The sequence below is a fragment of the Egretta garzetta genome, unplaced genomic scaffold (assembly GCF_000687185.1).
Source record: "Egretta garzetta isolate BGI_Z169 unplaced genomic scaffold, ASM68718v1 scaffold30, whole genome shotgun sequence".
NCBI classification, from domain to species: Eukaryota; Metazoa; Chordata; class Aves; order Pelecaniformes; family Ardeidae; genus Egretta; species Egretta garzetta.
The window spans coordinates 321047-385231 of record NW_009258383.1 but is presented as its reverse complement, the minus strand read 5'-3'; the positions used below and the strand labels follow the sequence as shown (position 1 = coordinate 385231).

At 37.9% G+C, this 64185-nt stretch overlaps 2 protein-coding genes across 4 annotated transcripts in view; both read right to left on the bottom strand.

Annotated features, from left to right (window-relative positions):
• Positions 1-2528, bottom strand: part of ITGA8 (integrin subunit alpha 8) — a 116092-nt gene extending 113564 nt beyond the window's left edge. The window contains exon 1 of the mRNA XM_035896810.1: positions 2479-2528. Within this exon, the coding sequence (XP_035752703.1) occupies positions 2479-2528 (50 nt within the window). The remainder of the gene's footprint in view (positions 1-2478) is intronic.
• Positions 2529-8164: 5636 nt separating this feature from the next.
• Positions 8165-57848, bottom strand: MINDY3 (MINDY lysine 48 deubiquitinase 3). 3 transcript variants are annotated; one of them, XM_035897141.1, is made up of 15 exons: positions 57732-57848; positions 55934-56013; positions 53739-53796; positions 53112-53285; positions 49306-49357; positions 47512-47626; positions 47000-47073; positions 46458-46537; positions 41544-41614; positions 40291-40371; positions 19794-19866; positions 18876-18948; positions 13782-13869; positions 10499-10570; positions 8165-9204 (listed from the first exon to the last, which is right to left on the bottom strand). In XM_035897141.1, the coding sequence occupies exons 1-15, from the start codon at positions 57808-57810 to the stop codon at positions 9055-9057; spliced, it is 1320 nt and encodes a 439-aa protein (XP_035753034.1). In that variant the 5' UTR covers positions 57811-57848; the 3' UTR covers positions 8165-9054. The 3 variants fall into 3 exon arrangements, with proteins under 3 accessions (XP_035753034.1, XP_035753044.1, XP_035753040.1); XM_035897151.1 differs by lacking the exon at positions 57732-57848 and having other exon boundaries at positions 53112-53301; XM_035897147.1 differs by lacking the exons at positions 8165-9204; positions 10499-10570 and adding an exon at positions 10577-13717 and having other exon boundaries at positions 13759-13869; positions 57732-57846.
• Between the last annotated feature and the right edge of the window lie 6337 nt (positions 57849-64185).

Genomic DNA, 64185 nt, shown 5'->3' with positions numbered 1-64185 from the left:
GTGTGGCCGTCGGGGAGCGGAGCAGCCCTCATCCTCCAGCCCAGGGAGCGACGCTGGGGCCGGGGCCCGGGCCAGGTTCCTCCATCCTGGCTGAACACGGTTCTCGGGGTGGTTTGCTGCACTAACCAGGTTGTACCTGGGGAAACCAACCTGTCTTACTAAGAAAATCCACCGGGAGAAATGCATGCGAAGTAGGACACCCCCTTAACTCTGCCCAGCAGAGTTATCGATGGCTGTGTTGGGACAGTCTGTTCACAAGGGAAAATGGCGCAGCTGAGGCTGGTGATTTCTACTTGGATTTCTCTCGACTTCCAGCATTTTCAAGAGTTTGAACTGAAGAGCCTGATACTTGAAGATGCCTTTTAGGAAACTGAAGTGCATGGAAAAGAAATACAGACCTTTGTCAGATTGCTATGTGGCTGCAAGCAGGGCTATTATTTAAAAAAAAAAAAAAAAAGAATGCAACCAAAACCCCCTTCTAACCGCAGGAAAGATGTAAACCCAGCCACACAGTTCAGAACACATTAGGAAATGCATTCCTCTGTAAGTTCCTCTGTTAGTGCTTGCCTGGCTACATAAAGTTTTAATATGCTGAAGGGGGCACCTTACACCTGCGCGAAGGAAAGCATTGCTGTAGGCCTGTACCACAGCTCCATGCAGGAGCAGGCGTTGTGCCTCTTTTCCCACAGAAATGACCAATACTACTTTATTGCATGTGGCATTGAATGGAGCTTGTAGAAAGGTTCTCTTATAATTTCTTCATAAAAGTAATTAAAAACAGAGGGACCTGGACAGGCTGCACCAACGGGCTGAGGCCAACTGTGCGAGGTTCAACAAGGCCAAGTGCCGGGTCCTGCACTTTGGTCACAACAACCCCATGCAGCGCTACAGGCTTGGGGAAGAGTGGCTGGAAAGCTGCTTGGCGGAAAAGGACCTGGGGGTGCTGGATGACAGCCGGCTGAATATGAGCCAGCAGTGTGCCCAGGTGGCCAAGAAGGCCAATGGCATCCTGGCTTGTGTCAGGAATAGTGTGGCCAGCAGGAGCAGAGAAGTGATCGTGCCCCTGTACTCGGTGCTGGTGAGGCCGCACCTCAAATACTGTGTTCAGTTTTGGGCCCCTCACTACAAGAGGGACATTGAGGTGCTGGAACCTGTCCAGAGAAGGGCAACAAAGCTGGTGAGGGGTCTGGAGCACAAGTCTGATGAGGAGCAGCTGAGGGAACTGGGGTTGTTTAGCCTGGAATAAAGGAGGCTGAGGGGAGACCTTATCACCCTCTACAACTGCCTTACAGGAGGTTATAGCAAAGTGGGCGTTGGTCTCTTCTCCCAGGTAACGGGTGATGGGACAAGAGGCAATGGCCCGAAGCTGCACCAGGGGAGGTTTAGATTGGATATTAGGAAAAATTTCTTCACCGAAAGGGTTATCAGTCGCTGGAACAGGCTGCCCAGGGAAGCAGTTGAGTCCCCATCCCTGGAGGTATCTAAAAGCCATGTAGTTGTGGTGCTTAGGGAGATGGCTTAGTGGTGGACCTGGCAGTGTTAGATTGACAGTTGGATCCAATGTTCTTAAAGGTCTTTTCCAACCTAAATTATTCTGTGATTCTATGATTCTGTGTTTTGCCCCTGCAAGCCCCACAATAGTGTTCTAGCTGGTTTTTGTAAGACTATATAAAAACTGACTCTGCCCAAAATGCTCCCCTCCCCTACAAAGCTAAATGGGGCATCACACCCACATCTTGAAGGGACAATATTCTTATATCTATTTTTTCTGGCCAACTCAAAGGTAGGAAGAAAAGGAGAACCATTTTATTTTCTATTCAATCAACTCTGTTAGGAGGAAAAAAGGATTGTTTTTCAGCATTTATAATATAGATGTGTCCAAAACAGTATCAAGAGAAAGATCAGAAGAATAGAGAACCCATTTATAAACATGCCACAGTAGAGCATACCTATGAGAGCAGCTGAGAGTAGTTTGTTTTGTTCCGAGGTTCTGGTTTCTTTACTTTTGTGTTTGTTTTATTTTAAGTGCTTTATGGCAGGATTATTCAGATAAGGCTGACATTCCTGTACACAAAAATAGAACAGTGTGTTTATTTGAGGCATTAACTGCATGACCCTTAGCTGTCCCCACAGGCTTGTAATATTCCTTAAATCTGCTCGCCTTACAATTGTACCAACATTACTCTTGCTATTAGAGTGAAACATCACCATTGTTATTTTGTTATTTTACATTGAATAATTATCTCTTAGAGATATAAGCACCAGTAATAAATTCAGAAGTACCTCAAAGACTTGTAGGTGCTACTCTTAAAAGTCATACAGTTTTAAGGCAACTGAAGGCATTTGAAAGTTGTGTTGCTTTATGCTAAATAATAATAATGCCTTGCTCTTATTTAACACAACAACCGTCAGTTCCAGTGCTGAGCATCATAAGTGGAGTCGCTGGGGCTTGGAGAACTGCTCTGATGGCACACCAACCTGTGGCACTCGGGGAGCAAGAAGGCAGCACATTCTGGTGCAGTATCCATCTTGTACAGATCTGTTCCAAACAGAGTTCAAATTCAGTAATTAGCACAGTTGGAGGTAGATGAGTGTTCACACAAATGAAAAGCAGAAGGGGCATAGCAAGAGCATAGGCAGTTCTCATGTGCTCCCCTCGTACCCATCTTCCAGTTTGAAATACGTGCCACCTAACCTAGCGGCTTTGAACTGAATTTAAAAAAGGAAAAAAGTGCTTCAGATGGCTATCAGTTCTAAAACCTGTGTAGAGAGCGGGGCAAAATGAAAAGAAGGAAATCTCTTTCAAGATCCTCTTACTCCTAAACTGTTAACATACAGCAATCCCCCCCCCCCTCCCCCAAGGTGCCCCCCCCCCCTCCCCCAAGGTGTTAACATACATACAGCGATCCCCCTCCCCTTCCCATTTTCCTTTTTTTTTTTTTTCCATATAAAGAAGAGAGACATGAGTGTAGAATATTCAAGGTCAATTCAAAGAGATAAACAAAAAGAACAATATTTTTGTTTTTTGAAGGTTTTACAGTGTTTCCCTAAACAACCTGGACCTGTTCTGATCGCTGGTAGCTTATTCCAGATCTTGGTTTCCTCAGACTTTAGATTGGACGTTGTGATCTGCACTGCTCAAGAGGTAAGCAGCTGTGCCCCAGTAGTTGGTAGACTGAAATTTGGTCTTTAGCATACCCATGGCCCAATACATTAACTGCTTTGAACTAAAAAGTCTTAATAGGCTCTAGAAACTGACCTGGAGCCAGGACGAAGAGCTTTTGTAAGAACATTTAGCCAAGAGTCCAAAAGTCTTTATCTACCCTACAGAATAATTGGAAGGTCAGATGTGGGACCAAATAATTTATACAGAAAAATACAAAATTCATGGTGTGGATTTCTACAGCTTATATTGTGTGCAGTTGGTGAGGCTAATGTCATTATGGTCTTGCCAATCTTAAAAGTAGATCAGCCAAAGCTTCTATGGAAGGTTTTATTGAAGCAAAACTTAAATATTAGTGTTTCATAGAAGGCTCGATTATGAAAGCTTTAGTCTTATTTATGCCATTATTTAGAAGTCTACCTGCTAGCAGAGGAAGGGTAAGCGTTTCAAAGAATCACATGGGATTTTAACATAAATCTCATTAGTGACAATTTTACTGTTAAATCTTTGCAAATCATGGCAGTACAGAAGCCTAAGTGTCCAATTTCCACAGGAAAGCTTGCCTTTTCTCTTAGCTGTATCCTAGTTCTGTTTCTGTAGGCAGGCAGCCTTCTCCTGAACTGTAATTGGAGCCATTACATAGACGGTACTTTGTATCGATTATCCTGTGCAAAGCAAGAGGATAAAATGAGGATGTGACCATGCTCTGCAAAGAGCATGAATTTCTTATCAACCTTGTTATTACCAGCTTCTCAATCTGAGCACTTGCTTGTCCCTCCTAACTGAAAAGGGTGAATTTTGGCCAGTATACAAGCCTGAGAGCAATGAAGTGGCCTGGTTCATTACAGGGTTCATTCCTGTGCTTTTTACCTATGTACTGATGCTCTCCTTCATTTGGGAATAAAGAGCCTGACAATTTTTGCTTGTTGCCAATTCAGTTAAGAATTAGCAGACTCATTAAGCTATACTTCAAGATTTGCTAGGTTCCCTTAGACTAATAACTTTACTACTACAAGACCTTGTTTCTTCTTCCCCCAAATGCTAGTTGGTGGGATCTGAATTCAGGATGACATGTCAACAAAGGATGTTCAACATTCAGTTTTGCACCTTACCTCTGTGAACGATGTCCAAATTAAAAATATTAGCAGAAGCAATTAATATGTGAAAAGCGTTGAAGCTAATTTGCGAGTGAGCAGACTAAGTCTTCTATCAACTTACAGCCTGTGAGAAAAATGCTTCTTTTCAAGACGTCTCATGGAAATACTATGCTTTCTTCATTTATAAGTATTAACTAGTTTAGTCACATGAATTCAATGTAAATCAGAGTCTAGTGAGCCAATCTGCCACCTTTGTGAAAGCACAGACTGGCTGTTTAGTGTGCGAGACCCCAAAGGATGGAACAGTAGGGACGTTGCAGCGGAGGCTGTAAATGTGCTCGGTGTTCATGCTGTGCCTCCCAGGCTGTTGGGGTCAGCAGACTTGCAGCACAATACTCTGCAAACCCACAGCGGCATCTGAAGGTGCTCTCCAGAGCATGCCTGATGCCATATGCTAAGCAGCTTCACATGCAGTACCCAGGCTGCCTGTAGACAATCATCTAGTTGGAAAGCAAATGCATTGCACGGTTGTGTAGGCATAGCCAATTTACTACCCTCATGGATTTTACTCCCCCATCGCTTGCCTGCTCCATCCAGGCCCATCTTGGACTCCTTTGCCCTAAATTCATCTTCACAAAGAAGAGAAGAGAGAATAAAATAGCAAACAGATGGATCAGAGAAGCAGAAATTATAACTGTCTGAAAGGAAAAGCCAAGAACTTCAACAGAAGTATTCAAAAAACAAAGTGCCCTGCAAGTACTTAAGTAATTTGCTGTTTTAAAGGAGTCTTCATGTGGCTTGTAACAAGGATATTTCGTTTGGATTTATACTGGCTGCTTACCTTCAACAGCTCAGGCTTTAACAAAGCAAAAATGTATTTGTTAGCCTTAAACCTTGAAATATAACGCAGCTAGGCTAATATGAGACACTGGAAGTAGTCTTGCCATTATTTATTTAGATAATTTATTTAGAATATCTAACTGCAAACTTCAGTACACATCGAAGTGGAAACAATTTCTCTTTTACCATTCAACCAGCAGTTGACCCTAGGACCTCTTTTTCTCCTCATCTCTTTGTTATGAAAGTGGATTTAGAGCAAAGAGACACCAACACACAGCTGAACAATTTTCTGTCTCACAGGGCTTTGAGACATGGGAGGGAGAACCTGGTTTTTTGCACCGACCATCCCATAGCCTGTTGACTGTACCATGTTGCCAGCTAGGATGCTGGTTGTCTCCCAGAAGATACTGTCCTTTCCTTGGCAATTAAAATGAAACCACTGTGCAATATGTAAAAAATTGTTCACCTAGAGTATTAATCAAAATATCATTTAATTGCATATTTAGTGCACGTGATTTCTTACAGTTAGCATTATCAACTTGCTCTGGTTAGTTAAAGCACATATTTAAACCCATAGAGTGCTCTGGTATTACTTATCAACTAAGCCACAGTTTGCAAACTGGAATATATACATATATGTATACACACATGTATGTAGCCTAGATATTTGGCACTTAGAGCAGAACAAGCTGTGAAAATTCTATAGGTTTCCAGTCATTTTTTCTATGGAAGGAAACCAAAAGTACCAGATATTGATGCCCCATGTATTATAAGTTTTCCTTCTAAATAACCACACTGTTTTAAGGGACAAAAGGTGAATTTCCATAAAGTCAGAATCTCTCCCATCTCGCCCATCGGGGAGGAAAGGACAGAAAGGTTCACTTGGCTGAGGTTCTCAGATGAGCTGGCTAAGTTCCATTAAGCACTGTTAGTTAGCCTCTGTAGTCCAAAAATAAGTGAAGTAAACCAGAAGCCAGGCCTCAAGCAACTGGGCAGGACAAAGGAAAAACAAAGATGCGGGAATAAGGATTCTTACACTACACCAAGCATCAGCTGAAGTGCTCTAGAATACAGCAGAAGTTTTAATCCAGACAAATGCTTCTATATAGATCTCACATCAGCTGGGCTTCTGATTTTTTTTTTTTCTGTGAGATAGAACATAAATCGTATCTGGCAGCAAACTAGAAAAAGGCTGTTTATTCTAACAGATTCAAGCTATGATTCAGTGCAAGCTCTGTTGTGCGGTAGTCTAGCGCAAGCCAAGACAGACACCAGAAGCCAGGAGAAAGAGCAAGAACAGTGAATTGTGACCTTCCAAGGCACCACTGCAAGTCTGCCTGGAGGACACTTACCTTAAATGTGCAAAACCAGCTAAAGCAAATACCTGTTTTAGGAAAAGTAAAGTTTCAGACTGGCCAGGCAGTCCAGATTAAAGCAGATTCTCTTAATTACCTATACCCTTTTGAGCGCAATACTACTGTTACACAAGTCATCAGGCCCACACAGCAAGACAGAATACTTGTGATCTAAGTAAAGTGAGTCAAATAAGACGAATTGAGGCATCTTTCAAATTATTGTCACCCACAAAGGAATACATTTTTCAGAAAAAGAAATCTCAGAAAGAGGTAAGATACACTGCTGTCAGTTCTGCAATAAGGAATGCTCATGGTAAATTCAGAAGTTAGGTTTTTAAAGAAGTCCTGATTGAACTTGTTTGGTAGCTGAGGGGGAGGACAGGGCTGCAGGAGTGGCCTCTGTGAGAAGAAGTCACCAGGAGCCGTCCTCGTGTTGCACAGACCCAGTGCCAGCTGGCTCTGTGATGGACCAAAGCTGAGCCTGTCAGCAAAGCTGGTGGTGTCTCTGTGAGAACATACTTAAGAAAGGGTAAAAACCGCCGTGTCGTGGCTGGGAGGGAGGAATGAGAACATGTGAGAGGAAGTGCCCAGCAGACACCAAGGTCAGTGAAGAAGGAGGGGGAGTGGGCGGCAGTGCCCTGTAGCCCGTGGGGACCCCATGCCAGAACAGGCTCCTGGCAGGAGCCCAGTGGCCTGTGGAGAGGAGCCCAGGCTGGAATGTTTTTCTGGCAAGGAACTGTTGCCTGTGGGGGACCCACGCTGAAGATGTCCATTCCTGAAGGACTGTACCCCGTGGAAGGGACCCAGGCTGGAGCAGTTTGTGAAGGACTGTCTCCCGTGGGTGGGACCTCACACTGGAGCAGGGGAAGAGTGTGAGGAAGATGGAGTGTCAGAGATTAAGTGTTATGAACTGACCAGAACCCCCATTCCCCATCCCCCTGCCCTGCTCGGTGGGGAGGAGGTAGAGGAGCTGGGATTGAAGTTGAGCCTGGGAGGAAGGGGGGTGGAGGAGAAGGTTCTGGTTTTGTTTTTGTTTCTCACTATCTCTATTTTAAATTGGCAATAAATTAGAGTCTGTTTTGCCTGTGATGATAATTGGTGAGCGATCTTCCTGTCCTTATCTCGATAAGGAGCTTTTTTGTCTGTTTTCTCCCCCCCGTCCTGCTGAGGAGAGTGAGAGAGCGGCTGGGGGGGCACCTGGCAGCCAACTGAGGCCAACCCACCACAGAACTTTACTGTTCACCCATTTCCAGATGTAAGTCTAACAGATATTTGTACAGTCTTGCAGAGGACAAACCTGCGAAGTGTCAGGCATGTTCTCCTTCTGCTGCTACACGCTTTACAGTGCAAATTCTCCACTGAGGGTTTCTCTCTCACACTACATACCTCATTTTTGACCAAATCAGTTTGTTTTCTTGCATGATGATCATTCTAGAGTCATATTTACACATGAAAATACAATTTTTAAAAGTAAATAATTCTGAATGCGAAATTCAGCCCTGCTGGCAATAGCACAGGCTCTGTCATCACAGTTAAGATGCAATAAATTACCTTTTGTTGTTTTTTTTTTCTGAGACGTGTTCAACTCAAAACCTGACATTTCTAAACCCATGGTCCCTTTTCATCATCTTAGAGAGGCAGTAAAAAAATTTCAATAAAAAGCAAACTTAATACATTATGATTCAAGGAAAAGATTTTATTTTAGGGCTAACAAGTTGATAATAAATAAAGGAATATAATAATGTATAACAGATGTTCTCATGCACTTAACATACAATAACGCTGGCTTACACTGCTGTTTGGACAAATTGAGAAGAGGTATTTGGCAATGTTGTAAGTCTGAATAGGTTAGATATTATAGAACAAGAAAATCTTTCAGATGTTTTTACATTTCTTTTATACAAATTCAAATAAATATTAATACATGTTTTTCCTCAGATTTTGTGTTCACTTTTAACATGCCTGATAACTAAGCCACAGTAATATACAACTGCCAAGAAAGAGTATTTATGAATTATACTTATTAATATTCCTAAAAATGTTATCATATTTATGTCACATTGTGCAAGCTCTTTAGGTAAAATTAGATTTTAGGAAAAACTGCAGAAAATTTAAACTCATTAAAACATACCCAGTGCAAAGGCCAGTCTAGTCCACACGTTATGGAACTGTAATGTAAGCCAATATAATTTAAATAATAAAACATGCCTATATGATTCGGAGGAAGCTGAATATGTTTTATGTTTTAAAGATCTGACATCTAATATGCAGATTCTGCAGTATCAGACATTTTTCAAATCTTCATGAGATGGCAAAATAATGTTAAGACTTTATAAGTAGGCTTTTTTTTTTTTAGGATAACTCACAGTAACAGTACTACAGTGGCCAAAAAAGACAAACTATTATAATAGAAATCAATCTGATTAAAAAATTAAATATTCCAATTAACACTGAAAAAGTGTTTGTAATCATTATTTACAATTCAATGATACCAGTGTATAACTCCACACAGTCAAAGTATACCACTTTCCAAGCAAACACCAATTCCCGTATCCCCATTCAAGCATTCGATAGTAGTATGTTGTTTATGCGCAACGTATCAGTTTAAAGAAGGAGATCGATCTGTGGTCCAGAGTAACTCTATATATGGCCATTTGGTTTGCAAGCAGCGTTTTACAGGAGTGTCATCGGTCTGTAGCATTGGTTCTTCAAAACCCATAACAACTGCTGTGCCTTCTACATACATGACCTGTCAAAATAAATCCAATTATGTCAGCCTATCTTTGTTTAAAAACTCATAATGTGCAATGATTATTTCACCGGGTTCGGAGATTATTTGTTATGAAACTTTTTTTTTTTTACTACAAAAATCAAATCCATGAAGTTTTATAAACTTTTTTGTTTTAAAATTAAATGAGGTAAGAAATCGAAAAAACCTAATCCCTTAGACTCGAGTGCCTGATAATCCTGATCAGGCTATATCCATTTGACTGTTTACTTCAACAGACAGTAAAGGCCAAAACTGGAGGGAAAAAAAAATCTAGGAAATGCAATGCAAAAATTCTGTGACAACAGATCTTCTACTACTGTTGCAGTTGCAAAGTTTGATATTGTTATTTTTATAAGGACAGTGTTCCTTAGACTTAATGCTATGGAACTGATTTTCCATAACATAGAACTTCAGTTGCAAATCAGCTCTATTCATAAAAAATATTTACAATGCTATAAGCAGAATCTCTTGAAAACAAAATTTGTTTAAATTTTCTTGATTTTGTATAGATGTTCAATAGTAAAGATAAATGCATCTTTGAATGCTTTTGCCTATATTTCAGGTATGAAACTGCTGGAGATTTCACAGGGGTAATTTTAAGGACTTAACTCCAAGCTATTCTGAAGACTGAGCATATTCATTTTCCCAAAGACTCTTCTTACTTGAAGTTATTTTTGTTCCTTATGTGAATTAGTGCCTTATACTCTGCGACCCTAAATTCTAATTCAGGAGCTAACTTAGAAGCAGTCACGGTGTGTCATGGATACCGCTCCTTCCATGAAAGCTGAAAATGGAACAGGTAATTTTTGTCCCCCACTGACTGGTTCCAAAAATACTGATTTTTTGATGCAGGTCTGGAGTACTAAAATATTTCACCAAAAATACGAAACATATCAACATGGATGTAGGGTTTACTTATAGAAGTTGCGGTTTGTCCGTGTTACATCTCCATTGTCTATTACAGTTCAGATCCCACTTCTCACAGATAAGCATGAGAAGTACTCCATTGAAAACACGTAGCTTAAGAGATCTGTCCAACTGATCTACATATATGGTAGTATACTAGCTAAAATGTGATCAGGAGCACAAAGCAGTTTCCAATTCCAAATACATAATTTTGGAAGAAAATTATCAAAATAATAGTTTTGTAAAAAGTCTGTTTCAAGTTACAGTATTTTGCCTGTAACTATCATCAGTTTTATAATTTAACACAGGAAATCTGTTCTGCATCATAATTGTTATTAAGGCTAGATTTATGTTTCTTAAATCTTACCTTTTCATTATAGTTAGATTGCTTCAGTCCATTGTAATGGTAAACAGTGAATGACTCTGAAACCCTGGAGTCCTAGCAGAAAAGAGGACCGTTAATTTCACGTAACAAATACACCGTGCCTTGACAGTCTCTTCTCTTTACAACTAAACAGATGCATTTAAACAGGAAGACTCAAGGGAATTGTAAAAAAGTACAATTTCTTTTAGATGACATCATCTCTAAGATTTTGTTCATTTTATCTTTCTCATCAAAAATAGTAATGTCAATAAATTAATGGGTTAACGCCCCCAAGAGCAAGTTGCGATGTTCTGTGTTCCTCTGGACACTTTAAGTTACAACTTCAGCACTGAGCATGTAGAAACTGTCCCAATTTTTCAAGTCAGACACCTTACGCAGTAGCCACATGCGCGTGTATTTATGATGGTCTGGATGCTACTAAGTTAAATATTTCCTAAGGACCAGATCCAGCCTCCAAGCCCCCAGCTGAGAGCTGAAAAGTTATTCACGCCCATGCCTGCCTCACTGCAGGCACCCGCTCAGCTGAGCCTCACAGCAGATGAACTGCAGTTGCCAACCTTTTACCGCTCCAGGCGTTTCAATGCCTTAGTCCGAAAAGGACTGAAGAGCTTTGCATTTCACTGAATCAGGAAACACAAATGAGGGGTAATATCATCTCTTTTGTGCCTACTGGACCAGGCTCCAAACAAAAGCTTATCGCTTTTTAAAGTACGTGGAGGTAAAGGCTGGAATGCAAAGAAATCTGCTCAGGTTGCAGTTACATCCATCAGGTTATGAAAAGCCCTCATTCGTTTTTCTCCTCTTAAATGATTCAACCCCCTTCTCTCTGTATGGGTCTCTCACAGCAACCCAGGCTACTCAGTGGAGGGAGGGTGCTGAAAAGGGAGGTAAGCGGTAACTCTGCCTACAGAAGTTGCTTCACAGAGATGAATAAAACCAAGCTTTGCTGGGAAGGAAAGAGGACACTTAATTCTTTTCCCCGGGGAAGGTATGCTCACCCTGAAGGAAAAGAAGGGCTGATTTCCAGTTCCTGTCTCGTGGATGTTAAGAGTTTTGTGCAGGAATTGTTTCCCAAAAAAAGGGCTACCAGAGAATTCAAGAATCCCTCTCTCCAGGTGACTGCCCTAAGCACTAAAGAGTCGGGCTTGCTCTCTCAGGCGGAATGATCTTTGAATATTTTTCTTCTAAGCCAACAGCTTTGAAAAGGAAAGCTGAGATCCCTTCCTGCTTTTGAGGTGGAGTTTAGTACTTTCTAGGAGAGTAAAATGGGGTTTTGAATATTCTCAGCAAAGAAGGAATCGAATCTGGATCTTCCAAGCACTAGGTAAGTTCTCAAGGGGAACATCAACAATTCCAACCATCACTGGCATCTGCTATTTCCTCATAGTATTTTAAAGAAAGACATTTATCTTCATTTCTGCAGAATTTCACTTTCAGAAAGAATTCTGAACGAGGCTCCTGCTGTCTGATCCACAGAGCACAGACAGATTGGACAACACATCTGTGCCCTCAGCATTCATTCAGTAACTGATACTGGCAGGTCCCAGTCCAAAATGTGCTGATTGTTCAGCCCGTACCCTTACGGCAGTAACCCTTCCCCCATGTGCTGTACTGGACCCAGCAAAGGTTCAACAAGCAGAGGCAAAACTGAGTGGTGGGGAACCACGTGCAGCAGGGAATTAGTACTTGATGGACAGGCACTGACCTGGGGGCTCAACCTTACAGCAGGGAAGGAGTTTCTCCACCAACCCCCTAGGGGACTATGGTGGGGATCTGCCCATGATTCCACTACGCTCCCTTCTCCAGCTGCCTTCTTCAGGCAATGATGCCCTTCAGCAATAGGCAACAGAGGCAGCAGCCCCATACCATGGCTCTTTTCTCCTCCAGCTACCTACGACCCACAGTAATGGACAGTTTAGGCACAGCCAATCATGGAGGATGTCCTTTGGCTTTCTGAACTTCATTCTAAGCATCTGGGGCCTAAAATTAAGCAGTGGAGGCTTCCAGATTTGCAAGTGTACTATAATTGCAAGAAATAAGATTAAATTACATTCAATTGTAAAGCTATTTCCAATTCTGGTTATACAAAGGAAAGGAAGAAGAAACAGTTGGCAAATACACAATGCAGATGTAATTCTGTAAATCTGGAGAAAATGAACACTCTAACTCCTTCTTTTTCCTCTAGGTGATGAATCATCTCTTAATGATGCATTCAGTCTCTACCATCTTTGGCAGTGCAGCGTCTTCTCAATGGCCGGACTGTTTCATAGTAGAAAATACTGCACCCAAACAGTTCTGCACAGACCTTAACAAAAACGGTCTTGCTGAAGGCATTTTAAAAATGTCAGTTTCACATTTCCATGGTTGTAAAAATTAAGCCACATAGTTTCAATGACATGTTAAGCCACAAAAGCCTCCAAAGAAGTACTCCTTTCAGCCCTTCTCTTGCCTCACCAGCCTGTCTTTCTGTCACTGGGGAAACCCTCTCTCTCCTGCCGATACAAGCATTTGCATGACCATGGAACAAACCTCCGTAAACCTGCAAAGGGAGCTCTCCTCCAGACCAGTTCCCTGTTCTGGTTTACCACATATCTGTACCAAGAGGTTGGTGGTGGCTGGAGGGTGGCAGCACGAGGGCAGGACAATGCAAAGGGAGTGCTAGGCTAACACGTGCTTCCCAGTGGTGGTGCTATCTTATCCAATACATGGAACAGATTGAGAGTTTGAAAATAATTTTCCATTACCCTGGCAGATACTGACTTCCACATATGCTGAACATAAGTCTATCATGACATTTTGTTAAACTGTCAAAAATGTTACATTCTTAGAGATACACATTAAAATAGTTTTAAATATGTTTGTAACCTCTTCTCTTTTAATAGCAATTACAGCAGACATTTGTAATACTGATAAAAACAGTGCAGCCGTGTGTTCTCAGAAAAAACAAACTCAGATGAACTTTCTGAGTAGGGAACCAGTCCAGCTTCATATGCAAAATGATTATATATTTCCCAAAGTTAATTCTAGAACTTGTCGCTACAATGGAGTTTCCTTCCAGTGTAAAGCTGACAAAATCACAGACACCTTATGCAAAATGGAAGTCTACAGTTTGTTGGGTAATACAAGGAGTTATTTGCTGGTCAGCTGTGTCGAATGCAATACCTACTATTAAAACCAGCTCTGTGATATTGATGGAAGTGTTCGATGAGTCTCAAAGCCAAGCAGAATAGACAATGCTCTGCAGCAATAAAGCTACATTGATTACCTGCTCAGGGAAAAATTCTTGCAGAAAGGGACCCAGTAATATGATGCCCAGTCCTTCTGGGTCTAATTTGGTCTTCATGAGGTTTACACTATGACAAAAACATGGAATATAAAAGTATGAGTAAGCCATTTTTATTCTTGCATGACCAAGTTATGCTGTGCTACCACAGTGCTGGCTGCCAAGTATAGCAATACTATTCTATTTTTAACTGTAAGTGACAACTGCACCAGAATGGCACGCAAGTTGCCAAAACATGGTTATTTTTAAATAAAAGTAATCTGTTATTTTAAATTAAATAAGTGATAGTTCTGAAGGACCACCATATTTGGTAAAATAATTTGAAACCCATATAATCTACAACCAGGTTTACAGCCCAAAAGGCATTTTGCTGTCTTGTAAGCATTCTTGAACTTAGACACACAAAAGAGTCATCTTTTAAATACAGCTCCATAACTGCCAAACAACCTGTTCTGAAATGGAGATCTGAAAAGCCTCCAAGATTTTCTAAGTACACTGAAATAAAATTAAGTTGAACAGATACATTTCTTATTTACACCACATCCTTGATATCAAAGAAGCCAAACCCAATAAATAATGAAAACATTAACAATACTAACCCAAAAGCCTTACTGCATGAATATGGTATAATTTCAAGTCACTACAAATGAATGTCAATTATAACTTTGTATTTCTACTTAAGCAATGTATTTCTACAAGCATCAGATCGCTTAAACATTTATTTGCATCTACCCATCCTTTTGCCTAAGTTACAAGTTGTACCGTACACAAGAATGTCCTCACTGGGTCAAACCAACAGAGCATCTTGCCCAGTATCCCGTTTCTGACATTGGTCAGTAGTGGATGCTTATGATAGAGTACAACAGGGCAGATACAGTGATATCCTTAGTTTACCCTCCCCATTTCCAGCAGTCTGCTGCTCAAAGACATCTTCAATGAGAGGCAGTATCTAAAACACAAAGATATATATTTTTTCTTTCCATGCATGTGCCTAACTGGCTTTGAACCCATATACACTTGTGGCATTTAATAAGATCCACTCACAAAATTAAAATTAAACTATGGATTCTGGGAATAAGTATCTCCTTCTGCTTTGAACCTGTCACCTGATAATTCAGGTTAATGACACCTCATTTTTTTTGTATTGGGAGAAGCAATTAATAATCATTCCCTATTTACTATGAAACTCCTGATTTTAGAGACCTCTCTTACATGACAACAGTTGTCTCTCTTTTCCAGGTCGCACAGTCCTAACCTAGTTCTTCCTTGTACTAATGCCATTCTGTACCTTCAGTTAGCCTTGTTGCCTTCCTGATACCTTTCTATAATGTTCTTTTTTAAGATGAAGTGTCATGCATTTATACAGTGGCATAATTCCTAGAAATCCCACTCCATATGTCTGCCTATCACTGAGTATCAGTTTAAATCTAAGATTTGTTTCCTGAATGGTAATATCTGGTTCACAGCCCAACAATGTGTATGCAAAATAAGGATTGTTTTATCCCATTTGCAATCAATCTACATTTACTGTATTGAGACTTCTATCTTCCAGTAACTTCTGCTGCTCTTCCACACCATTTTTTAGTATCTCAAATACTTTTGTATCGGCAGCAAACTATCATATAAATCCCTACCTCCAAGTCCTCGCTGGTGCCATGACAAACATCACAGACCTAACACAAATTCCTGTAAAATTCCCCTAATGATCTCCCTCCATTAAGAAAAAATGACATTTTTATCCTTTGATCAGTTATTTATCTACAAGAAAACCTTCCTTCCTACCACATGTTTACACATGAAAGATTTACATGTAATTTTCCCCAGATAGGCCTTCAACTCCTTTTCTAAGTACTGTTACCTGTTTGTCACCTTCTCACTCTGGTACTGTTTGGTACCAGGACAGTTTACAGTGGTATGTAACCTGAAAGAGTTCAGCAATTTTATTCTGATGTTTCTTCAGAATTTTGGGGATTTTACTCATCTTGACACTTCAGACTCTTAGTTACTCTGACCACCCCTAAAAAAGTTTAAGAGTGGAAACCTCCCTGTAATCTTCCCAGTGAAGATGACAACTATTGTCTTCCCCAGTGAATATAAAGAGGAATTCACTACACTTTTCCTACCGACTTTGAATACTTTATAATATTGGGGATCACCTAGCAGAACTACAGACCTTCTTACAAGTCTCCTGGTTCTGATGGGCTTAAAAAAAAATACTATTAGCTTTTATTTTATAACTCTGCAGATTATTTGTTAGAAGATTTTAACTCTGCTTTATTTTGTACTTACATTTAACATTCCATAAATGTAGATTCCTCCCTATTTTTTTCATGTAGGCACTACATTTTCCTTTCAGAAGACATAGTCATAGCTTCTCATAGCTGCCTTGTTTACCACCAAGGTCTCTCTGCTGCAGGCAGAAGGTGTCTTTCTAACCTCTTCTTCATTATTGTTGCATGTAAGCATTTTATCCTTCTGGCTACCACTTATGTGCCTTCATTTTTAAGTAGCTTCCTTCCTTGGTCCTAACATATTACTAGTAGTAAATAATTTGGCTTCTTTTTGTTTCTGCCTCAATAGACACAGAATGCGTTACGCAATTCTTAAGAGAGTGGCTCTGTTAAGGTCCTTGGAAGAGGAATTTTAAAATTCATACAACTGAATGTGATACCCTACGAACTATGTTAATTTAATATCTAAAAAAATTTTCACTACTCAAGTGAGACTACAACTGAGGATTTGCACGATACTGGACTTTAATTGCTCGTTCTTACTGCTCTCAAAGTACAAAATTTAAGATATTTCAGTAGCTGTCTGAAACCTGCTCAAATTCTTGAAAGGCTGTAACAGAGTTCTAAAAGCATTATGTTTGTAAACAGAACCAAGACAGATTTAAGTAAAGATACTTAAAATTAAGTAATAAAATTGAAGCAAGCTATATGCTCACTAATGAAATACAAGAACTGTTTAGAAATGCAGAGCCATACTACGTTTTCAAGCATGGGCAGTGTACAAAATTAAATCAATTAAGCAGGAGGGGAGATTTAATAAAAATGGATTGCTCTATGTTTCAGCTGAGGCTTTTTCATTCAGCAAACAGCTGACACTGTTCAGTGTTACTGGTATTACAGCAGAGCTACCAAAACCTGTGTGTGTACTTGCTTCAGTCACTTCCATGCAAAGTGAAGCATCTGAACTGGGGGTAATGAATGCTGGGGTGATGATACTGTTGGCCTCTGCACTGTTATGGCTGAGAAGTGTGGGGGACAGAAGCCTCCAGCACTGGTCAGAGAGACAGATAGGATAAAATGTTATAAACCAGCTAAACCTAGATTGACAGATGTAGTCAAATTGCTGCCCTAAAGACTACCAGATGGTTTTAAGAAACAAAGGGACAAACCAAACAAGAGAGCTGGGTTCTCAGATGTATTTACTAAAAGACCAGAAAATTTTACTAAAATCACATGCAATGGCATTCAGTACTGGAATGGCTAATCCACCTTGTGAATTCATGTCTGCTCTGTTAAGATTTCCCCTCTATAATTCTTAAACTCTAAGCAGGTCTGACCATTATTCATCTTGAGATTCTGAGAAGCTTAAAGCCTTTTATTAGATGATCATAAAGAATTTCCATTTAGCCCTTGAACCAAAAAATGTAAAATGTATACTTGGAAGCAATGCCTTTAATTTGACTTAAAAACAAACAAACAAAAAACAACCAGAAAAGCCTGCAACTAATTTGAAATGTGTTATTTATACTTGTGTTCCCCACTAAGTAGACAGGATGTCTTAGAACCAAAACAGAGTAGGTCCTGAAGACAGTAACGTTAGGCAACATTTTTATTTAAGAAGAGATGCTTCAAGACTGAATATTCCGTGGTTTGATCATGGCTTTTCAATATAGCAGGCCTTCTGACTGGCTCTTCCTACATCCATCTATAGTTGTTGTGTTATGCACAGTAAAATAGGCCAGGGCTATGCCACAAACACCCTGAAGGCCAAACAGCCAAATGGAAAAACTGCTGAATGCAGAAAGAGGATTTCTGCAGATTTACTGAGGCAGCAGAACAAAAAGGCCAGAAGAAAGCTTTTCAGACCTATTAAACTAAGGGTTTTTTTCTTTTCTTCTCTTTAAAAAAACTTTTGCAGATTTCACTATTTATTGACACGATATGAATGCTAGCCTTTACATCTTCTATTGTCTTTGATTTTAGTTTCCCAGGTGTTTCTTCAATTTTCACTCCTATTCCCCACTGAGAACAGCTCAGTAAACGTTGTTGTACTTTGTAACATTTGAAAGGACAGAAAACGGCAACAATCAAATTTCAGATGGCTGTGGTAAGTAAACTCACAGTCTCCACAGCCTTTCTACAGGACCAACTAATTTAGGCCCCAATAAACTAGACCATATGCTTATGAAAGAGCAGAAACATCTTTTGGAGATGTACAAAAGTTCAAGCACCTAGCTCTCCTTTCTGGGTTAAACATTTAGTGGCAATGTGAGGTAAGCTTCGACACTGAAGGTTAACTGCTGCCACTGAATATTAGTCCTGTCTGTCCACATAAGATCCAAAATAATTTACCTTTTTCATTTGATAGTTTTATCTCTAATCCTAGGAATCAAGGTGTCATTTCTGGAAACAAATTACATAAACACTACAAGGTACTGAGCCCTGGTGGAAACAAAAATATCACTGAAGCCATTCCAGCTTCAAACTCTGTAGGTAGACCCAGTGGTAATCCAGTGCTAATCTGCCTGGGAGGTCTGTGTGCCTCGGTTGTTTGACTCTTTTGTCACATAGTTTCACCCTCATTAACATACAGAAATATTTTCACAACTATCTCCTCAATACATAGTAATGCAGCAGGTTTGAGGGTTTTGTTGGCTTCTAGTTATCGCTACCAAAGTTAGAGACATTTTAATTTGAATTCTTCTCATTTAATTTAAACCTGACTTCAAAACACTTCAAAATAAAATTCTGTGCCCAGAATGCAAGCTAGGGAAAAAACCCCTAAATTATCATTGATATGTGGATAACTGATACTTCTGTAGTATTTAAATTTTATTATACTTACTATTCAGGATCTGAAACAAGGTCCAGAGCCTTCATCACATCTTCTAGCAGAGTGTCAGGTATAAAACCATTATCTGAAGAAGCAGCAAAGCTTCTCATTAGAAAAAGAAACAAAATGCTTTCCAGAAACACAAATTTTATTAAAAATTACGAATATTGCATATCCTTATCTCTAAATTTTCCAAACAAATGGTGAGGTTCTATAAGGAACATAGTTTTCAAATACTTCTCTCCCACTTTAAAAAAAAATGAGGACTGCAATACGGAAACTGCGGGTTTATCATTCATACACTTAGAAGTTTAATACTTGCTAAGAATTCAGTCTCTTTATAGCAAGCACCATTTGATACCATGGGATAATAATGATACATTTTTTCCCTTCTGATTCATTAAAATAATACCTGAATGTTAGACATCCTCTGTTTTCCAAAACATAAGAAAATTTTCAGCATATGCCACATACATTCAAGAACAAAAATTTCATGAAAAATGCAATCATAGCAGATCAGTTATTTTATGAAAATATTATATAAAAGAAATCAAATTATATTTATGCTTTATGTTAACTACAAACAACATTACAAGGTTAAAAAGCTTATGCTCTAAGAACTCTACCTCCTACTGCACAATGTTGTACTCCCCTTACTACTGAATCCTCAGAAAATTTTTTCATGTCACTTGTAGATTTACTACTGTATTGAAAATTTCTTAAGTATTAACTATTTCATTCCTTTCCTAATCGGCTCAGGTGTAAACAGCATATTACCCTGGCATGGAAAGGACACATTTTTGAAAATAATGGTCCTATTTTTGAAGAGATACCCTACACAATGCAGTATTCATCACTATTTGGAATTTGCCTCTACTGAATGAGTATGTTTCAATTATAAAATTTTATTTCAGCAAGAACAGCCCTTACCTTCAGGGTCATATGTCTGGAAAACCCTTCTAGCTTGTTCTGAAGGTGCTTCAGGAGCAACAAGGGCCATATCCTTAGGGGGAAAAAAAAAAGAAAAAAAGGGGAGATGTTCAGAATATTCTTAATTCAGATACAGATTACTAATGTTTAGCCATACTACACAGGTTTGGACCTTAGATTCATAAACATTTAAATACAAAAGAAAAATTATGGTAATTTGGCAATATTGCTGATAATGACGTAAACCAATCAAGAAATATGTTACAGATTATTCCACAAATGTCTAGACAAATTGTAAGTAAAAAATTTCTAAGTCTTTTCATGCAGATGTTGTGGCACAAAAGCTACTTGGAGATTGCATGTATTATGTGGAGATTTAGAGTAACATTCTTTATATCGGAAAACACGTATCTATGTACCAGAGATATTACTGAGTGTACTATGCATACATTGAAACATATGAGAATTATTTAGACAGAAAGCTGTGAGAGAATGTTTTGAAGTCCATTTCACAGAATGGCAGAACATGAATTTGCTGGCTACACCAAAAACTATGATTTCCATAGTAGCTCTCATAATGCTTTTATTTGCCTGTGACTTTTTAAATCTCAAGCACAATCATGCTTTCCAAAACATATGCAGAGAGGCACACATCTATCTCCTATTGTAAAACCAACAAAAAGCATATCCCTCCGGTTTTATGCCAAAACCTATTACTATAAAAAAAGTGAAATTGATAAGTTGTTCACGAGAAATGAAAGGTGGCGTAAAGAGGAAGAAACGCACCTACTGAAGACACCCTTTAGTTTAAAAAGATACAAAGACTTGATGTTCAAATAGAACACGAAACTCCAAAACAGAGCGCCAAAGACTGCTTGCTGGGAGTACTTAAATCCTACGTCTCCTCTTGCAAATCTATGATCACCTATGGTTTTTTTCACACAGAAAAGAAAACGAAAAACTTGCTCAGAAGTGAACGCTGCATTTCACGATATCCCCTCTATAGTTTTTCTTCCTGCCAAAGTGAAAATGTAATGTTGCCTGCTACGCTATGAACAGTGAACACAAATCCCGAGAAACAGCAGCACTGACGTTACTCTGAATGACATGACACCCTGGGAAACACACTTTTGTTCATATTTTATTATATAAATTGATGTATTACAAATCAAAAAGGTACCCCAAACTGTTTCATAAAGTGTATCTATTTCCAGTGCATCTCAACTTTGCTTTCTGGAGATGACTTAGATGTTCTTGAAAATCAGGTTAACATCTGCTCATTACACCTGTATGTGCCTACAGTGAACTTCGGTCTAAACTGTGCAAGTCTGTATTACTTGCAGAATCAGAAAATGTAGAATTAAAAGACGCACAGTTACCTATTGTTCTTTTACCAGATTAAGAAAACTGTTTCAGGAAAAGAACAGAAACAAATCATACATTCGACCAGAATTCCACTCTTAACCAGTTTCTCTTAATAGCTGACTCCAAATCAGTCAAGAATTTTAAGTACACACCTAATGGCATCCAGCATATACTTAAAAACTTCCCTGAATGAAAGCCAACTGCCTAGGACTCACAAACAGGGATAACATGGAACACAACATACACTTAAAAATAACAGGCAACAGTTTTACTTGGAACACGAATGATACAGCTCTTGCTGGCATAAGGTGCATACAGTGGGGGTTACAGACCTCCCCTTGTTTCTACGTACAGAGGAGACAAACGTTTGGTCTTATACTGGATTATATTAGACAAAAAGTTGGGAGGAGACATCTGCCCTGTCTTCCAAGGCTCTAGATCAGCAGCCCATTATACTTTCACTCCTAAGGGTACTCCATTGCCTCTGAGCACAATGCAAACCTTTACATTACCAAGCAATGCAGTGCATGGAGGGAAGGATTGGGGTTCAGTTTGCTGTGATGTATTAAGGGGTATCCACATCGCGTCTTTACTGGCAATGAAGTTTGAGTCAAATGTCAGCCCTAGGAGCATACCGTGCAGAAGCAGAGGCAGCTGCTGTAAGCTCCTGCGTGCACACTGCGAGCCAGGCACTCCGAAAGGCCTTCCAGGGTGCAGCTTCAAGTGTTGGCTCCACCAGGAGAGAAACAGCTTTCAGCACATCTCTTGGACACTTAATTGCATGCAGCAGGATTCCAAGTATGGCTAGAATGCAAATTTGCACCAAAAAGCAGCTCTCCAACATGCTAAATTGCTAACGGAGATGGATCTGGTGAATCACAGCTGCTGGAATTCTCCTAGTTCCTGAGACGCCGTAGACTTACCAGGACTAAATCACTTCTGGCTCCAGCCTACCGCCTCTCTTACAGCACCAGTGCCAGCTTTCACTGTGACGGGGCTGCCGAGCCCATCTTTAGGGCAGAAGCAGACCTGCCTGCAGGTGAACTACAACCCTCTGCCTCCCATAATGTGGGACCTCTCCAATCACCCTGTACCCGAGTACCCCGAGTGAGAAAGCATACAGAAGAAACTAATTTGGGAGAAGTCCTTTTGGCCTTCTAGTCTCTCCCAGTGAAGAACAACTTGTAAATCGCTTGCTTAATATACTGGAAATATAAAACCTAGATTTTTATATTAATTCAGTAGCATAATAATGTCATTTTAAGGATCCATAAATATGACTAATATGGAACAAAGACAGTATTTAATAAAAAATATTCCAGTGATTTTATAAATGAATGATAACTAGAACTCTTACAGAAAATCAATACTTTAACAAGTGTATCTTCAGGTTTACATATGTTCTAAACTTTTTTTAAAAAAAGTTCTTTGTGGATAAAGGGACCACACTGCTTTAATAACATCTACAGCTCAACACAATTAGTTCAATGATGCCAAACAATGTATGAAGATCTGCAGTTGTTGAGTATATACTCTGTTATAAGGGTAACACTTATGTGGTTATATGAGGTAACACAGTCATCGGGCACAGTTAACCTCGATTCACAAAGGGAAAGTCTTGTTTAACTGATTTGATGTTCTTCTGTGATAAGGTCACCAGCCTAGTGGATCAAGGGATGGCAATGGATGTAGTTTTTCTGGATTTTAGTAAGGCTCAAAAGATCCTGTGCCTCACAGCATCCTTCTGGACAAGTTGCCCAGCTGTGGGATGAAAGGGTTCCTGGTGTGCTGGGTGAAGAACTGGCTGAAGGGCAGAGCGCAAAGGGTTGTAGCGAATGGGGCTACATCTGGCTGATGGCCGGTCACCAGCGGTGTTCCTCAGGGCTCAGTCCTAGCACCGGTTCTGTTCAATCTGTTTATCAACAAGCTGGAGGCAGAAGCTGAATGCACCATTAGCAAGTTTGCTGATGATACCAAACTGGGAAGTGCTGTTGAATCTCCTGAGGGACAGGAGGCCTTGCAGAGGATCTAGATAGATTGGAGCACTGAGCTATCATTAACGGGATGAATTTTAACAAGTCCAAATGCCAGATTCTGCACCCAGGATGGAGTAATGTTGGGCACAAGTATAAAATGGGAGCGGAGTAGCTGGTGATCTGGGGGTGCTGCTCAACAGCAGGCTCAGCATGAGCCAGCAGTGCGCCCTGGCAGCCAAGAGGGCAAATGGCATCGTGGGGTGCATCAAACGCAGCATAACCAGCTGGTCAAGAGAGGTGGTTATCCCACTGTATTCAGCGTTGGTGTGGCCTCGCCTGGAGTGCTGTGTGCAGTTCTGGGGCCCACAGTTTAAGAAGGATGTGAAGGTTCTTGAACGTGTCCAGAGGAGGGTAACAAAGCTGGTGAAAGGGCTAGAAGGAATGTCCTGTGAGGAGCAGCTAAGGACTTTGGGCTTGTCTAGTTTGGAGAAAAGGAGGCTGAGGGGCGACCTCATTGCTCTCTACAGCTTCCAGAAGAGGGGATGTGGAAAGGGAGGTGCTGATCTCTTCTCCCTGGTATCCAGTGACAGGATGCGTGGGAATGGTTCAAAGCTGCGCCAGGGGAAGGTTTAGACTGGACATTAGGAAGGATTTCTTTACTGAGAGGGCAGTCAAACACCAGAACAGGCTTCCTAGAGAGGTGGTTGATGCCCCAAGCCTGCCAGCGTTTATGGGGCATTTGGGCAATGCTCTTAATACCATGCTTTAACTTGGTCAGCCCTGAATTGGTCAGGCAGTTGGACTAGGTGATCATTGTAGGTCCCTTCCAACCAAAATAGTCTATTCTGTTCTACACATACACTCTAAAATTTGATAGTATGTGATCAACTCTTAAATAATTTGGAATACCCCAGAATTGGAAAGGTTTCATTTTTGGGGGTCAGTATTACAAAACTGATTAAGCAGGAGTAGATTTCACTATCAGTCAATTACAGTACACTATTGCAACTAGTTCTCAGTTTAAAATTAGATGATGCCATAGTATAAAGAGCTTATTAACAACAACATGACCAGTGATGTCTATATTCAGGATTTAACTCTAAAGAGGGGATATTTTTACAGTAGGTTCTTATTAATGAACTAGCAGCTCACGGATACAGTGTAACAAGGGAGAACGCTTAAAATGTTCATGGTTTCGAGGGTATCACCAAAGTAACTTCCAACTGCACAGACATTATTTCAAATGCAAATGACATCATTCTACTTTGGTTTATGAGTATGCAGTTCTTTCCATAAAATCTTAATGCCATCCAAGAATAAAGACTAACATTTGTGTTGTTCTTCCTCCTCACAAATTATCTTGTGAATGTAGTACTTTCCACAGTTTCATGTGATGTAAATCAGATTTAAAAAAATAAGTCTCCTGCAACTGCCAAGAATTTTTTTTGATACTCCAATTGCAAATAGTGTGTATTTCTGTTGGCATTTTAATTTTCCAGGTCCTTAGTTATTTCAGTGCATATGTACATGGGAATAACTTGCAGAATAGGTCACTGAATGCGTTACTCAATACTGAAAATTCTCTATGTCTTTTGACTGAACTTTTCAATATGGTAAAGCCTCCCAATTATTGCATAGTAATGCTTTTTATTCATTAAATGTGATTTACTGACGCTCTAAGGAAGTCATTGCAGGAAGGAACGTAAAAAGTTACCTGCCTTGGAGAGATGACCAACCCTCCCCCCGCTTCAAAATAATTCTAACCTTTCACTGAGACTGTTACCCTATACATAGTTAAAAATGTAAGATTTTAATCCTGTATATACAAACCCCATGCACCCCCTAGCTTAGCATGTCATTCATTTCCACTATCCAGAAAACTTTAAAAGTTCAACTAGTCCATATATTTGTATCTAGGGAAAAAAAAAAGTAGCATACCTCCTTCAGGCAGCAAAGCTGAAAACGTGACAAACATCTAACAAAAATGTACTTCAGCTGCCCGAGCTGATATTTCAACCCAAGCATTATGAATTGTATTTTGATGTATCCCATGCATTGACAGTTCCATATAAGGAAACATCAACAGTTAATTATAATAATTATTTCCAATACTAAGTATAACATGTCCCCAAAAATCATGTTTCACTCACTGGCTCTTGTGATACACAAACAAATTATTTTATGCTACTTTGAAAATTTATTCTCATCAGTAGTATCAGTTATTTTAAGATCCCATGTTTAGCCTCAGAGGCAAAAAACACTCTTCATAAGTTTTAATGAAAACATTCCAGAAGTTTTCATTCTACAAATCAAAAGCAGAACATAATGGCTAAGCCACACTGAAAAGATCCCACCCTGAAAGGCCTGTTGCCCTTGAAAATGAAATCTTTTCACATATGGACTGTAGTTCTACACTACCGCTGTTGAGTGATACATGGAAGAATTACGTATTGTAGTACTAACTTTCTTCTTAAAAATTTGCCTAAAGACAATATAGAAACACTGACAATTTATCAATGATTTTACTTCTGTAATTTAATCAGATCTGCAAGAATAAAGATTATTTAATCCAGTCTTGTATTACAGAGAAAAGTGTGCATTTTTCAATGCTATAATCAGTGGCTTTCAAGCCAGCAACTTTTCCAAAATGGTTTCCTAAGAAAACAAGGTTGATGGGATCTTTGAAACCAATTTGCATCTCTCTAGCTGACTTCTGAATCCATCGTCCAATTTCAATTTCATTTGACAGAGGGAATGGAGACTCATGACTGGCTGTTGAAACTGGAAGCCAGGCAGGGAGGAAACGTACAGGTTTGTGTGCCCACCGAGGGCTGGCAGAACCACTGGGTGAACCATCACAGTAGACGAGTGGTGGGTTACTATAGCAGGTATTTGCATGTGTGGGAGAGGGAGAAAGAGAGGTGCAAGACAGGGATGGAAAGAGTAAAAAAACATTTAAGAAAGGGTCTAGGAGACAAGCTGCTGGAAGACAGGCTTCAGACAGTCGTCTGCTCTTACGTAACATGCTTTGACTTAGAAGTGCTTCCATACGTAGTTTTAAATTAACACGACTTGAAGTAGTTGTACTCTTTCACTAAGTACCCAGGGGAGCAACCTTAGATTTCTTCAAAGAAGAAATTGCTTTATTAAGGTTCACATCAGTCTTGGGGGTGTCAAAGTCGGCAAAACATTTGGAGAAGGTACAGATAGTTCTGACAGATGCTGGGGAGGGACGTGGCAGGAAGAGACCAGACCAGAAATCCAAAAAGTAAAAAGATAAAACTCAGATCAATCCTAATACTGAGAGACTACCCAAGCAACACCTGATGCATGGTGTAGAGGCAATAACGTCATTCACTTAATCTCACTGTGGAGTCAGTTCAAAAAGAAATTAGATTTTAAATGTCAGTAAGGTTCTTTTGAAGATTATCTTTTGAAAGAGAAAAGACATTTCATACAATCCTTCTGATGTACTACGTAACTGTATCATTATCATTTGGATGCATAGGTGATAGAGGACCAGAATGCATTTGAAACTAGGTAGTGCTCTAAAATAAGAATGTGAACCTTCAGTTCCTCCTGTGGCTGTAATCCATTTGCAACGAATCTCCATGTCCACAACAGCCACATCCCAATGTCAGTACCCTGGAGGACAGAGACACACAGAGGTTTCTTCTTCAAATAGCGAAGGGATCCTGCTACCAAGGCCAGAACTGATGAAATGCTCTTTACAGCCTGAGAAATAACACCCCACTTAACTGAGGGAGAACAGACTGAACACAGCTTTACTGGGAGGCAAGGAGCAGAAGTGTCATATGTAGCACCACATATACAAATGAGGTTATGTGTCCTAAAGGCGTCACCTAGTGTTTTGCTTGCAGAGACTGGCTAGGAAGTGAACTAAAGAATAAAATTCAACATAGACTGGTAGCAGTTCACAAGTAGGAAAGCTATTGTCACTACAGAAGTAAAAATAGGTTCAAAGTCTTGCAGCAAAATAAAATTTAGTTGTTGATTCTCATTGAGAATAAGCAGAATTAAACAGAACCTGGGCATTGCTAGAAATTAAATAACAGTTTTCTTGTAGGTCTTCCTAGGAGCTAATTATCAAATCAAGGGAAGTCCTTAAGATCTGAAATGGGAAGCCATCATTACTGTCATACAAAGAATTGAACAGGAATGGAAAGGCCATAGATCTTGTTTCCTATTAGGCACCACTGAACAGATGTTGAGACTGCCAAGGTATGCAGTTAGTGGTTCTGGAAATACTCACCAACATGGCATCTACTGTCAGTTTAGGCAAACTGTTGTGAAGGGTCCCTGAAAAGGGACAGAGTTGGAGATTTATGCTGTGGCAATAAAGCAAATCAAATCCTAGGGCCCTCACCTGTAAAGTCCATACTAAAGCATTTTATATTACTTGACATAAATGTAGTTTGAAACACTACCAGTCTGGCTCTGAACAGAGAGATGCCAATGAAGAGTAGTTCAAGACTCCCATTTGTGTTCAGGGACATGATCCACACCAATAGTTTGGAAAAGCCACTGCCCATAGTTGTTGCAGTGATGGAAGTGTCCTCTACAGACTGCTTACAATGCTCTTCTTGTGCTGGCTGGTGGAATATGAGATTGCTCTGCAGCATCTTATCTTTCATGAGAGAAGGCATTAAAAAATGTCAAACAACTGGAAAATACCCACAGAATACTTGAAGGAGTAAAAGATTTTCCTGCTTGAGAGCTGTATATGGAGGAACTGAAGGAAAGGTCCTTGACTTTGCTGTCACTATACTAGAGCTCTGCAGCCACAACTGCTTTCACTTCGGAATGGCAGGTGTCAAAGATCATATACTGTATCCCCCTCAGCCTCAAAGAGGGCCTTTGGGTCTATCTGGGATTCAGAAAAAGCCAAAAGAAAATCCTTTCCTTGAACGAGAGAGGGGAAAGACACAAAAGGAAGCATGCCACCCCCAATGTGTTCTATCATAGGTCAGAAAATAAAATACAGGCCTTGTAATTCAGACTGGCAAAAGATGACATAGCTTATCTGAAAGTGTTCATCAAGGAGTAGAGGTGGTGGTGGTGGAGAAACATTCACGGTAAACAATTTTTTTTAACAAGGTGTTTGAAAGGAAGCTAACTAGCTCCAGTTGCACTCTGCCTTGTGAGTAAGAGTGAAAGGGTTGCATTTACTCTACAGTACCTGCGGTACCTTGCTGGTACTGCAAATGAAAGAGTCCTCAACAGGGCAGAATGAAAAGCTACATGCGGACAACTACTTCAAATCTTTTTTCTCCCTCACCCATGCTACCTGAACAGAAAAGGGAGCCTACTTGATGCAAGGATGGGGTGAGGCTGTGGAGGAAAAACAAACACAAACCAAAGAGCAAGAATTAATAACAGAGAGCACACTATCAGCCTATCCACCTGGAGAGCAGGGCTTTTAACATGCACTCAGCTATGTTATGGAAACCACAATATATGCTCCATTCCTGTGGGAGAGGATGGTTTAGTGAGACAGCCAACAAAAAAAGCCTTAGCATTGCAATTTTTCAAAATTAAGAGAAGCTCAAACTGTGGTGAATACATGTTTAACAGTTACATTGCCACAGATGTTGGGGTGGCTTAGTTCAAAACATTACAAGAAGGCAAAAATTCACTTGTTGACATGTAAAAAAAAAAAGAAAAATTGAGCTGCTTCACCATGTTCCCTGCTTTGAAGGACAGATTACAAGAGATTACTGTAAAACAATAAAGAATAGGTATATAGTATTTTTTTTATTCACAGTTACTAACTTGTTTTGTTCATCATCACAGAACAAAGTCTTTGTTACTGGAATTACAGACCAGGAATCAGCACATTTGAGTTTACTGGAATTCTTATCTAATTACTAAATTACATATTATCCTCCAGCCACAAATTTGATTTGAAAGGGCAGCTTTTCAAAATTACCTGTTGCCTGCCTTATTTGGATTGGTTTTTTTGAGGACAGAATACAGTGCTATACAAACAGAAAACTATTCCTAATAGGAACCAAACTGGAAGCGTGCAAATTCCATGGTTTATGACTTCCAAAACCTTCACAATACAATTCACTCAAGATGAATGATAGCTTCTATTATCATGCTACATTTATTTACTTAAATTAATATCTGTATTAGATACTATTTTTATATCAAATACTATTTCAGCCTAGAGACACGAAGCATTCGCTATACAACCCGTGGTGAGGATTCACATAATAACTCTACTTGGCAATTACAATAAGGATGTGGGAAATGAACAAGTGGAACATTTGATAGCAGAGTTCAAAGCCAGTGAAGATGTACTGCAGAAATTCAAATCTTCCTAGATACAGTTCTCACAGTACTGAAAGCTGCACTTAATGTTGGAAACCAGCTTCAAGTGTTCAGTTTCCCACTTAAACCATATAGTTCTCTCTTGGGATGAGGTAAACCCTCTGGTTTGCTTCAAACCAGAATGACGAAATGTTTTGGAAAATGGACCAGATTAACTATTTTAACTCAAATATGATAAAAGTGTTTCTAAAGGACAATTATTAGCCTGGCTAATTATTCTAACAGCAATATCGTATGGCTTTACATGTGAAATGTATGAGCTCTATGGTAATTAAGAAAACAATATATTAATAATGCCATGCAGCCCAGTGTTATTTTGTACTGTTAAGTAATATTTTAGGGAATGTTTATACGCACATGTGTTGATACATGTATGGAGAAAATACTAAATATTCACAAACTTTACACATTTTCACATAGTATAGGAACAGTATCACCTTTTATGTTTATATTTTAATTTGGTATTTCAGGTAGCTAATTCCAGTAGAAGCAGAATAGAACAATTAGCTTCTATGAAAAACACTAAGCTTATTCCTTCAATTATACAAAACTTGTTATTTCTCTCCTTAAAGCTGTATTATACAGCAAAGCTGATCTCATATCACACCAATTACATTTGTTTTCTTAACTACGCAGAAGCAGTCACTGAACTTTGTCTTAGACTGAACTTTGGCATCCCTCTGTAACACAAAACAGTGATTTTTAAAGTACACATATAAATTTATACGCATATAAAAATTCCCTAAACTATCAATTGGTAGACCAAAATGGCATTGGATTCCCTATAATACAAGTTAAAATGAGAAAATATATTAATATATGTCGTACTCTTCTTATGTAAAAAACCCCAACACTAGAAAAAATGAACTTAAATTAGTTACTCAGTTTTAGAAGCAAACATGTATTATTCAGATAGCTAATCAAATGTGACTTCTGATGTTATATAAGCAGTGAAATAAAGATGGAAAATTAAGGTAATGTCTTAAATATCACTAAAGGTGCTTCACCTCTGCTAGGAAGAGTTAAAAGCTTCCTCTACTATAGACTGTTGTGTCCCCCCCTGCCTTTTTTTTCATTTTTTTTTCCCTGCTTCCACATTAGACTTCCAATTCATTCATCCACATATCCTAACTTGAAAGTAGAGCTGCCTTATCAAAAGAGGTCAAAGATGTTATTCTGTACACAACACAGTTGCTATCAGTATGAAAGGAGACAATAAAGGGATGAAAAACTGTGTTTTGAATGCTTCTCAAAAAGTGATCAGGAATGGATTGCAAAGGGTATTTGCGATTGTAGTTGCAAAGGATGAGATCAGGTGCTGTGTATGGATTCACTCTAATGTTCCCAGGGATTCAACAGCTGGCACAGGTTTTGTGGATCAAACAACAGCTACAATCCAAACTGATTTCAACCACGTTCCTGCCATTTATAAAATTACCTAAAGCCTCCTGGAAACCTACAGATTCTCTACACAAGTTCAGACTATCATGTCACACGTTCATTAGGCAGTTGGGGAATTTTGCAAAAAGCGGAGTTTGGCATAAAGTTTCAGAACAAGACTACAGCCGTTACTATTTTAAAGAATATTTTTATTACTGAAGCATATGTTGTCATGTTGGCAGTCTTATTTAGTGTTTCCAGTTCCCTGCATCTATCCCAGTAGGGTTTGGGAACATGGGAATAAAGCAGGATGAAAAGAGAATAAGAAAATGCCATCTTCCACTTCCCAAGGATACATGATGCTCTGCTCAGAAAGAACATCTGGTCTTCAGACATTTTGAGGAAAAAAACACAGAAAGAAGGAAAATGGCCACAAAACAATTTTCTTGTTGTTTAGCCCAAGAAAACTTCACTTTAAAATATCTTTAATAGGCATTCAATAACTATGTTTAAAACTAATTCATAAGCTCTGTAGGACATTTTTCTTTTTCAGGAAGAAAAATTCTAAGGGGAAGAAAGAATCTGAAGAATCAATCTAGAACATTTGTTTGTAACAGGCGAGCACAGATTAACAGCCATTCATACAGACTCATTTTCTCAAACGGAAGACACGATGGGCATACCATCAGTTCATACGCTAATTCTGGAACTGCTGTTCTGCCATGTAGTGAGTACTAGATTTCCAATTCTAAGTCTCACTAGAAATGGGTAAAATATTATTCCCAATATCATTATTTGGTAAATGATTTATGCAGTTAGTAGGCTGTAATTAGAAGATAAAATAAAATAAAAAGGAAGGTGGCTTGTAGAGCAAAGAATGGCGTGAGCCTAGCACTATCACAGTTTACGATTTCTACTTATTACCTCATATGAGGATACGTGGAATATGGGAGAAGTTGTTCATTCTACTTACCTGTCATGGCTCTTCATTGTGATACTACAAACATATTAAATTTCATATTTTGGAAGATAATGGATTAGATTTAGGGACTCGTAAAAAAAATTTTGTGTGGAAAAGACTCAATAAAATTTCTCTTTTAAAATTCCATTTCTGGAATGATTCCATGAAGATAACCTGCCACTATATATTTGCTGTCCTAAATTGGTTTATTTCCTGACCTGCATCGGTTTAAAAACTTTGACAATCATGTATATTTACTTGTTGAAAAAGAATGGAAACTAAACTCAGCGTTTTTCCATCTCCATATGCTAAGGCTGCATCCTATAACAGCATCTTTTACCTCTGCCTTATCTCTTTCATAAATACAGTCAAGCCAAAGCCTGATGTGAAAATTGGAGCATACCATTGCATTTATATACTTTCTGAAAAGGAGCATTCTACTGCGTGAAACTAACACCCTACTTTCCATTTGTCACTTCATGCCAGATTACCTATTAAGGAAACTTGTATTTTCTTCCTAATTGTTTGCATACTAGTCAATGATTTGTAAACCAGCAGGAAATGAAAGCGCACTAAATTTATCAAAGTCAAAGCTTTTGGGTTAAGACATTAGAAGTCTTTAAGGGAATAGAAGAGAAGTTTATGCCTCTCCCCTCCATCTACTCACAAATACTGAATGAACTACATATTAATTAGGGTGTAATAATACCTGCTCCACTATCAAATAAAAGGATATGTGCTCAAATAAAAAGGATAGTTTTATTATTTTGGGGAAATTTGAAAAATATCCGAATAGGTATCCAAGAAAGCTAAAGTGTAAAATCATTTTGAACGCTAAGAAGCCAAGTATAAACATCCAATTGAGAAAAGGGCTTTTGAAGCAGAGGTGTATTTTTCAGGCCAAGATCTACTGTGAGCTAACTGCTAACGCATACACAACTTGGAAGCCGTCAGACATCAGAAGGATTCTAAGTTTTGCTGCATGATATTCAGTAGCAATGACCCAATGGAAGGAAGCGGTCTGTAAATCAATTATGCAAAGACATATATATATAAGCAATACCTAATTTCAGAGCATTACCAGTAGACTGGAATAGCTGCAAACATAGCATGTGTCAAATGCAGAATCAAGACAGCAACTGGTAAATGTTAATGCATCGAGTAAGTTGGATACCCTTTGTGACCAACAGAAAATAAAAAAATCATAGTGCAACATATGAGAGCACATTATATTAAGATAGGTATGTTTAAGAAAACTTCAGGTCAGTACTCCCTGGATGGCGGTATCCCAATGCATCACTATCTGAGCAACAGTATAAACAATACTTCACTATTTAATGTAGCTGAAAACGCATAATTGTGGCAGAATTGAGTAGGACTTGGAAAGACCAGGGCACCTGACTAGGAGAAGCAGCAAATGATGGAGGAAAAAGCCATCAGCATTTTGTTTTTCACTTGATTTGGAATTAGGAATAACTTTTTTTATGCAACATGTTTCTATAAATATAAATGTGATTGGTATTTAAAAACTGCACTACTATTAAAAACTCTATCAATTTATTCATCATATTTTAATAATGAGCCAGGATGCCTATTTCTCCAAATTTGAAAAACAGTTATCTACTCATCAGGTGATTACTCAGGCTCAGTATCTTCCCCATTGTATCAAATACAGCTGGAACCAACACAATGATGTTCTCAGCCCTTGTTTCTATGTGGTAAGTTGACTTTCTGAATTTACTTGATACAATGACCTATCAATGATACAATTGCATTTTGCAACATCTTTGACTATTTGCAAGCCACTCTGCATATACTACCAAAAAGAAAGAAAAAACTAAAATGTGTTTCTTGCAAAATCAGCCTTTCATTCGCTAGACTAACATACATACCAACTAGATGTTGCTCTTACCCTTCTTCCTGAAACAGGAGGCTACAAATCCTTCGAGATGCTAATAAGTACTCTTACGGGGTAGGGCCCAATCCATTACTTTCCAGCCCCCAGTTTCAGTTTACATGCAGAAGTCATTCATTCTAACATAAGCAAAAGGAAAAAAGTACTCCTCGGGACAGCTCTGCCTACACATGAGCCTGCACAGTAAATGAGCCACCATTTCTATACTGCTTTGTGCATTTTTCACATCAGGTACCTTACACATTCACCACTACAACCTATTCCACTAAAAAACCACTAACTAACTTTCAGAAACAATGTATCATTCAAGTTATAGTAAAAATATAGTTTCATGGAGACGACTGCACATTAGTCTCAAATATGTTCCATGGCCTACTGCTAATCTTTAAAAATCAGACAAAAAAATGATTTGTTTCTTCACCAACTGAACTGCAAACTCAGCAAATGGAAAGTAAACAGCGCATATGCTTTGAAAGGAACTAGGATGTTGGAAAACTGAATAAATAGATGACTGTTAGAATCACTTTGCTTCCTAACTGTATTTAAAATAGACTTGAAATTATCACGGAATACAATTTCTCTAAAAATGGTTAATGTGATATTCATGTTCATTACTTAAGCATATTTTCTTTGTACATTTTCCAATTCAGAAGTGCTCCTACAATATATTAAATAGAGAGCTTAGCAGTTGATAGGAAATTCCTTCAGTTTTCATTTGTGGATCTAGAAAAGGTTCTCCTCAGTGCGCTGGCTTTCTTCCCTTTTTCTTCTTTCTTTCATCCCTCCTTCCTTCCTTTGTTTCAAAGGGTGTCTCATGTATGGTAGTGTTTTATTTTGAATTTTTAGATCCAAATTTTGCAGGATCAAAGGTTCCTATTGGAACTGCTAGAACTACTCCTCCCGCCCCATTTTACAAGTATTCATCTAGGCTTGGAAACCGCGTGCAAGGAGTCAGTACAAAGTCATTTTCTCATCTACCTCAGCACAAACAGTATCAAAACGTGTAACATTTCAGAACAAAGAATTCAGTGACACAAAAACTGGAACAATTCAAAGAAACACATGAAAAGTGGTATCATCTCAGTAGCCTTCCTCTCAACTACTTCACATATAAACCTGAACCTCCCTCTCTGAAAGAAAGCAGATGGATAAGAAGTCTTTTCCCAAAAGGAAGTAATTTACTCATTTGCTTAGGGGCATATACAATTACATTTCATGGTCTGTATCAGCCAACCATGAACAATGTCCTTAAATGATCATTGTGAAAGCCGTATATAATGGGATGAATGTTAGAAATTTTCTAAAAATTTAGAGAACATATAGATATGACTAAATGACTGAAATTAGTCGGAGAATTGGGGTAAACACAGCGGATACAATTCTTTTAGCATGTAAATCCCAAATAATTGGTTAGATTAACATTCAGTCTCTCATGTCTCTCAGTTTAATGACCTCTATATCACAATTTCTATGTCTCAACTCCAAGAACAAATAATGCAAAACCTCATGACTGAGTTACCTCTTTATGATCTGAGAAGTAAGTCCTCGTAATTGCTACTATTCTTACAGGATGCACAGCACTTCTGACAAGAGCAATACAAGCATTACAGGACCTTGACTTAATTCCTGAACGTTTTCAGTTCAGAGTTTTTGCCACAAGTTGTCTAAATGCCTACCACTGCCCAAAGATTCGTTTCTCCAGTGTTCAAAGACATCAACATCTTTACCACCCAACCTCAAGAACAGGAAGACAACTCAGAATGTTCTTTAGTACTTTTCACATGGAATTTCCTCAACATATATGGGTATATTATTGCACTCCAGTCTTGATAAAAGTCAATCATGTGACCTTAGATTCCATGGTTATGGCTTTCTCTTAGCTCCACATTTTTAGTTACGGTGCTAGGCTAAAAAAAAAAATAAAAAAAAAATCTATATAGCTGGATCTCTGTTTCAAGGCCTCTTTATAATTGTGTGGCAGGGACTCAGATCACACTCCATCCTTCTAATAATACCTGAAAGCCCAAAACCCTGAGTAACTGGAGTCCTACCTGACTCTGGAAGATGGAATGATGATCCCGGATCACCAACCCTAAAATCAGAAAATCCAAGTCAGGCCCACTAAAATCCTGAAAACTTTAGTGCAGTCTCTTGACTCTCTTTGATTTAGGATGTAACAATGTATGTCACAATCACAGTGTTTCCAGTTTACTGCAGTAGAATATCATTTGGCCTCTGTCACATCTATTACTGGATTTCTTATGGCACGATGATCTATGAGTGCTAACCTTCTAGCTCTGCAGATGAACTCCACCTGCCTATCACAGACATGTACACCTCAGCCATCTCACTCAACCTTTCTGTTGTCCTCTGCATATCCCTGCTCTTCTTGGAAGTTGAGTTCTCCAAGACACTTTGTAGGCCTGAAAGGATGTCACGGGAGGCGGCAAAACCAGAATTAGTTCTTTATCTCTTGGATTGGAGAGGGCATACCTGGCTTCTCCACAACCTGTTCTTTCCCAGACTGTGCACAAGACATGAAAAAGAACACGTCCTGTAGAAAGTTGGTATAGCCACTCTGAGGAGCTTTGGTTTCTCCACTGTTAAAAAATTCTTTTAGTACAACTAAAGTACAGACCATCAAAAACTAAGAGGAGACAGAGATATCTGATTTTTCCTTGCAGCTATTGTAGTTGGCTGCTCATTCCAACAATGTGGGAAAAGAGAAAATAAAAGGAGACAGAAATGTTTTTCCTGAGCAAAGCCAGAAATCATACGATGGCCAAAGTTTATCATGAAAGCTACCTCCACTTAAAGCCAAAACTACATTTCTAATTAAAAAAAATGAGTAATAGAAATACAGAGACTTCACAACTGACAGTGCTCCAGATCTGTTATCTTTAGAGAAAATAAAGGCACCATGACTTTGGGTAAACTGTTTCATTAAAAACAAACATGCCACTATACACTGTTGCATTACAATGAAACATTTAGACAAAATCTAGGAGTTACTGTGATAAATGCTGGTGTGAAAATCACTTACATGAATTAAAAAAAGCACAAGTTTTCTCACAGAAAACATCCCAAACAAACAATAAACAAAGAAACTGCCCAGAAGTGCTCATTCATAGAAACACACTTCTGTAGCAGGAACAAATTAATGCAAAAGTAAAATTTGAGCAGACCCACAAAGAGCAGAATATGGTTTCAAAGTTATGCTCTGTGATCATGCAAACCTAGAATAGGGTAGATACCTTACAGAAGTATTTTATTTTGAGGTGCCCCCTGCCAACTATGAGACCATTATTCTCAAGAGACTTGGCCTTTCTGCTAGGAAACTTATTTGGACAACAACCCTTATGAAATACTGCATTATTCAGAATAATTTAAATTCATCTAGCAATAGCATTTACACTGTGAGGCTTAAAGAAACCAGTAAAGTACCTTCAATTCCCTTTGGGGGCCCACAGATCCCACAGGAAACACCCTGCTCTAACATTCGTTTTAGGAAGGGATCTCTTCCTGCAGAAGGGAGCTCTTAAATTAACAGCTAATAGAAATATCTGAAGATTCACTGCTGATTTAGCCAGGTCAGAGCTATTGTCAAGAACATAGCAGCATTTGTCTCCCTGCCCTTAATCAGCACACAGAAAATTTAAACCCTACTTTAGTCCAGAAGTTATTTCTGCAGTTGCCTCATGCATCGATATTCTTCCTACCAGATATCCAGACTGTCTCAACCAGAACCAATTCCACTTGTTCATGGAAACTAAAGACTCAAACTACACGATCTGTAACCATTTCCTGAACTGTAATTCTTCAAAATCCTGATTTTGATTTCTTGTCTGATGAAGAAAGAATTTCAAAATCTGATTACCAGCATTCAATGGTCATAGGAGCAAAAAACAAAAGGAAGGGCATAGATATTTTTCACTACCTTCCCAAAGCAGAAGAGTTCCTAAGTTAAAGGAGAAGTATAATTTATTTGGATGTACATTGGTTACTTTTGCAGAGACCAGAGCTGTTAACACACACTAGTAATGGTTGAATTTTTACACATGCATCTTATTTTCCTTCATGGCCACTGACATTCTCTGTTGGTGTTCTGAGATTAAATGCTGTACCGAATAACACTCCCCCTTAGCCCAGTTCTGTTAAACACCACTGACCCAAATTCAGGATCTCCTATAGCAGTGTCAGTGTTTGTTCAGGTGTCCCTCTGTTGAACTTCGATCAAAGAGATTATTTAGGAAGAGAAGTGAATGTTCTTTCTTCCAAGAGACAATACTATCAAGGATGATGAAGAAAGGCCCTGAGAGTATGTAGGACAGGTTACAGTGATCAAAGTTAGAAAAATAAAAAAACGTAATCCAAACCCGTAAGTAGAGTCCGAACACAGCAAAACAGCCACACTTTCCTTGAAAAGCAGTAATTTGTAACTTATTCAGGTGTCTCAGCCAGGAGTTTCCTCTGCTTATCTGATTCTTCAAGTCTATAAATGCTACAATGCTGTAACTGAAAATGGACAGCCAGTTCTGTTGTGGTCTGTGTGCTCCAAGACCTGGGAACAGACTAAGGGAATATTTGAAAAACTTGCACAGCTCCAAAGCGTCCCCATAGACAGTTTCAATCACCTGAAGTCACCAGACAGACACTTATTCCATGCTGTCTTTTCATTTTCAAAGAGTCTGAATTCAAACTTCCAGACCATGTGAGTTTGCATGTCAGCAGACAGTATTTAGAAAGCAGCTATTAACTTGCTACTGTTCTTCCTATTGAACTGAAACACTTCCTTGTTATATTTCACATAACATTTCAACCTGTTGGTATTCTTTTATACAGTGTCTGACTACACTCTGACATTCCTAAAAGTTCTGAATAGTTTCAGCTTGTCATAACTTCCCATGTTACGAGTATCATAAAAATGACCAAGAACCAATACAGCATTTGATCCAGAGCATCACACCCCCCCCTTTTCCCCCAAAAAAAAAAAAAAAAAGGACTGTAACTTAAAGCTGATTTTTAGAAGACATTTACAATACTGTCTATTTGCATTAGCACAATCTGACAGAGCATGCAGGGATACTTAGCATGTCAGATGAAAGCTTCCTTGTTTATTTTTGTTGGCCTGAGGCCATTTGAAAGTATTCTTATTCACTGAAAGGAAGGGAGGGCAGGGAGAGGCAGAACTGATGGCTGCTTGGATTTAGTTGCCTATGAAGAACCTACATATCCACTTTTTCAGGGGAAAATCTACCTTGTTGCAAACGCAGAGTCCATGACCACTAGGAGTAACAGCCACTCTTTTTTCCAGTAAATGTTAAATTTGGATTGCTGAGCATCAGCCAACTTGCTAGCCTTATACACACACAGTTGTAATTGAAAGAAAGAAAATATGCTGGTACTAATTATGGCTCCCTGCTAACATTTCCCCTCTCGTCTCCCCCCGCGCCCCCCCCCCCCGCAACCTATTCATACAAGTTTTTTCAGCTCTATCATGATACACTTAAGTATCAGAGTTCTGAAGAATTAACTATTTAGTTAATACAAATGTTTGCATGTCCTTTCCAACTCATTACAGAACAAACTAGTATTTTTGCTCAGTACAGTCTATCTTAGAAAATAAAATATGGAAGATATGAGGTGAAGATTTATTTCAGATGTTTCCAGATTCTGTTTTCTTTCATCTAGAAAGAACACTTCCACTGAAGTGGGTGATACCCGATCAAAACATTATGATGAGTATTCTCATGTTTCCATGTTTTGTATAGGAGATTATCCACCACATTTCAACTTGTGTCTGCATGGCTGCCTCCAAAATATCTATCTGTAAATAATTATTTGGCTGGTGACAGGTCAGCTAAGTCCCAGGAAGAAAAACTACTGGTATTTGATATTCTCTTCAATAAGATGTGCTTCAATCAAAATTTCTGTTTTAAGGAAGAAATTATTTCTTAAGTATTTCTTTCTATCTCCAATTCCTTGTAATAAAAGCAGGCTAATAATATTTCTATACATACCAAATGAGTTTTGACAATCAAGATGTGGAGATGAAGACCATGTAAATAGAATAAAAATCTCTATTATTTTAGAAATGGAGGAAACTGCTGAGCCACTGCTAGACTTCCGTTAAAACTAGGAATTGACTCAGCTGTCACTGTTTAGGACTATTTCATGCAGCAGCAGTACAAGAGAACTTAAGCCCAATTACATGCTTTAGTTATTTTTTTTTTTACTTTCACTTTAAGCTGTAGAGTGTGATCTTCAGCCCAAAGACAGTACTTATCCCAATTATGGTGTTCTAAAGCTTACCCTTCCCCCAGCCCAATAAATTAAGCTAGAACAAAAAGACTTCACTAAAATTTATGAGATATCATTAAACCATTTGCACAACTCTGCCTCCAAGGGAAGGCTTAATTGAAAGGTTTGGTGACTACATTTTTACATTAAATCCACATGAAACTCACATTGTGGCAAGATCTGAACTTTGCATTTATGTGGTGTTTATCTGCCTGAGGTTACCAAAAATCATATCTAACATACCTTGGCAAAAAAGACTGTGAGGTGTGTTTCACTACCAAGTATCCAAATGGGAAATTTTGGAGATTTCAAATAGGAGCCAACCTAAAAAGGTACAAGAAAATCAGAAACATAAAGCAAATGCAGAAAACTCGTCTAGTTAGCGATGAAGTTAATGACAATTCAGTTAGTGAAGTCCCAACTGCTCTGAAAACTAATATAAATGTTGAATAAAATGACAAACCAGGGTAAAATATTTATATTCTGATTTTGATCACTGATTCCTGTTTGACTTGGAAAACAATACAACTTATGATAATTAACTGAAATAAGACATCAGTGAAAAGTGGTACTGACAATATCCCTTATTTCAAACTTGGGAGAGATGCACATGAGTAAATACTCCTATGCTTAACACCATAATCAGATGCTAAATGAGCTAGAAGTCCACTTGACTTATTAGCTGGTTTTGGGTGAATTGACATTAATTTAATAAATGAAGGGACAGTTAGTTACAATCAATATACCAACGTTCTGCAAACCACACAATCCTCTTTAACTGTAAGGTAAGTTAAAGAAATTCAATAGAGATTGAAAAGGAAGCAAAGAACAACCAAAAAAGCCTTTTGAAATTAAGAGTATTAATGCTGTTTCAAAAGTAGTATTTGCAAAGCACAAAATTTCTCTAATAAAAAACTTAAATCAAGAAATTTTGTGTCACAACAGGAAGAAACAATGTGGACTAGGTTGCACTCAGTTACTTTCAGATATTCACAGTTAAATACATAAAGTAACTTCTATGTCTTAAATATATTATGTTCAGAATATATTTACTTAACAGTAGTTTTATAATTTTTACTTATGGCTATTTATTTTAAATGGAAGACAGTGATAGCATAAAAACAGAACAATAAAACTGCAACATTCACAATAGCAATTCGCAATTCACTTTGAGGCTTCGCAGTATTATAACCATCTACATTACTAAAATAATGCTTAATGCAAGTTGAAACATAAGCTTCTAACTAGCTATATGAAATTGGTGCAATAAAGTGCTAACTTAAATAGCATGAAATAACATTTGATACTCAGATACATTTAACAATTTTATATCTGTTTCAGCATAGTATTATTCTGTTTTAATTTGAAGTTGAACAGAGTTCTGAAGTTCTTTAATATCTCCAACTGTACACAGTGAAGCTTATAGTAATACTGTCAATTCTGCCCACAACACCTTAATGAAAGAAAATATTTAAATGACGCAGAAAATGGCTTACCTTACAATATCTCAGAGATTCCATCAATGTCAAAAAGCCTACTGTTGCCTGTTTATGTATACCAAGAAGTTCTGTTCAAAACAAAACACAAAATTTATTCAAGAAAAATCTACAAAGCCTCTTTTAAGCAATTTTTCTTACTTTCAGAATTGGTCAAGTAACAACAATTTTTCAAGATGTGCAGTTTCAGCAACAATGGCAAATCATCAAGGCGTAGTCAAAAAACAACAAAGTTTAATAATTTCCTTCTCTATAAAATAAGAAGAACCAAATGGATGGTTTTAAAAGTTTACCGTTGATAGCCTCTTTTCAAAAGTTGTTGGATTTATTAGGAGATGAAGTACTTGTACCTTACACCAAAATTATTCTCAGAAAATTTTAAAAACAGCTGTCTTGAAAGGGAAAAAAATGTATGCATATATGCATATGCATATATGTAGCTTTCTTTCCTTTCCTCCCTCCTCCCCTCCCCCCTTTTTTTTTAAGAGTTCCCTGGCTATATTTATCTTAATCATTTCACATTCTGATTAATAAAACATAGTTTTGCAAATAATACTTTTGTTATCAGGAAAGAAATCATTTGCTCAATTTGATTTTCTGTACTGACTTCCACTTAATGTACCATGCAGCTCTCAAACACACACAGTTGTCAGGAACAGCTGAAATATTTGTGTACTACTGATTGGAAGAGCAATTACAGAGCCTTATTTGAGGCTCTCTAATAAAGAATGAGAAAGTACTTCAAAATTCAAGCTTAGAAACTAGTTATAGGTGAACCTGCTTTAGCAGGAGGGTTGGACTAGATGATCTCCCGAGGTCCCTTCCAACCCTTGCCATTCTGTGATTCTGTGATTTGAAGAAGCTCTGGGCTTACATATACATCATCTGAACAGCACAAGTACTGTCTACTTGAAACTGCCCTGCTAGGTCCCCAAACATTGTCTAAACAAAGAGCAGCACAAACCCGATCCTGCAAATACACATGGGAACATACACCACGATCAATTTAACAAGATCTGTATTTCCTTTTTTTCAGAGAACATTGACTTTTGTATTTAAAGTTCCTTCTAAAACACTAATTCTCAACTATATTTTTTTTAACATTGATCATCCACGTACAACAGCATAAAACTATGATGGCCTCAGGACCATTAGCAAGTGAAAGAAACTGTTCTAAATTTAAAAGATTTCTGGACTTCCAGAAATCAATTCTATATTTCATTGCAGCTGCAGCGTTAGGCATGGTATGCCATGCTTCCTTCACCAACTTCAAGTTTACCTCACTGAATTTTGCAACAGTGCAGAAGTTATTACAGTAGTGGGTTAACTTTTTCCTCTACTGTTAAGCCAAAAAAAAAAAAACCACCCCGACTCCAAAAAACAAACCCCAAAACTTATAAACACTAGCTTGTTCACTACCTTTGTGGCCTGGAAGTACAACTCCTTCCTTAGAGTTTTCAGCTGTACATATTAAAAGCCTCTCTTGCAGTGCAGAATTCTTTGATCTGAAACTGTGTTTCAAGGATTATCTTTGAACTTGCTTGGAATTAAAACATTCAGGGGTGCATAGATAATACTTTGCAGAACCCCATTACCTCACTGACTTAGAGCTATGTTGCTATAAGTTGTCATACGCTGAGACAATTCATCCTTTCTCTGAGCCACAGGCAAGCTAGTCCAATTTAAAAACTAGTGATGGATCCTTCAAACTAGCTATTGTTCAGAAATAGCACATTTATATGTGCCATGAATGGAAATGAATGGCAGAAGTAAGCAACAGTATATTAAAGAAATAATTTTAATACATCACATGTATTTCTTAAAAATCTTTAACAAAAAATCAATGAAAAATTCAGTCTGCTAAACAAAGGCTTCAGATTTAGGAGCTGATGCTTGGAACAGAACAGCAAAGTTGCACATAAATAATATTTACTATTCAGAAAAAAAAAACCAAACCACAGTTTATTAAGTATTTTGTTCCCCTGACAGATAACTAAATGAGAACTCTGACTGATAACTAGAGAGAGCTGGGATCCTGGTTACAACAGTAGCGCCGAGTGTGAATATCCTGAATAGCTAGTAGTCAAACTACATAGATCATGTATCTGAAACTAGCTACTAGGTTAGCTTTAGCCTGTAGTCACTGGTCCACTCATGCCTCCTTCAGAATTAGTCAACAGAGAAGACAGACACAAAAGCCTAAATCACTCTCAGATGACTTACGAGGAACCAAGGGGAGACTAGCTGCCCTAAATCAAACTTCATCCTTGTGAGTATCTTCACCCCACAGAAAGAAAAAACACTCCTGGAAAAGATCTGGTAACACCAAAGATCATCTAAGAAAATGAATACATATGTCTCTTGTCAGAAAGTTAGCTTCTCCTTTTTTTAAAAAGGCTTTTGCAAAGTACTCAAATTTCTAATAAGGGAGAAAACCTGAGCCTTTAAAAAAAAGTCAGGCCCAAACTAATGATGGTTTTAAAATGTCATGATAGCATTACCAGCCATATCGGAACATCGCCACCTAGTGACAACGTGGAACCCCACAAATTCTTGGCGCTAAGAAAAAGCAATTACAGCATTATTTGTATTCATATTAAATTGCTACACTTCATGCTAAGAATGACAATCTTTAAAAAAGGAGGGAAAAAAAAAATCTACCTTCCCATTTCTTCTTACTGTGGATAACCATGTCAAGAGAAGAGATTAGAGTAAGAAGAAAGGTTTAAAGAGGAATATGTAGATAGTCAAAGAAGAGGGATCATTTCACTGGTATTTGTATCAGTGGTGGCCATGAAAGATTCCACTTAATAACTCCTGCCCTATTGGGATATGCAATACCATAAGAGTCAGAGCTCTGAGAGTATCATCTACAAACTACCTGGTAATTCCTCAAGTTTGCAGTTCAGTATGTTCTTTGTCACTGAAAATTACTGACAGTAACTTTAAAATGGCTTTAAAATGATTTTAAAGATTTACTTATTAATTAAAAATTCCTATTTAAAGAGTTGAGCAAGAATAACTTCTGAATAAAAATGTAAGGTGAGTAAGAGCTATTCTGAATATTCAATTCAGTAAATGTGTTCGCTTATGATAAGCATCACCTATCCAGCATTTTTCCTGTTCTTGCATTGTGGCTGAAACTTCTCACTGTTGTTTCATTGCTGCTCCTGCAAATATGCCATGAACCACATCACATCTGCTGCTTTCTGCAAGTTCTTTAGCACATCTGTTCCACCATGCCCAGGGATACCTTTCCTGCCCCTCAGGTTCAGAAGTTCACCTACCGATTACACCTAATCACAGAAGTACCTGAAATCTCTTTCCATTAAGTTTACACAGGGAAAAATCAAGCAGGACTGGCCATCAGTTCTGTACAACACTGATGCCAAACCTCCCACCTTGTAGTCATTCAACCAGAGGAATTTAAGGCAACTGACCAGTAACCAAACCAGAAAAACACACATAAAGCCACCTTCAGAAAACAGTTAGCAAACACATTCTGTTCTTGTTATTTTGACACCTGCAACCCTTCTACATGAGAAACTCATAGCACTTGCAGAAAGGAAGCTGAAGGCTGCAGCCAAAGAGTCAAAATACAGGATAATTGATTGAAGGAGAGAAGAAAAGATGACAGAAAGGATTGATAGATAAAGGAAATGTGACAATGTATCCAAAATTCAGTTTTGCCTAAGAAGCTGTGAACAGTACAAGCTCTTCTTTGTCCTTCTTTTTGGTAGACTACAAAAATCACTTTGTAATAGATACTGATTATAGACTTAAGACAGCAAACAAACTGGTTTTGACTGTAATTACCCCAAGGACTTGAAGAAAATGGAGGGCTCCCAACAGTAGTTAAGTCCAATTATTCGACTGGTGAAAAACTAACAGGACATACAATACCAGATTCTTAAAATGTACTAAAGATTATTTTCTGTTCCTCCTCTCCCCCCCAAAAAGAGACCAATGTTTCTATGGGAGTTCTGGTTCTGGATTTTTAGGGCAGAATTGATTGAGAACCTAAATGTGAAATATTACTGTGTGAAAAGCGAGTTTGCTATTCTCGGAAAAGAAAAAAATTCCAACTTAGGTAAGTAATAAATAAGGTCTACCAGAAAGATAATCTGAAAGACAAATGAGGGAGTGAGCTGCAAGATTTCAAAAAAGATACATTAATTGCAGAACAGCAAATTATCCCAATACAAAGGAAAGCTGCAAGAACAATTCAGATTGATCATAATCTGATTTAACAGTGGCCCTCCACTGGACTTGCTCCACTATGTCAATGCTTTTCTTGTACTGGGGAGCCCAAAACCGGACACAACACTCCAGAGCTGTCCCACAAGCACCAGAGCAAAAGAACCACCACTTTCCTCCACCTGCTGGCTACTCTCCTCCTAATGCAGCCCAAGATGCAGCTGGCTGCCTTTGCGACATGACTCGTGCAACTCACTGTCCACAAGGAGCTCAGGTCCTTTTCTACAAATCTGCTTCCTAGCCAGCCAGTGCTGCCCTGTGCTGTTGCATGGGTTTATTCCATCCCAGATGCAGGACTGTGGTGAGTTTCATGAGGTTCCTGTCAGTCCATTTCTGTAGCCTGATATGGCTGCTCCAAATAGTGGCCCTGCCTCCAGTGTGACCAACCTTCCCCACTTGCAGACTGCACTCCCTTCCATCATCCAGGTCATCAGGTACCTTATCATTTCAATCTGTAGCTGACAACCCTGTATTCACTGACATTAACATCAGAGATTTTGTGCAAGTATGTTTTATTTCCACCTGAGGTCTGCTTAAATCAAAGGACAGTAAACAAGAAGACTATCAAAACAGAAATAGAGCATATTCCAAATCTGTAGGTCAGCATCTCATAGTACATTAAAAATTATGAACAAGTATAAACTAGAATCAACTTACTCATTCCTGAACATTCTCTGTCTCCATCCCACACATTAGAAACAGCATGCCCAGTCAACAGGAGGTTAATCAAACTTTGGCTATATAACAGAAAGAAATAGCCTATTAAAAGGGACATACAATTTATTTCTGAAAAAGTGGTTGTCTCTAACAAATGAAAAAATTACTGTATTATTCTGACAGCTGAGCAGCTATTCTCTAACTATATTCCTTTAATTAGTGTATATTTGCAATTCAGCAACCCCAATATGATCTCCACTTTTTCAATCAACAACTTGATATAAAAATGTAGCCCTGAATTTGAGAATTATTCCTCTGAAAATTCAGCAATAACAGAAGCATTTCCTCAGAACTTATGCACTAAATGGAGTAAGCAGTGAAAAAGGCACACTATGTTAAGTGCTGCTTCAAGCTATTATAAAGTTATAATTGAATCTTTGCCACAATGTCAATAATTTCTAAATGAATGATCAGTTACAGACACATAAAAAATTAGGCCACTAATCTACTTTAACTCCTAGCAACCATATTTTGCAGCTTACCTTCCATGACCGTAAACAGGATCTATCAATGGTTCAGTTGCATCTTCAATTTCATTTTTTATGTTTTCAATACCCTGCAGAAAATTTACAAACATTTTTGCTCTCTTTAGGAAAGAAGTGCAACATTTACAACAACAGAATGCAATAGTAAAACATTAAGAGGCTGATGTTCTTATATTAATTGATACCTAAACACACTTCTTGCTCTTGATAAGAGATGTTAGGGATATACAAGGAAGAATATTTCCAAAGTCTGTAATTCTACCAGATCAGGGGGAAAACAAAAAACCAAAAACCAAAAAAACCCCAAAACTGAGCTACTCAAGATTTTATGCTGGAAATGTACTGCAACATGAATGAAGATACCATTCCATCTATTTATCTAGATTTGGCTTAGTTTATCAGTTTAGCATTCACCTTTTACAGAAAAAGGGTTATATGATGAAACTTCCTCTTAAGACAAAACCTAAACCAAACACACACACACAAAAAATATCAAACAACCCACAAACCTTTGTCAGTATTACAGAATACAGAAAGAGCAATACTCCAAATCTGTTTGTCCACACTGAATATTGATCCCAAACTGCATCCTTCAGCTCAGGGAAGCTTTTGAATGCTCGTTTGCTAAAGACAGAAAAAAATCAACAGAAAGGAGAATGTATTTAGATGAAGCATTAGAATAGTGCACAAAGCACAAACAAGAACTACTAATACCAAACATGTAAAAGCAGAGTAAATCTGATGTTATATACAGAATGACACAGTAGCTGTTCTGGAGTTACTGTAACTGCCACAGAGTCATTAGTATTTACGCATCAGGAGAAGATAAATAATTCTGGAGCAATGTGCAAAAATGAACGTAGTTTTTATATGCAAACACTAACCATAAAGTTACATACACTTATGAAAGAGCTGAGTGGCTTGAACCAGTAATTCTACAAAACTGTTATTGAAACTCTGAATAGACTATATGTCACCAAAATAACATTTGCATTATATAGTGTTCTGAAAGACATTAAGTCTAGTGGAGGAAAAAAACTTCCACTTAACCAGGTAAGACTATCTTGCAGACTTTTGAAGTAATTATTACATTTCCCATGAGAATTTGATTTTGTCAGACTCTAGCTTTGGAAAAAGCAAAATGTTCAAAACCACATTTGGGAAACCATCTGGTTGTATAATAGGGTTGCTGCCTGGATGATAACGTAACACCAGGTCATCATATGCTTAAAAAGAAAAAAAGTGAAATAAAAACAGAGGAAAGGAAGAGATCCATCACGACTCCAGTGAAGTAATACCCTTTCTATTTCTTGGGATATTTAGAGCTAAATACTGCTTTTCAGAACACAAACATTAGTTTTTATTGAGTAATTCAAACTAGATTGCACTCTCTGCTTATCTTACACGAACAGGTACATTATTTTCTTTTTGATTTCTTGGACACTTTTAGTAAGTCTTGTTTAAAAAAGAAACAAACATCTGCAAAAATACACCCATAGATGGGTTTACTCTGGCTAACACTTGAGATTTTTAAACTACCTTTCATTGTCAATAGAGTATACAAGGCGTACAAGGAATGCAAGGCAAAGACGGATCTGAAATCCATCCCTCCCCTTGCTATAAAGGCGTAAGCCAAAGCATTCATTTCCAGTGAGAAAGACAGAAAAACTGAAGTGGGTACCACAAGTCCAAAGATCAAGGAGGTGAGTGGGAGGGAGGGGGAGGACAGAAAATTTTGATCAGATAAGGTTACGATAATTTTATATCCTCTTTCTTCTTTCCTCATACGACACTGGTTTTGAAAAACAAACTATAATTACTACTGGTACAATAAGCAGTAGTTATTTTAGTTCTGATTTGTAACATTTTCCATCTCAAGTGTTTTTTGAAATTCTGTTGCTCTTTATTTCCTCTTTGGGGATATATTTGTATAATGATTATAGTTGTTCACTGTGAAAATAAAAGGCTGTTACCTTTAAAGATAAACTCACTAGAACTGTAAGCTCTGTATTTACACCCAAAAAAGTAGCTGTGTTCATATGCTGGAAATGCACAAGTTATTTGGCCAATTTCACACATTACATTGCTCCAGTTTTATTCTAATGCTTATGCTCAAAATGATATTCCATTTTAAATGGTAAAATGCAAAGAAAAACTACCAAAACCCCCAAACCAAAACTTGAAATCCAAGTTTAACCTGGTTTGTAACACACAAAAAGTTTCTCAACATACCCCTTTCAGGGCTGTGAATATTAGTGTAACTTCAAAATATTGTATTTTAAATGTTCCAACATATTACTTACTGAATTAATGCATGAAATCGCTCAAAGCCAAGCTCTTCGACAGCCAAGGCAGCTATACACAAGAGACACTTTTCAGCACTACACATGGCAAAAAAATGACACAAGATACACACAGCAAGCTAGTATACTTTCAAGCTTTAATTATATTTTAAATTTTTAATCCTCCCTTGACATTTAAATTTTTTAACTGATTAGTATAAACTAATTTACCGCAACATTAAGATTCCACCATACAAATTAGTGAGAACATTTCTATTTGGACTAATCAATTTATTAAGAGCACAAAGCCACTGGAGTGTGTAGACTTGAAAATATTTGTCAAATACTAAGCTGTTAAATTTGTATAAAACGTGGCTGTCACAAAGTCATCAAGCATATGCATACTATAGATATAATTTTGCAGGTTAACAAGAAGTGTTACTTCCTAGAAAAGCAAGCATGATTATTTGGATCATTTTATCAATAGGTAAGCTGTATTTTTTCTTCAAATATACATTTCTGTTACTGAAATTTTGGGATTTCCCCCCTGCTTTAATGCTTATTTATTAGAAACAAATTAGTAGAATTATTCTACACAGTGTTACACATCCTGTTTTTAAATAAATTCTCATTGTTTTCTTTTAATAATGGATAAATAGCCTTTCAAATAAGTGTCATGTCCAAGATAGAAAAAAAATACAGCATTAGTGTCTTCCCAAGTTCAACATGGGCTTTATACCTTTGTTCCCCTCACAACACTTCCAAACCAAGGGGATGAAAGGAACTTTTAAAATCAGATATTCTTTTACCAACAGGAAGTTATACTTGCCAGCTGTGTAATTATCAAATTCTATAGGCATTAAAATATTAAGATATAGCACTCTTTAGTGCCCTCTATGTCCATAAGGACTTTATCTTCCTGCTAGTAGAATAATATATAAAATAGATCTGCTTTCTGATAAAGGCCACAGTGCTGAACATTTAAATAAAGTCTGACCATCTAACTACTGAATTTGACTGCATACAATTCAGTAAAGACCTGAAGCCATTAGGACTAACACCATTGATCAATTCTTCCCACAAGAATTCCAAAAAGGGCTTTTTATGCCCTTTCTGACCATATTTTGAAAAATGCACTTGATTTGCCTACATGCAAATACAACTGATTCTCCAGCAATAGAATACTTTTATTTCTACTCCAGAAATAAGGCATCAGTAGTCTTAAGAATGTTAATTTTTGTCTTTGGAAAAACTACAAGGAATTGCTACAATCAGTTTACCAAGAGCAAAGCTAGACTTAACAAAATGTATTTTTGAGACATTTTTTAAAAATATGAAACAATGACTGTAAATTGCAGAAAATGCTACAGGAACTAACCCCACTCCAAGAACATATGTTTTTGTAAGCAGAAATTTAGAGGGACTAAATTGTATAAAGCAGTCTTTGAACCTGGGAACTTGCACTACTACTGCCAACACATGGCCAACAACAAGTCACTGGTATACACCACAAAAGCAGATGAAAAATGCTACTGCATTCAGTAAGTGTGCTCGAATCCACCTTTTGTTCACACAGCAGGATAATAGGCAGTTTCATTCTGTTACTACAGAACAGAGTGAAGTGGCAAGAGAACTACTATTTGGAACAGAGGGAAAGACGTAGAAAGCCTAAAGAGAAGTATAGCTATACATAACCCAAACAAGGCTAAATAAAGACAGTGCTTATTGGAGAGGAAAAGAATGAACAGCAATAGAACATGAGCTGTATGAGAAATACAATTGTATTGTAACTCTTTAAAATGATACTCTATCATGCTGTGTCTAATCATATTTCACGGTTTTATTATAAATATATTCTCATATTCAATTCCCAAACAGCAGTAGCCTACCATGTGGAACTGTGTCTGTAATACTCCCCCCACCCCAACTCATCTCTTAAGTCCTACCAACTACGATGATACCTGTTTCTATTTTTATTCATTAGCGCAACCAACCAAGAAATAAATTTATTCCTTTGCACTAGCAGTAACAGAACTCTGCGTTAACGATACCTTCTTCTCTACATCTTTGTCCTAAGCCTAACCAGGCAAGAAGCTGGTCTATAGTTAAATAGCAGGACAGAAAAGGAAAAAAAACCCCACAACCTAACAAATATATCTTAAATCAAGAAGTGAAGGGTACTGTATTATACATTTAAGGTAAAATACCATTTGAACTGAAGAGTACATACAAGAGGTACATTCAGTGTCTAGCAGGGAACGTAGAATATGAACAAAGAAAGAGATTAACATTGCAGACTGTTCATGGCAAATGCATCCTGCTCTTCCTAAGCACATTCCATGGTACTAAGGACAAGTCAGAGAGAACTTGTAAACTCGTACAGAAATACGAAGAATGTAGATATGTAACAGAATGGATTAGTTCATTAAGTGTCAGTGTTGAGAGCAATTAATAATTGAGTGTTTAGAAAGACTTTCTGCTGAACATCTTCTACAGTTAAAAGTTCCTTAGAATAGGCAATATATTAATAAACAGGACAGTAAAAGCTTATTGGAAATTAGGCTCTGCTTCACTTTTTCTTCAAATGAAACTTCATAAAATGAGCAAAAGCTTCAGAGACAATTGGAAAATCCACACAAATTAGGAAGTTAGAAGTTGCAACTACCTTATTATTATCTTGCAAAGGAAGAGTTTTTTTTTTAAACAGAAAATTTGTAGATACAACTTTCTAATACTTTTTCTTAATTAAAAAAACCACTTTGGAACTCTTATGTGGTGACCTTCTGTTTTTTCAATTCAGTAACATTTTAATTATTATTGTTTGAGCCTTCTAAAGCACATGGAGCATTTGATAGAAGCAGATGAAGATGACTTGTAACATAAAGAGCTCCAGCACTACTAATTGCTATAGCTAGCTGCACACAGATAAATCTACTTGTACAATTCTTACTTTGTAGTTATGCCACAAACTGACGAATAACATATTCCTTCCATCAAAAGATGGCACCTTTATAAGCATGTTCTCATGTGAAGAGTTTTTCATACTTCTTAAGGGACACATTGGGAACAAAAACTAAAAGAAAAAGAAGCTTATCTTTTAACACGTTAGATATCTCCTATTAAAAGATTAATAAATACACATCTCAATGATCATGTGTGCACAGATAAATTTTCCATGTCACTGCCTCTGCTGCAGTTAGATAAGACTGGATGCCACATCTTAGCGCAACTGATGATGTTCACCAGATCCTTGACGTCAGTGACTACTGAAGGAATCAAGACATTTGCAAAAAGCAGGTAACAGGAAAAATTCTAACCTACAAAAAAATTTCTGTTTATCTACTAGAACTTGAATTGATTAAGCTGTTTTGGTATTGCATAGAATCAAAGGGAAAACGACTACTTTTCCATAAAAGGGGATCCAGAATATTTCAGGACAGATAAAGCTTTGCAGGATTCCCTACAAAAACTCTACTGAAATAAAGCAACAAGCGACAAGTTAAAATATTCCTCCAGTGTTAGGAAGCATGTAGATTTTTCCAAATTAAATACCCATCAGGTCCCAACAAACTACAAAACAAAATTGAAAGGATTACCGAAATTGCTCAAATTCAAGAGAAACTCATATGTTAGAACTCCAGTGATAAATAGCACATTCCTTCCGAGAAAAAGGATCAATGTCTCTACAACAGCAAAAATTCATCTATTGCTAATGGATTCACAAAGGCAAAAACCCCATCTGTGTAATAATAAAAATCAGTGGCCTCTCAAAAACAACTTAATACTTCATTAAGTGATGGGTAATTTAGTATAGAAATACATCTTACAAGGTTGTTCCTCTTGACGACTAGATTCTGCAGGACTTTCAGAAATACTAGCAGTTTCTTCAGTTGTTTTTCCTCTTATCCATGTTGCCAGAGAGTACGACTCAGAATTATCAGAGCAAGCCATTTCCAAAATATCACATAATGTATGACAGAGAAGGTTCTTCTGCTCCTCTTCTGAAAGATCAGAAACCTAGATGAGTTCAATTGCTGCTCATCAGTATCTTATATAAGCTACTAGTATCTTTTTAATACATTAATGCTATCTAAATAATTGTGTTTATTACTTTTATTTTATTAATTATTAATTGATGTTTGACTATACTGGACCAAAAAATTATAAACCTGTCTTTAGAAAAATGTTTTTTAATACGATTTCTAAACCATTCCCTTACCTCATAATAAATTTCAATCAAATATTTATAAAACACAGAAGTACTATGGACAGGCATAGACCTCACAAAGGGGCATTGAGAGACATGTAGTATGCATACTGTATGCCTCAAAATGGAATGGAAGCACACTTAAACAAAAAGAAAGTGTAAAATATTTTAAATTCTTTGTACTAGGACATGGCCTACAAATAATTAAAATGGAAAAAATAAAGAGAAAAAAAAAAGTTCTCAGTACCTGGACAGTCTCTCCAAGTAGACTTTTCGCTGGTGAAAAGCCTCTTCAAAAGGAATGCCTTTGTAATCAAAGCATAAAATAATATTAAAATACAAGACAACACCAACTTTTACATTATATCATAAGCTCTGTACCAAAGCATTTTTGCATGTTATTAGAAGGGCTTCAAGCTGCTCATCGTCCAGTAAGAGACATAAACATCTCCAGACTCACAGGACTGCAGTAATGGAGGCACAAATATTTTGCAATATAACTGATGAGTACTACAAGACAACTCTAGACACTTCAGACAAACCGCTTTAGTAGTTAAAAAGCCCACGTCTTAACAAGTCATTATTTGCAGATCAGATTAAATATCTGGAGATATTCAAAGCCCGCCTGGATGATGTCCTGTGTAACGTGCTCTAGGTGAACCTGCTTTAGCAGGAGGGTTGGACTAGATGATCTCCCGAGGTCCCTTCCAACCCTTGCCATTCTGTGATTCTATGAAAATCTATCCATCTCCATATCCTTGCTTTGCTTTCCATCAACACTAATGTTGCAAGTAAAAAAAAAAAAAAAAGTTATGGTCTAAGTTACAGAGAAGGAACAACGAAAGAAAAAACTTTGGGAAGCAGACTCTTGGTCTTTCTAATTACTCTACTAGATGCTGTTTCAGGTATTTGCAGCACCTTAAAAATAGCTACTTCAACTTTCACTTCTTCTCTGACAGACTCACTCTGTTCTCCTGTCACAGATCTTCCGCACACCTTTTTCAGTAATTCACAGCAGCCGTGGACACTGCAAGATGTTTGATCCCTTCCTCCTTCCCTAGCTGGAACTCAGCTCACTTTTAAATATGCTTTAAATACTTGATTTCAAGGAAGTTGAACTACATACAAATCTGGAAAAACACTGTCTATAAGAACATCTGATATGGTACAGAATTGGTGCTGCCTTTAAGAAGCCGGTTGGTCCTATCCTTTACTCTCTCCACTCCCCCCAAATAAAAGACTTGTCATTCTAACATCAGGGACCTGGCACTCTACAGCTGGTTGTAAGACTACAGAACTAGGCACAGCCATGTTACAGAGTGCAACTCATAATAAAGTATTTTTCTATTGATTGTTTACAACCTAAACAAGTGGTGCTCCTTCTTGTGGTACAAGTCTTTTGGTGGGACCAGCATTCAGAGCATCTTGAAGTAACCGTAACAGAGGTTTTATGACTATCACGTTACCCACCAGAGACGCCAACAATTCCACAATGTCAGCTGTCTGACCCAGATACCTTTCAGTTCATGATCAGATTAACTCTGCTGCATGACTTTAATATGTCCCCTATCAGTGGACAAGGCCTCAACACAGACCTAGACATACCTGCAGAATTTGATCTGTGTCAGGCGAGTCAAGAGGAGGTTACCAGAAAAAGTAATCTGGCCCATGACTCAATGCCTGCCTGTCTCTACAAGGTGCTTCTAAGAGAATGAAGAGCAATCACAGATTAGACAAATTGTTCTAGCAGAATGGATCCAGCCTACAGGTCATAGATCTACACAGCAGCCAGAATTGCCCTAGAAACAGCATTTCAAAGAGTATGCACATAGCCTACAAGATACAATGGAGTATGAAAACAAAAAATCACTATCACAGTTGGTTGAGTGTATCTGAAGCACAAGTGAAATCCTAAGCACGTATCCAGAATAAAATATATTCACCTGACATACTTCAATTATTCTGCTAACTAGGACTTTGAAAGTGTAACATTGCTCCTTTTCTCACACAGCAAACCTTGTTAGGTTTGAAAATCAATTACTTCAAATATTTCTAATACAGTTTGCTAAAGCAGCCATTGTGACACAGATATTACCCTTCTTAAGGACAGGGAATTTGAGATGAGAAAGGATGAGGATTACATTTATATCTCATGTTTTACTTCTCCCCTTTATTCTGCATTCCCCACTTTAAAGTTACCTCTGCTTGAATCAACCTGCTGCACTTCCTCAAACAAATCCTTTTCTGTAAAATTATAGTTCAAAATCAGCTAATCTCTGCCTTTTTACTGAATTTTTCATCTCTTCCACACTGTAATTATGAAATCAAAATACAACTCCTCTCCAATTTTTTTAATATTTATTTTAGTTCCACATATATAGAGAAAAGAACAAATTTTGGGCTTAATAATTTTAAACCATTCCTATAATAAATGCATCTTACCTGCACAGGTGCAATCACTGCACAAGGGCCACCTTCAAACTGTTCTAATGCAGTTGATTCAGATTCACTGAAGACAAATCCTGTCAAATGGAAAAAAGACTATATTTAGTGAAATATGTAAGCAAGCATGTGTTTATGTATACTCCTTCCCTAACAGAAAAGACACCTGATTTATTCACCTTCACAGATAAGTTTTCAAGATTTTTTTTCCCCTGGTAATGCAACAGAATGTAGTTAAACTACCTGAAGAAAAAAAAGTCACGAATACAGGTGAGAGCATAGAAATTAATTATCTCAGCAATGAAATCATGACCACAAAGGGCCAACAGCTAGAGTTTTAAACAAAAGGATTTTTAACAGTAAGACTGTCACTAGAGCACACGTGGCTAGATACTTAGACCATAGCTTTTATTTTATTATGGTTTATTTCTTATAAATCAATTAAAATTTGTTTGTAAGTGATAATACTTTGTCTCACATATGGAAAAATCTTTGGAACTTCACTGAACATGTGTAATACATTTCTATTCCCTCTGAAGGGCACAGTATGCCTCCCACTGATCTCATTTTTGGCCTATCAGTGCTTCCTATTAAGATTGAAATATGCTGAGTAACTCAAATATTCACTTGTAATCACTGAAGCATGACTCTTACTGATGTGCTTTCACAGAAGATACACTGTATTTACTGAGATGCAAGATCACCTATTTTGCCCCTCCATCTTTAATGTATTTGTATTTCAGAATTATCTTACAGCCACACAATAGAGCAAATGCCAGAGCTATTACTGCACAATTGTTTGTTACCACCTCGCCCTTAAACTTGTTTTCAAGAAATGGCAATTTGTAGCTTGCATTTCTCATAGATAAATGCACACCCATGGACAATTACCTTGATGAAGCAGACACACAGCAACTTACAGTGAGTGATATTTTGCCTTATTCTTTTAAGTGTCGATAAGATGGTGCTGAAGTGACTCTAGTTCAGCGTAATCTAGAAACCATGCAACTGTAGTCAGCAACTAACCAGGCAAGCACAAGCAAGTGGGGGCAGGGAGAAAGGAGATACACATGCATATTTTCACAGCAGTGGCAGTCTCAGTGGAAAGGATATTCAATGCTGCTTTCCCACAATTTCTCCTTTTCCCAATTCTGTATCATTACATGCTGCCATATCAAAAGCATCTCTAACCCCTAGATGTGAATTTGAACTGGGGAAATGCACACACACACACCCTCAGCGCAGCCTTCCACACTATTGCACGACAGACACATCATCCCAAGCAGCACAAGAAGACTGCTGCATGCTTTGTAGGCCGTATTTCATCACAGACATGATAGTTGTTCAACAACGTCATTTTTTTTTTTTTAAGATGGACCAATGTAGCTATAGTTCTTAAAAAAATGGGGTTTCCCCTGTACCTGACAGAAAGCCCCAGAGGTTTTTTTAACTGAATGTGCAAATGTACATCACAAAGATGTAATCTGTATCCAAAACCCAGATGTACATCAAGCCTACATACTTAGATCCAGCATCACCTAATGGAGCAAGAAAGCTCCATTAATCCATACTTCAACCAAAGTTTGCGCTAGTCTCATTTCACTCCCTTGTTAACATGCCCTAATAAGAAATATCACCAGTCCTTTAAACTTTCTGAATTAGTTTGTGCAGGCTTATCATATAAAAGGGTAAGTCTTCCTCTGCTTGTAAGCGTTACTGCATGCCATCTAAGCACACTGCAACAATAGGGCTTTTTTAGTTGTTTTAATGATTTAGCCACTGCAGAAAAACAACATATTTGTATGTGGTACCATTAAACCATACTTGAGAAATTCTTCAATTTGTTTCACATTCTTCAGGCTTCTTAGAGAAAGCATGAACTGTCTCAGCTTAACCCTGCCCTATTTTTCAAAATTGCTTCCTAAAAATAAAGAAAATCGAGTGTGATCCACCAGAATGAATACAAATTTTAGACAGACAATACAAAATCGTTATTACACAGAATTTGACAGAATACAACCGCAGGGGAAAAAAAGGTATGCAATACCTGAAGGACCACTGCATTTCTTTTTACCTAAATGCTGCTTAATACTTAAAAGATATCAAGATTCTAAAAGCTGTTAGCAAAAAAATGGGCTTCAGGGATGTTGGTCTTGCTCTCTTTTTTAAAACTTCTACAAAATCTGAGGTCAACTCAGGTAAAATTTCAGAAACCAGCAGCCTGAAGCCCAACTGGGTTCAAGTCTACCTCAGCCTGCAAGCACACCTACTTACCTTTTTTGCCCTCCACAATAACCACATATTGGGCAATCTCTACAAATACCCATCAACTCCCACACTCTTCCTTATGATTCACAGGAATGGCCTGGCCACCCTTTAAGCTACCAACTAAGACTAGCATCTCTGATCCAGACTAATTTCTACTTATCCCCCCCCCCCCCCAGCCATATCCATCATACAGCTCTCTTTTCACTCAAGATAAAATTTCATGAGCAAAATAGATGTAATGCAGCCAAAATAATTTTTTTATTAATCTGCCTGCCTTTTGTCCATTAGTATAATTATCACCATTTACCTATAAGAAACATAAAATAGTATAATTACCATTCATCCTCCTTGTCATTTATAACCCTATTAAATGCTCCATTGACCCCATTTTTTCAACATCACTACTGCTCTACTTCTTTAACCTTTCTGTCGGGGGGGGTGGGGACAGAGGGGAGTAGATCTAGATTCCTGTTTTTAATCAGTGTGTTGCCCAATATTTTGGGTTATGGTGACTATGAATTCCCAAATCTGTCTTTATATCTTTTGTCCACTATTAAACACAAAGGTTTATTCTCCTTATTTCCCCAAAACTTAGCATTTACCAAGGCCCATGTTTCTTTTCTTACACCTAATTCTTAGCTTTTCTACATAGAGTTTGCCAAAATTAATGTATGACTTAGTTACCTACTCCTATCTTTCATCCAATACTGCACATCATGGTCCAAAGCCCATTCATTCTTCTATTATGACCACCCCACCTTTTTCCTGCATCTTTTTATTATTTGCCTATTACTAAAAAAAATATTTTTGTTACATCCAAGACACTCTAGACATCAGTAACACTGTCATTTTATAAAGGATGCTGTATACCTTCAGTGTTTTGACTCTGTGCAAGAACCAATTCTAGCTGAATGAAAGAGAAGAGGGGAGTAGCCAAAGAGCATACAACATTAACCACATTAGAAAAAACCCTTGCTCTATCTCTGATCCAATCTAGCTACAAAGATGCTGCGCTATTCATTTTTTTGTCCTGTTCTCTGCTGAGCCAGCGTCTCACCATGGAACTGCATTTCTTTTTCTCTTTTGGGATACAAGAACTGCCTGACAGAAACACTAGAATAATCTGTTAAGGTTTACAACAAGTCTTACTGTTTCATCCTTTCTCTAGAGCAGAGTGTAGAATGAGACACATTTTGTGTACAGCTTTGGGTTTTCAAAGTGTATTTTTATAGTAAAATGAAATTTCTGAAATGTTCTGGGGCGAAAAAAAAGCCCAAACAAAACAACTTTTTCCCACACACAAAAAGAAAGGAGCATTTACTACAGCAATACCACAACAAAATTCCACTTAATGGGTTATGGATAAAGAGCCAGGAAGTCCTGGAAGGGTTTGAGGAAAGTTTCCAAACTACCTGGTAGGCTACCACTAAATTGGGCAACAAGCTGCCAGAAAACAAGGTAAGATTCCAATGCCTTTTTCACACCTTTGTGAAGAAAACCAAAAAATACCAGCTCTGTGAAACTTCTGAATTTTGACTGAAACTTCTGAATCTGTACTCTGGTAAGAGCACTCCTCAAGACCTTTTATTTTCTTAAGCCTGTAAGCTTTATCCAGAGTAAAGAATGGACTCACTAGAACCACATCCTTTCTTAAAGTAAGGACAACATCTTTTCAGATATTCGTTTTTGGGCCCAGGCAGCAGCAAAGAATTTTAGGGTTCACTAATTATTTAGACAATTGTGTAACAGAGCATTTTAAATTTTTACTGCTCTATGTGCAACTACATTAGCCACCATGTCTGTTAGCCAGAAAATACAATCTTCTTAACAACTTATATGTTCACACTCCATTTTTCCACAATGAATGGTATCTTCTATTCTCCTTCCAGTTTAGCAGTGCTCAAAGAGCTGTTACTTACACATAATGACACAGAGAGCCCCTCAAAAAACTATATTTCTGCCCCAAAGCCTAACGTTTCATTCAGCAAGCTTTATAAGAGGTTTTCCGTTTTTCAGAATCAATTAATTATTTTAAGACAACTCTGCATTACGGAAATGAAATAAACATTTAAATCTCATATATGATAGAAAGGGATTTGACAGTTAGTCTAAAACAGCAAGATATGGTTATTTTGTCTGTAAAGACAGTATCACTGCCCCAAAACCAATATGCTACTTCAAGGAAGGAAAGAAAATAAAAAAAGCCTACCAGTATAATACTGAGAACAGAAATTCTTCCCTAGAGAAGGCTGTTAGGTAGCTCTTCTCAGTAGCATGTCCCTGCTGTTTCTCCAAAAGTTACCATTGTCTCACATTTAATAGTAGTATGGCTTGTGTTAGCAAGAAAGACCACTTCCTACTGGCAGAATTAGCAACATCTACTTAAACTGAAGCAATATCTTCGACTTAAACGGAAGCTCTGAAGTTGGTAGTCATCAGTACTTTCTTGAGGTTGAAGACCTCAACATTTTTTCCACACAATGTGCAAAATCCTGGCAGCAGGTCTGGCTTCTAACTTCTTTCTTAATTTTTACAGATGCCTTAAAAGCAGTTCACAGACCATGACTTGAAGGTCACTCATCAAGGTTTACTTTGCTACGTGTGACCGGCACCGGTAGAGCAGAAGCTTCAAAAGCAGTTCCACCAAAAGATTTGAAGAGGCAATCCTTATGGCAGACAAGCAGCAACAAGTAGGCAGAGGTGAGCCAACATGTGTGCAACTTCCTTCAGCTGTGTGCACAAGCCATGCTTGTCTATACCCTACCTGTGAATATTAAATAAAAAATGCCTTTCTTTTCTTCCCGAGTAACTGTTTGCACTGAGTAATATGGAACTCAAGGAGACAGAAAGCAGACAAACGCAAATATTCTATAAACAGTCATCAAAACATTAAAAAAAAATTACATAGATACTAATGACTACTTCTTTCCCATCACCCAAATGAATTAAACATTATTAAATTAAGCTCAGAGGAACACTTTCCAAATTGCTACTTCTATTTAAGACTTTGAAGAGTGGTGAGTGTATTTCTTTTTGCTCAAAATGTATCTGCTTGGCTGGTAAAAATATTATTTCCTAGTAACCCTGACTTAATCACGGACTAACAATGACTTTAATACTATAGGATCTAGCTCCTCAACCAAGGATGTAATAAAAACCAATCTGGTGGTGTTTAAACATACTAGAACTGAAACAGTGTTCCAGGCATGTAAAAAAATGAAACCTGGAAAGAATAGGGGGGAAGAAAAAAAAGGAAAGTTGTCAGTCTACTCACCCAGCTCTCCACCTGGATGCTGGAAGACAATACAAATAAAATGGACCTTTTTACACTCTATGTTATGTATACATCCACGAACTATAATATTAATGCCTTCACACTACGCTTCTGAAGTTAAATAGTTGTTTTGAAAAGGCTGCACCATATCTTTCTTTCCAAAGACCAGTGAGAAAACAGCTGAAAGGATGCTGCACTCAAACCTGCCAGACATTCATAGTTGTGTAGACCTGATGCCACATGCCTTAGGGCTGATCTGAAGAGTGGCTTTATGAATGGAATTTATCTCTTGGATCAATGAAGAAAATCACTCCTAGCATGGGTATGTTTCTTTAGGGTTCAGTCCTCCTCCTAACTCCTTCCCAAGTCATCGTATCTATGCCAGGAAACACTGAAGTGCAGACCGAGCCTTTGCACTACATTTCTCTGTGTCCACTTTGAGGATTCTGGTTAAATGGGATTCAAGAGGTTCAAACTGCAAATTCTGCTGCAATCATAAAGGAAAAAAAAAAACCCATAAGAAACCCCCAACCCCCCCAACTGCAACAACGGCTTTGCAGTCATGCCTTTGTTAAGTCAGGAATCACACAAATATATTTAAAGTTGCCAATGCAGCAAACTGAGGGAATTACTGTCACTAACTTCAAACAGCATATCCACATTAGCTAGGTCAGTTCTGTTAACTGCTCGCAGATCAGTCAGTCTTCAGTTTTGACCAAACAAATATGATGGTTAACGAGTCTGGTGCACGATGAGGATTCCCGGAACATTGCTATCTTTACTAAGAAACTGACTGGTTCGAGTCTTACATTCCTCAACACCCTCCCTACTCCCTACTTTTCTTTCTAAATGTAAATTATAGTTCTCAACTTCCAAAGGGTTTGAGAAAGGACCAGACAGCATTCAGAAAGTATCTGAAACAACTACCAGTGTTGGCACTACACTCAAAAAAACCCGAAACACCCAAACCACAAAAAACCCCAACACCAAACCAGTTGTTTAAGCAAGCAACATTTATACTTCTTTGATACTTTGATGTGAAACAAGGGTCTATCTTTTAAACTTTGAAGTCTTTGGAAATAATTAAGCTTGATTTTTATGTTTTGGTTTTTTTTTTTTTAATCTTGATGAGTCAGTGTTGACTCCTCTGCAGTAGGTAAATGGTGCAGAACTTTATCAACAAAACAGAAACTGAAAGTTGGATAAATGTTTTATGCTGCTACAGAACATAAGGGACTGAGACTGACTTTTTTGATTCCCAGTACAAGACCTCCAAACAACACACTACGTTATTGTCGTGTGTTTTGCTACACAAAATTGATTATATTAAAGAGGATATAGAGAAGGGAGCAGATACACCACACTGTAAAGTTACAGGACTTTCCCTGAAGACAGATAGGAAACAGTAGTTCCTTTCCGGGAGCCACCAAGAACATGAGAGGCCTTTTCCATTAATCCTTCACAGTGTGGGGCATTATGACATACATTTCAATACATTTTGAAACTGCTAAAATTTCATATACAAACAAGCAATCTTAAAAATGTCAATTTTGGTAAACTAACATTACCAGTTAAAGAAATAATTAAGCTTTTTAACACCGGTTCTTTTTTCTTACTTCGCAAAAACCTTGTACCGAAACAGCAACACTCTACCAAAACTTAAGAGATATTTCAGAAAGTGATTATATTTCAGTAAAAATAATCAATTCACTAGGAAAAGTAATGGCTTTACTAGGCCTGTTTTTTAATTCTAGAACTTAGAAGGAATTTAGCATTTTTTCCCCAAATATTTCTCACTGAATTGTCTGAACACAGATTAACCTCGGGGAAAAGGTAGGATAGCCTGGTAGTAACTGTGTCCTACGACAGGGGAGAAGCTGTGCAGGTCCCATCTCAACATCCCACATGCATCTACTGAAACTATGCAGATGACAAAACTCGTGTTAAAAAAAAAAAGAAGAGCAAGGAACAGAGAACTCTAAGAACATCCTTTTGTTTCAGCCAACTTTACCCCGAGACCTGAACGCATTACATTTTTTTTTTTTAAATCTACAAATTCCACTACCGTTTGTGAACTTTCTCCAGGAATTAGGGGTGCTTTTATTATTATCTTCATAGGCATTACTAGAATTCTTCAAAGCCGACAGTAAGTTATAGAGAAGGCTATTACTCCTTTTCTTCAGCCAGGGCAGGTACACAGACTGATTTCTTGTACGTCACCTGTATCAGTACGTCTCTGCACTATAGCTTGCAACTGTAGTTTTGAAAGAATACAAATACCCCAGGTTCCATGGTTATTGATGCTTTATCCCTTGCCATATCCTGAACATATTATGCACCTGCTGCAATAGCCAAAGAACCAGTTTACAAATGAAATGTTGTGGCTTTGTCCCAACCCTGTCCCCCCACTTTTGAGAAGTCTATTTGTGACTCCCATCTTCTTCACAGAAAAACCCCAACTTTTGCTCATGTTTCCACGAGCTATGTAAAATAATGGTGCAAGATGCTGATGAAATACATTTAAGAAATACGTTTCCTGCCCTAGTCTTTAAAGTTCCTTTGAAGATTTGCGGCAAAACACGACCGAGCTGCAAGAAAAATATCTTTTAGCCAGTGAAACTGCTGCATCATTTTTCCCGTGGGCCACACGCTGGGTTGCTGGTGACACAGGCACACGAACGCGAACAACCGTGGCTGTCCGCAGACGCGC

Coding starts and splice junctions, on each gene's coding strand:
- MINDY3 (XM_035897141.1), bottom strand. CDS start 57,810: ATGCTTTCTCTAAGAAGCCTGAAGAATGTGAAACAAATTGAAGAATTT. Junction 47,074..47,511: donor ATTCTGTAATACTGACAAAG/GTTTGTGGGTTG, acceptor AATTTTCTGCAG/GGTATTGAAAACATAAAAAA. Junction 41,615..46,457: donor CAGAGAATGTTCAGGAATGA/GTAAGTTGATTC, acceptor TGTTTTGAACAG/AACTTCTTGGTATACATAAA.